Source organism: Colius striatus, chromosome 13 (genome assembly GCF_028858725.1).
Source record: "Colius striatus isolate bColStr4 chromosome 13, bColStr4.1.hap1, whole genome shotgun sequence".
Taxonomy (NCBI): domain Eukaryota; kingdom Metazoa; phylum Chordata; class Aves; order Coliiformes; family Coliidae; genus Colius; species Colius striatus.
The window spans coordinates 14,284,937-14,356,041 of NC_084771.1; the positions used below are offsets into that span (position 1 = coordinate 14,284,937).

Genomic DNA, 71,105 nt, shown 5'->3' on the forward strand with positions numbered 1-71,105 from the left:
AGGGGGCTGTTGAAATCCTGCGGCTCCGGCAGAAGTTCAAAGTGGCAAACGGCCGATTCCCACAAACACATACCATCGCTTGCCTTGGGAATTTTTACTGACTGCTTGAATAGTTGGATGTGTGGCTGGAAAGCTGTCCAGCAGAAAAGGACTTGGGACTGTTGATCGACAGCTGTCTGAACATGAGCCAGCAGTGTGCCCAGGTGGCCAAGAACGCCAATGGCAGCCTGGCTTGTATCAGAAATAGTGTGACCAGCAGGACCAAGGAAAAGATTGTCCCTCTGTACTGGGTGCTAACGAGGCCACACCTCAAATACTGTGTTCAGTTTTGGGTCCCTCACTACAAGAAACACATTGAGATGTTGAAGCCTGTCCAGAGACAGGCAACAGACCTGGGGAAGGGTCTGGAGAACAAGTACCATGAGGAGCAGCTGGGGGTGTTTAGTCTGTAGAAGAGGAGGCTCAGCATGATCACTCTTGACAGCTACGTGGCAGGAGGTTGTTAATGAGTTGGGAGTTGGTCTCTTCTCCTAGGTAACAAGTGGTAGGACAAGAAGAAATGGCCTCAAGTTGCAAGAGGGGAGGTTTGGATTTGAGCTGAGAAAGAACTTTTTCCCTAAGAGGGTTGTCAGCCCCTGCCCCATCCCTGGAGATATTGCAAAGCCATGGAAGCTGAGGTGCTGAGGGACATGATTTAGTGATGGGCTTGGAAGTGTGAAGTGAGTAGTTGGACTTGATGATCCTAAAGGTCTTTTCCAACCAAAACAATTCTATGACTCTATGATCTACATGGACCTGAGAGCCCACCCAGCACCCTCATCGGTCTGTGGTCACCCCCTGAGTGCCCAGGGTACACTGCAGAAGCAGATTCACCTGCATGAAGCCTCTCCTGTGTGTGCCTGGATGTGCATTGAGCTGATCTCCTGGGAGGATGGGCAGCCACCCAGGGGGTCTAAGCCCCTCCTACATTAAAACACAAAACATCAAGTCAGAAACCTGATGCTTGTCCTGTGGAAATGTTGGCAGGATTTGCTAAGCTTTTACATGGGCGAGGCAGCATTCTTCTTTCTCCTCCAAATTTGCCCTTGGAGGGATGTGATGACAAAGAGAATTGCTCTTGTTCACTTACTTACTGATTTAACCTGATTTCTTACTGTTCCTTGAGCATCTGGAAAAAAAATGGGAGTAATGTGATGATAAAGTTCACCCTTTGCTCTGAGTCAAAGAGAAGAATGTCAGTGACTTTGCAGACCTGGGGCACTCTGTCATGCCCAGCCAGTATGAGGGCTGCTCCTCTCTGCTCTCCAGGCATCGCTTTCTCTCAAAAGCCTGAGAAAAAGCAAACTACTGCTTGGCTTGTCATCTTGTGACCTTTCAGACTGGTGTTCGAGCAGTGTCAGCAAGATGATGCAGGGGGGTGGTCCTGTAGGAACATGAACAATAGTAGCGCACCCTGAAGTGTAGGTGTAGGGATGATTGTGCATGATGCATCAAGCACATCATTGAGCATCAGAGATTTTGAGTCCTCTCCATGGTGCAGGATCACTGACGTGGCTGCAGGCAGATAAACCATTTGGGCTCTACCTCCCACCTGCAAAGCAGAGTGGATATTGCTGGCTGTATAGTATGCATGATGATATTGCTGTGTGATGCTTAAGCTGCTGAAGGCTTTAAGATGCCTCATGATTTGCTATCTGTTCAGCTCAGTGATTGAAGGACAACTTTGTCTTGTCCAGCTTTGATGGTGCAGAGCAGAACTGTCATTGGGTGGAGATGGGACAGACACTATCAAGATGCACCAATACCCATGTCAGGGGTTGCCACATGTTGCTATGGGTTGGTGCCATGTAGCACACAGAGATGGAGAGGCTTAGGAATAAAGCTCCTTCGGCTTCAAAGGAACACCATCACCTACCTTGTGGTTCATTGCATTGGGCTCCTGCTCTTTGTGGAGACAATGAAAGGAGTTCAGACTCCTCATGTGACAAACAGTTTTACAAATTACCTGACCTTAGAGCCCGGGCCCTTTTGAAGTCTGTACATTGATTGGTTATTGTTTTGGTGTTTTTTTTACAAACGTCCTTATGTGAAGTTGCTTGAAATGGTGGCCTTCACCATGAATTGATTGCTTATGATGTGGCAGTTGTCCCCAGGAGGTGCAGGGGCATTATCCTAGTTTGCAAAACCGCTTGTTTTTTGGAAGCTTTAACACATCCATATGTGTGGACGGGGTATTTTCTCTCCTCTTAAAATATCTGACAAGGGGGGATAGAAAGACCTCTCACAGCAACTTTTCTGTATCAGACCAGTCAAAGGAGAAGACCTGAAAAAATCAGCTATCATATACCATATCATGTAAATAAATACATCTTGCAATTTTTCTAAGCATCTACAGCCAGCTGCATATGCTGGATGGATATGACTGGATTATTATAGTCTGTCACTTCAGCATGAATTCAGACACTATTTTAAGTGAGTATTATTTAATAGGCTGGAAGGAGCCTTTGGAGCTGTTATTATCTCTCATGTAAATGAATGTTAAAGCAATTTGAACAGACATATCATCTTCCTGATGGACTGTATCGCTCCTGTGTAAAGGCTGAGGGATTTGTACCGTGCCACACTGGAGCTGCTCACCCTCTTGGATGGTAAATGGGGGGACTGACGACCCTCAGGATGGCAAAAGGAGAGGTCAGGCTGCTGCCTGGGCTCTGACCAAATGCTTAAGGATGCAAGGCAAACAGCTTTACTGGAAAGGACCAACGTATAAATAAGTTTAGCACCAACTTTAGAGATGATATCTCTATGCAAATCTGCATGGACTGAACTGCATCACTCGCTTCATTGCAGCATGACACGGCTGTGCTGCCTGTTGGCTGTAGGTGAGTTGGCAACCAGGAGCCCTCCAGAGAGGGAAAAGTTTCAAGGTCCAAAGAGCAACCTCTAGGAAACAGCTGCTTCAGGGGGCCTGAAGGCATGGAAAGGACTGCACAGCTTCACTCTATCAACAACCAGCAGAGAGCCACGGAGAGTGAGTGGAGAGGAGAGATAAAATCCCACATGGCGCAAAAAGCTGCCTGGCAGGGATGCTGCTCTACGAGACAACCTTAGCAGAGAACAGGCCTTGAAAGGGCTATAGGAGCAGGCCATGTTTGTGGTCATTTCACATGGCTGCCCCTGCTCCAGGCCCAGCTCGGGCTGCAGGCTGCGGGCACCCTGGGGACTGGGCAGCAGCTCCCAGCTGCCTCCGCAGCGCAAGATTTCTTTATTCGCCTCAATAAAAATCTGTGATTCATTAAGTGCTTGTCATGTTTTGATACGTGGATCAGGAACTGATCAATAGCCAGCCAAATTTAATAAAAAGAAGGTCTATTCTTGGGAAACGAGCCTGTTACCATGCCAACTATCGATCTTTCCTGGCGGGCTCTGTAAGTCGCAAAATGGGGGCCTGATGGGTAGGTCGGTCTCCCTGCTTGTCTGCCTGCCAGCAACGGAGCTGACTGAACCTCTGGATTTAAAAGACTTTAGAGACAACCCTATTTTTTAATACTGCCTCTATGCAATTCTTTGGCAAAGGTTCTAGATCACCTGGAGCTAGCGGAAATCATCCAAAGGCTTTCTTTTCTTACCGGCTTTAAGGTGGTGGAAGTTCAAGACAGAAGGGAGCAGAGCTCTGGGACAAGGAAGGATGGAGCCCAACACCAGCCCCTGCTCCTACCTCACCAGAGCACCATATGTCAGTCATCACCTGATCCCTGTCTGCCACCAATGCCCCAGCAGTTTTCCTTGCCATGTTAATGGTGTTAAAGGGCACAGAACTGATCCCTGTCAAGTGAATTTCTCAAGCTGACCGTGAGTAAGCAGGACAGGTTTGCATCCCAAGAAGAAAGATGCTCTGCAGGTCCCAGAGAGACTTCATTGAGCTTCCCATGTTGATCCTAAGTCTCTAAATTTGAAGATCTGGCATTGCAGCCATTCTCGGGCATAGGTGGCACTTGGGAGCAAGAACTGAATATGGACAAGGAGGAAGGAATCACATGGAAGTAATGTACCCCCAAGGTTTTGATTTGCCTGATCTGTTTGCAGTGTTCCTGGATATTTATTTTCACTTTATGGTCCTTTGACTTCTCAGAAGGAGGGTGGGCAGGGCTGGTTGCTGTCAGGGCAGACTGTGCAGGTACCTGAGTCTGTCCTTACCCCTGCCAGGGGCTGCACGGCAGCCTGGCAGAAAGAGGGAATGCTTTCCAAGTCTAAACCACACCATAAGTTTTGTCCCCATCGTTCTCCTTCAGTGCATGGTCCAAAACACATCGGGTTCAGTGGAGACAGATTTCTGACTCTTTGGCAGTCCAAACCATTTAAACACGGTGGACTGCATCCTTCCCCAGGACAGACACTTAGGCTCATGTTTGAGGTTTAAAGAATGAATGGTGAATTGTATCTGAGGCTAGAAAACGTCTATAGGCTTAGAAAATCCAATTCTGAGTCTTCCCTAGAACAGTTTATCCATTGAAAAGTAAGGCAGAGGTACAATTTGATGTGGAAGATCTCACCAAAGGCACTTGGGGAGAGGGAGTGTGATGTAATTTCTCTGTGGCTTTTCCAGATTGTATACTGTAAAGCTTATTATGATTTGACCTTGACGTAAACCCTGCTTTGGGTAAGGGGTTGGACCAAGGATCTGCAGAGGTCCCTTCCAACCAACATTCTTTCATCGTTTCATCTCGGAGGTGTGATGTAAAAACGAAAATGAATATGCAACTGGCTTTCTTGGGTGTTCACTCTTGGAGGGCAGCAAGAGCTGACATCGAAACCTGAATATTTCTCAGAACTATTTGTGTGTACGAGGTGCCAGAACAGTCCCAATTCCTCCGCTCTGTGAAACTGAAGTTATTGAACAGTGCTATTTGCTGCAGTGATCAGAAAGGTTGCCAGCAGCAAGTGCCTACCCGTGTGTCTGCTCTTGACATTCCTCCTCCTTGGGCTTAGCTCATCCCAAACTCCTCATTGTGAGTTTCCTTCTTTCAAAGATTTTTTCTCTAGTAAAAATTGTCAGACATGTCCATAGGGTTTGTTAACACGAGTTGTTTTGTGGAAAGTTCCTTTCAGTATATGACAAAGGTGAAAGACTTCAGGAAAGTTTAGTAACTTCCAACTCTCCCTGTCCCTATGGTATTTTACAGTGATGTGGCATGGCAATGAGTGCTCAGCAGAGATAGGGTGGAGCAGTTCAGACATCTGTGTGCCAAACTGAGCCTAAAATAAAACCCTTCCTAAAATGCAGTGAAGGTTTTTTTTGGGAGCAGACTGCCAGGCCAGATCCCTGCTGCCTGAGCAGAGCCTGGCAAGGTTTTAGTACGATACCAACCACATATCCTGTTTTCTCTTGCAGTTTGCACTGGAGCCTTGAAGCCAAATGAGACCAGCTGGGTGCCAGCAGCAGTGTGATGCCGATGAGAGAGAGGGGCCCCTCTGAAAGTCATGGGAGGAGGAAGGGCAGCCACGCTGCTCGCAGGAGCAAAGATGCGGTTCCTGCCCCACTCCACCAGCTCAGCTTTCCCCTCTCCACCAGCAGACACGAAAACAGCCTGGCAGAGAATGCAAGCAATGGGATAATCAACTTGGACAATACCTCTTGCTTAGGAGAGGAAGCTACCAAGAGCAAAGCCCAGCACGACAACACTGGCTCTGCCTTCCCTGCGTGCCGGTAGTGAGCGTCTGCATATCAGCACCAACCTGAGCCAGGGGAAAGAGCCCAAGCTCAGGGGTGCCAGAGGGTTTGTGTTTTCCTCTACTCAAGGAGCCTGCTCTGCAGTTTTTAAGCCGGATCAGCAGCTGTACGCGCATTGTGATTTGGCTGCGAGTTGAGCTAAGTGTGTATTATCTCGGCAGGCGCATGGAATGCCTCTCCTCCCTGCCTGATAGACAGATATACAGCGAGAGTTTTACAGACAAGATGAAGTGTTTGGGCTGTGTGAAATAGTTATTCCTCTAGGAGAAAAAACCAAAAATTAATTTTGCTCTGAATTCCACTATAACCAGACAGCTCTCCATTTATATCCTGGACAATAAATCAAAGCAACGTGAAGTCTCGTGAGCAGAACTGAAGCGGTTTCTTACAGCAAGTCTGGCAGGAAATAAGACATCATCTTAAAAAAAAAAACAGTTCACTCGTCATACACAGAACACCACTAAGTCTTTGCTAAAATCTTCAAATAGGCATGAAAGGTCATTTTTGTGAAAAATAGAGAGAAATGTATGAGCTCTAGCAATGCTCTGTGAGATAGGCCATGTGATTCTGTTATCAAAATCACCCAGAACTTTGTCAGAGAAATCACCCCGTGAGTTCTCTTCAACTCCTGGGTTTGCAGCGCCCAGGTACTCAAATATCACAAGGGCCATTCATTTGGCTTCATATTAAAAATAAGGTCATGCTGGTACCACATCTTCCCTATGTGCTTTTCCTCTTTCTTCTTGCCTCCTCAACTGATGTTGAGGTTTTTTATTAGCTTTTTTTTTTTCCCCAACCTTCCTTTCTAGTTTCTATTTCTATCGTGCAAACATGCCATGGCAAAGCGATGTAAGCAATGCATAATAGATTTGCAGTAATGTATGATTCATTTACTAGCTTTCATAATTAATGTGGCTGTGTTTTACATACACAGTACTTCCTGCATGCATTTTATGATGTGAGCACTCTTCAAAAATCTAATAAACTGTAATCCATTATAAACAATAGTACTATTCCTGTGACGAGATTTGTGTGCAGTTTTGCAGCAGCTGCAGAAAGAGCCTGGTGCCAAGTTTATATTCTAAACACCAATTTTATGCTGCTATTTTATGCAGCTCCTAATTCTCAAGGTGGAAATTATTATAATGATATACATTATGATGGTGATACCACAGTTGGTCTGGGTATCATCTGCTTTCATACCCTGAAAACTTTCCAACACAAATAATTTGTCTATCTGCTGTCTGGAGTTCAATAACAAATATAAAATTACACTGAATTTATGAAGAAATGTAAAAGAACTACACAGCAGCATCTGTAAAATATCAGCTGAACAATGCCAGCATTTGCACCTCCAAAAAACTCATCCTTGCTTGGGGTTTGGTGAGGCTGAGATCACCCTCAGCCTCGTGGGCTGCACCCCAAGACCCTGCTTCCAAAGCTATTTATACATCTAATTGCCATCGTATTGGCAGCAGTCAGGAACCGCTGAAGAGAGGGGACCATGCACTTTATTTGCACATTATTCTCTTTCCAGCAAGGATATGAGGACCTCATATTATTTTGCACCCCATGGGGAAGAAAGCCAGCTTGGCTGTTGGTATGTTGCTCCTTGATACATTGTTCCAGGGGGATGGATTTGGAATGGAATTTAGTTTCTTGTCTTGAGAACAAAAATGTGTGCAAAATCATTTCCAACCACAAAATCTACACCTACAAATGAACCAATCTAACATGGAGAGTTGAAAATTCAAAAATGGATGTGAAAATTTGACATAATTTCCAGAAAAAGGCTAGAAATCCTGTTTCCATCTTTTAAACATCAGGCAGAAATGTTGCCTGCTCTCCTCCAGCTGAATCCTTGTTAAAACCAACAGGCACAAACCATCCCAGCTGAGCAGCAGCATCAGGTTGGGTGATTTACCTCTGCTGAGGTTCGGAGGAATCAGCCTTGTGCTGCTCCTGCATTAGTACTTCACACCTGCACAGCCCCTCAGCGCTGCCTTGGCTGCCAGCAGGTGAGGAGCATCACTGACTTGGAGAAATTAAGCCTGAGTTGGTGGCTTTGGGAATCAGTTTTGTAGTAAGTTGGGTAGGATAAGTGTGTGATAGGAAAGTGTGGCATTTTTTGGATGCCCCTGGTTGGGACAGAAAGAGGATGGCTGTGCCTTCAGCACAATTCCAACCTGCAGCTTTGGCTGGACTTGCATCAAACTGAAGTATTTGAACTACAGATTTTTTTTCAAAGGTATTTAAGCTTTTTGGACTTTGCTGTGTCCCTCCTGGTGAATGGTTCCTTGCTGGGGCAGCTTTGGTGTTTCTCTGTGAGTGGGATGGGTGCAAACCTCTGGGTAACTTAGTGGCTGGTCCTGCTGCACAATAGGGAGCTGCTGTGTCTGAGCTGCTTTCCCTCCCCAGTCTGGCACCAGGGAAAAGGTGGGAAAACCTTTCTCTGGGGAAAAATGAGCTGAAGACCTTAAGACCCAAATCCTACCATTTAGAGAGACTGATACTGCTGTTACTGTTGGGAAGCAAAATCCTGTGTTACTGCAGTTTGGATTTGTGGTGTTGTTCCCTGTCTAGAGTGAGAGTAGTGGTCCCTTGTGTGGCTCCTGTGCTAGGAGGTGGGCACACCTACTCCAGTGTGCTCAGACTCCTGCTTGGTCACCTCTTGCCTGGTGTGCTGGGTGTGAGTGGTCATGGCAGTGGCAGGGGAAGCCTGCCCAGTGCCCTCCTGGCAGCCTGGGAAGAGGCTCATGAAACTGATTGTTTTTAATGTTTTCTAACTCTGGTAGAGGAGCTGGATTTTGTTTTCCCTACATTTGAGGAAGCTTATTTTAATGTTGAGTTTTGTGTACTGCTTCAATCTTTGAACTGGAGGTTATTGTCTATTTTTTTTTCCCTAGATCTTGAATTAGTTTTGTGGAGGGCTTTTGTTTAACAACTGCTAAATCCATTATTTAGGGAAGAAAACCCATGCAAATGAATCTCTGTGCAAGAAATGCAAAGAAGTGAAGAGGGAAAGAATCAAACAGTAGTGCTGTTCTGAACCAGCAACATTTGAAAACTGTCTTCTGAGAGTCTCTCTGATATTGGAGACCTGGTAGTGGCTTCTACCTTTGGCAGATGTGTGCAGGTGATGCTGAAGTTTTCCTGGCACCTGCAGTTGTACCTATTTGGCTGCAATCTCAGCAGGTGCTAGTGCTAAGGGATCCCCTCTACCAACAAAGCTATTCAGGGTCTGCTCCCCTGGGCAAGCAAAGCTCCTATGGCATACCCATGCAAAGCCTCTGGGAGTGGCAATAGTGGCAGTGACTTGATGTGCATGTGACAATGGGACTGTGCTGTGGCTCACACAGGTGCACGAGTGGGGCTTGGCCTCAGTATGAGGTGCTGCCCTTTGGCCCCAGCCTGCCAAGTGCCACACCAGAGCTCTGCTCTCAGTGTCAGGGCCCCTGGTGTCCTAAATAAGTGAGAAACCCCAGGGACATGTGTCTCCCCAGGTGGCCTCCTGTCCCCAAAGACTGACTTGCAGCTGGGAGGTTTCTGTCCCCCTGGCCACCTCCTCTCAGCATGGTCCTTATCTCTGACGGCTCCCTCTCAGCAGCAGGGTGAAGGGGCAGAAAGTCCCCTCTGGGGGAGGCTTTGAGAGGAACAGTCCAGCCCGGCTCAGCGGGAGCCTCCCGGAAACGCAACAGCAGCTCTGGCAGATGCGGGGTCCCTGGACCGGGAGTCTCTGGGTGGTCCCACTGCGGGGCCTGATGCTGCAGCCAGGAGGGCTGAGAGCCTGCCCAAAACCTTGCTTTTGAGGAGGGTCAGAGAGACAAGCTTTTTGGGGGGAAAGGGCGGAAATGCAAGACAAATGCTGGACCTGAAAGACCTTGACTCTGCCTAATGTGGAAGAAAACTCCCGGAGGCGTTCAAAGAAAACAATTACTAGGCATACGGGATGTGGGGGGACGCGACATGATGGGAGTAGGGCTGGAAACTGCAGACCCCCATTGTGGGGTGGGGGGGGAGTGGAGATGGACAAGAGGCTGGGGCACTGCCGGCAGCAACTCCTGCTCGCCCCACATCTCCACCAAGCGCCGTGCAGGGCTTTAGGGCTGGGCTGCCCTTGGGGCCGGGAGCTTCTCCAGTCGTGGGTAAGATGCGCGCAGGGGTTCTCCGCGGGCGCGGAACAGCAATGCGGATACCCGAGCCCTGCTTCCTGCAGGGCAAATGGGGCGGGCACAGTGTGGCTCTCGGCATCCGAAGTGTCAGGGATTTAAAAGAGATCATCTATATAAAAAACCTGATTTTTCCTTTTTTCCCGCTGCAGCAGGAAGTGCCGTCTTCATTCGCACCTTCAGTTCCCGTTTCAGGGCGGGCTGCGGTGCAGCCGCCGCCGCTTGTGCGTTAAACGGGAAATAAAATAGAAATAACTGCTCTTGTCTCTCCCATTTTTAAGGCAAACGGCAAAATAATTTCGTATCGCCCGGTCGGGCCAGATCCGCCCAAGGACCAGGGGGAGACCCCAAGATCTGAGGAAAACTTGCAGCCTTCCCCTGCAAACGAGGGGTGTGAAATCTTGGGAGATAAAATGATGGAGTAGAGGGGTGTGTGTGGGGGGGAAATGTCTGTAAATGGGTTGAGCATCGTGAGCCTTTGTGCCTAGGTCGCCTTGGCAGGCGGAGGGGCTGCCCGGCCCCCCTTTCTGTGGTTTCTGACATGGTCACATCAAAAGACCCGCCGGGGAGATCGAGGCACAGTCGTATCCCCGAAATTTGCGCCTAAGAGACAGAACCAGGCGATATTAGTATTTTACTGAACGGCGAAATATTCAATGTTTCTGTACGTGCGTGTTGCCAGCGGTTTGCACAGTTTGGCTGCAAACACCCGGGGCTGGAGGCGGAGGAAAGGGAGGAGGTTTAATAAAAACCATTTGGCACTTTTCTTCAATTAGGCTTTCGAAATTTACCAGAAAGAAAGAAAAAAAAGACTATTTTTTCCTCACTCGCTGTCGGGATCAAGAGGTAAACGCCGCGCCCTTGCAACGATTTCAGAGCTTTGCCCTCAAAGGAGAGAGAAAAGAGAAGCGATATCATCGCGATCCGTGTCGGCGATAAGCCCGGGAGACCCCCTCCCATCCGCCAGAACCGGCCCAAACCTCGTCGTGCTCCGTACGCTTCCCTCCTCCATCCCTTCCCCGAAAGGGCAGCTTCTCTGCCAGGAGACAGACCCCCGACGGGCTCGGGAGCAGTGGGACAAGGGGATGCGGCTGCGGGGACCCGGGGGGAATTTGCACTAAGGCTCCCTGGGGGAGCGTGGGGTGCGCTGAATATTTTTGTGCCATATGAGGAGCCTCAAGCCGCCGGGGCTTCTCGCTACCGAGGGCTGAGGAGCCCACGGAGGCTCCTGTCACACCGTGTCCCAGGTGATGGGCATCTCAGAAGCTCATCTTCCCCCCCGCCCCGATATTCCCCCGCATCTCAGTGTCCGTGACAAACAGAGGCAGGAAAGGGAGGGGAGGGAGAGAAAGACCCGCACACAATAGTCAGGCAAATTGTTAGCAAGTCCGGCGTTTGGGGAAGCCGGTACTGTAACCGCGCTCTCATCAGTCACCGCTCCTGAAGTGATAGTAAAAATGCATCTAAACACGCTGCGGTGTGATATATAAAAGCACAGCGGGATGAGCTGCTTTCCAAAAAGGGACTTGGTGATTGGATATGCCTTGGCATGATTGACAAGAGCTTAGTTTGGTAAAGAGAAGACACGCAAGCTTTCACAGCGGGATTTCTTTTCTAAAATATATCACACTAGCCTTTGAAAAGCGCCGCACACTATAAGGGAAATAAGGTTGCTTTATAGTGCGCTGACATTTCTTTAAAACACAACTAAGATCAAAAAAAGAAATAAAATGTGTTCCAAACACAATGTTTTAATTAGTTTATTCTGTGCATTTGCTTTTATCTGGTGTATATATCACGGATCCCCACCCTTTAATTAAAACAACTAGCTGCCTATAGTACAGCAGAGACAAACGCTAACTTTCTCCTTTGTAGCTACAAGTAAACGCAATTTACTACAGCTCTCGGAAGAGGTTTTAATATAAACGTGGATGCCTTGAAAGCTATAGGGGAATGGGCAAAGGTAGTGGGAAACGGCTCTTTCCCGGCTTTAAAACTTGAGAACACGTGAAGTCCCGCAGCCCTGCCCGCAAACACGCGGGTTTCTGTCCCCGCAGAGGGAATTGAAACACGTGGAGGGCACACAGCTGCCTTCATCTGGGAGCCGCGGTTGAAAGGCTGCGATGAGGCTTTCTGTTTGCTTGGTTGCTTTTCGGTTTTGGTTTCTCTTTCTATTTTCTGGGTTTGGTGGGGTTTTTTTTTTGGGGGGGTGGGGGATGAGCAGTTAGGGTTTTGAGTTTGGGGTTTTTTTTATTCGGTGCAGTGCCCTCGAAGGCCAGGTTACCGCAAGCCCTCCCTTCCCTTCCATGCACCGCCAGCTCCGCTGTTGATCACTTGAGGCACCTTTTTATTACAGCGACCTTCCCCCGCCTCTGCCCGGCAAGGTTCTCGTTACGGAACCGATACTCCGAGGAGAGGAAAAAAAGTCCTTTTAGAGGCATCGACTCCTTCACCCCGTGAGCAAGCACACCGTTTACAGGGGGTTCGATTGTTGCCGGGGAGGGCTGCCGCTGCCCCCGTGCCCGGGGGGTATTCGATAGCCGACACAGGGAAGGGAGGTGGGGTGTCAGACCGGAGAGGAGTCGTCTGTCGGCCCGAAACCGGGAGGTTTCGACAGCAAGGGAGGAGCTGGCTTTCCTTGAAGCCTTGTGGCCACAGGCAGAGCATTAACCGTCCCAGTGCAAACCTGGCCCTGGGCGAGAAGGGGGACGTTTGGACAAGAGCCTCCTCCCCGCCTTCGCTGCCGTTATTTATCTCGCTGTGGCCCCAAGACTTCGAGGGGAATTTTACTGGCGAATGCAGCTCCCGTTGTGGGGCTCTGTAGCTGACGGAAGCGCGCGAGGGCTGAGCACGATTCCTGCCGGGAGCCGCAGGCGGGACGGCCGGGCCCCGTCGGGGCTGCGGGCTGGCGGCGTCGCGGTAACGCTTCGTTGCCCTCCTTGGCGAAAGGAGCGGGAGCGGGGCAGATCCCGCAGCTTTGCGGCGGCACCGCTCTTCCTGGGGAGAAAAAAAAAACAAGAGGGAAAACGAATGGGCAGATCAGCCCAAAGGGACGGGAGGGGATGGGTCCCGGGGAGGGACGAAGAAGGGTTCAGTTCTCTCCCTGGCGCCTTGAGGAAAGCTCCAGGGGATCGAGCGGAGAGTCAGGGGGGTGTGAAGGATGGTCAAAGGTGAGCGGTGGAAACGGCATCGCTCTCGCTTTATTTTTATTTTTTAAAAGATTTTAAATTGCCAAACACGTTGTTGTGACACATCCTAGGGTCTGGTGAAATCGTGTCCCCGTCTTCAGGGGATGGCTGACGCAGGAGACACCCCCGGTGCCCACTGCCAGTGTGCCCATCAGTGCGTTAGGACGGCATAGCCGGAGCCGATCCTATGAGCACGGCCCGACCCGACGGTCTGGGGCCGGGGATGCCCGGCCTCTCTCGACCCTCCAGCTCCGGGCCGCGGCTGCGCCGGGTGCTGGGGAAGAAGAGATCGAAGCGAGAGGAAACCTCGCGTTCTAGAATCCCGAAGTTCGGCACAGCCCGGGGCTCGCAGTGTCAGAGTGCCGGTGTCCTCAAGTTCCCGCGCCCCGGGACCCTGTTACAAGTTGGGGGGCGTCCCCAGGACAGCCTTCAGGCCGTCTTCCCGGAGCCTGTCTGCTCCCCGTGGTTGGCCCTTGGCAGGTAGAGACCACTGTCTCCAGGCCCTGGGGTTGCCGATTCAAACGGGGTGGTTTTCACACAAGGCATAATTTTGTTACCCGCTGCGAGGCCCCGGGGCGGCTCGGCGGGGGGAGGCGGGCGAGCCCGCCGGCAGCAGCGGGGCCCGAGAAGGCTGGCTCGGGGTTGGTTTAGAGACGGAGCCTCCACATCCCTCGGCTGCCTCGTCCTCCGCGGCGGGCCCGGAGCTGCAGGGCAGGGTGCGGAGTACCGCGCTGTGTCCGAGCAGGGACGCGGGGCAGCTCCGGGGGGTGTCCGGAGCCGCCCGGGGCTTCGGTAGCCGTCGGGGCCGGGCCGGGCCGCTCTGCAGCGCCGCCTCGTGCCCGGCTCCGCTCCAGGCCCCGCCGGTAGCCACCGGGCAGGGACGGGCGGAGGCGGCTTCCCCAGCCCCGCTTTCAGCTGCTCCCAGGGGCCACAGGTTTCGCGAGGGGAGCGGGAGAGGCTTCTCCGGGGATCCCTGGACAACCTCTCCTTTATTCCCATAGACTCCTCAGAGCACCACAGCGCTTGCTACAGGTCAAATCCAGCCTCAGAAGGGGCGGAGGCACCTGGCGGGGCCTCGCCGTCGGGTATGGAGGGTCGTCTCAGTCCCGTCTGGACCCCTAGGAAAGGCTCGGGGCAGGAGGGGGCCGGATACCTCGGCTAAGGGCTCGGAAACAGCGAGAGTGTGGGGACAGCAGTCCCAGCATGCCAGGGAAAGGGCAGCTCTGCCCCGGTAGCTGATGCAGGGCTAGCAGCTCCCGAGGCCGGGATGCCTCCACGGCGTCCGGGGCTTGCGGTTGCCCCTCAGGGCTCAGTCACGCAGAAAGGCTGACTAAAGTCTGTGTCCCCCGCAAGAGCGGGACAATAGAGCCACCCTCCGGGTCACAGGTCACCTCCTCGCTGATTGAGATATTCGCCACTTCCCCCACCGCCTCTGCTCTTCGCAGGCACGGGGGGGGGTGATTTCAAGGGGGCGGCTGGAGGGCGAGGATGCTCTCGGCCAGGCCGGGGTGTCAAGGGCCCGGCTTCTTCCTCTGCCTGCTCCCCACGGTCTGCACCGTGTCTCCCATTGACGGCTCTGCAGGGGCTTTTCCCCCCTTCCAGAGTGTGGCCTTGCCCGAGGTCACCCTGGTGCATGGCCAGATGGGTGCATGGGCATCCCAGGGCGCAGGGCAACGAGACTCATTTATTTATTCAGCACCTTTAACTCGCCTTTATAGTTTTCTCACTCACTTCTGAGCCTGACACACGTTTCCCATGCAGCTGAACAGTGATTTTCATTTTTATGTGGGGAAGTTCTCCCCATCACCACCAAACACGCGACAAAGCCCGGCCCGTGGGCGATGATGCCGGTGCCGGCCTCGCTCCCCGGGCTGCAGCACTGAGCCCCTTGGCATTTCCTCACCACTCAGGTCTTTCTGCTCGCCTCCGCCTGGCCTTTGATCCTCCTCGCCCCCTCCCCTTGCCGAAGTTCAGACCTGTTTACTCCAGCCCGCATCGCTGAAGTTCAAATGTACATGTGCTTCCCCCTCTGCTGAGTGACAGCGACAATGGAAATGTCTCGTTCGCTCCTGGTTTGCATTTAATTACACTGGAGATGCAATATGTTTATGGCAGGAGAAAAACTACTTGTCTTTACGCTTGTTAGGGATATTCATTTATCCGCGATCCAGCACGGTTTAAAAGCTATTTAGGGCATATGAAATATTCCCCTCGCCGGCCGGCTCGCAGGTCGGCGCGGGGGATTTTTGTTGCTGTTTCGCCGGGTTTGTTTTGCCTTTCCTCGCACCCTCGCTGGAAGGGACGAGGGAAACGCGCCGAGCCGCCATCCCTCCGCTCCTGGCACTGTTGCTGAAACTTCACCTGCCCCTGTTCCGCTGCAAAATCGGCCATAACGAGTGGGCACCCACTGAGGACTAATTTTTCCCTTCCTCGCTGCAGTGCCCAGACTTTGCGGTCTTTCCCTTGGCAAGGCTCCCCGTACCGTGCCGGGGTGCTGCGACGGGGCAGCGTTAAGCCCTGGGAGTGCCCTGACGGGGACAGGGTGGGCAGCACCGGAGGGAAGCCCGGCAGGGAGGTGCAGGGCACGCACGGGAGCCGGGTACCGGCGGCGTTTCGGACGCGGAGCGACCTGCACCTCTTTCCAGGGCGTTTACATTTTTTGTGGCTGTTAAATTCCCAAATCTTTCCAAAGGGGGGAAAAAAAAAAAAGGAAAAAGAAAGGAAAAAACAAGTGAAAAAAAGCTAAAAAAAAAAAAGCTGTGGAGGGGAATGCCACCAGGATCTGTTCCTGACGTAAAGCGGGGGGCTTTCTCCGCCTTCCCCCCGCGCTGGAGCACGGCGGGAGCAGGGCAGCCGGCGAGACTACTTTTCCGGTTGCTGTTGTTTGCACGTTTGCAGTCAAGATAGATTTTAAAAGGAGAGAGATGCCATGTTCCCCCGCCTCTGGAAGAGAAATTGGGATCGGCCAGAAATACCGCTGAATAAAACCGGAATTTACTGAAGTGGTAAAATACGGACAAATATAGATATTATTTTTTAATTACGAAAGCTCAAGGAGAGAAAAAAAATCATAGGCCATACCGAACGATGGCCTTACAAACGTAAATAAACGCGGCTTATATCATTTTTGGTCCACGAGCCGACAAATTCCAGCCGGCAAGCGAACGGTGTGAATAGTGCTGGCGCTGGCGCAGATCTCGCTGGGTGCGCACCCTCGGGCGAAGCTGGCACAGCAAAAATGGGAAACGTGGATATAAATATATATATATACACACAAATATTTACAGGTTAATCGGTGGAGCCCGATCCCGAGGGCGCTGCGGCACGGCGGGGCTGCGGGCGCCGCTTGCTGCAAAGCCACCCAAATCCACCCCGAAACGGCGAGTCCCCGTCCGAAGCTGCGATCGCCGCTTCCCGCCCGCCCCGCCCCGGGATGCTGTCGCCGAAGTCCCGCCGTGCCGGCGCGAGGGGACCATTCCAGGCAAAACCCCACCCCAAATTAATTGTTATTTTTAATTATTTTTTCCAAGCTTCTCCCGCCGTGCAGTCAGGCTCGCTCCTGCCTTGGAGCCCGAGTGTTTCTCAGCACGCACGCACACACGCCCACCCCCGCGCCTTCCCCACGCACGGAGTGGGCACCTGGGCGGGCTCGCCCGCTCGCCCGCCGCCTCCTCGCCAGAGCCACCGGCCCGGCCCCGGCGCATCCCATTAGGGACAGACAATGCGCCGGGCTATACGTGAGGCCTCCTGCACAAGCAGGGTCACTCGCCCTCGGTCGCCTCAGGTCGGCGACTTCAGAGGCGCTGCCCTCCCCGGCGCTCGGCTGCCGGCCCCATTGAATTATGTCCCTTTTTATTTTCTTCTTTCTTTTTTGTTTTGGTTTTTTTTCTGTATGTGTGTGTGGGGGGGTGTGTGTGGGGGTTGTTGTTGCCGAGAAAACCCAACACGTGCGGGAGGTAATTAATTAACCCTCCGCAGACAGGCAGGTAGAACCGCCGCGGAGCAGCGACGGGGGGGTGAACGCGGCCCCCAGGGCCGCAGGTCGGTGCCCGCCTGCACCCGGTCCTGCCCGGGATCCCGAGCTTGCTCTGGCTCTCGGCCTCACCGCGGAGAGAGCTACAGTCCTGACGGGGGTCCGCGTATGAGTCCCCCCGCTACCGCGCAACACCCGCGGGGCATAGCGCGGGCACGCAGTGAAGGCGGCCCCGGCGCCCCCCCGGACGCCCCCCCGCCTTCCCCCCGTGTTGTTCTGCTGCGGTCGTGCACTAACGGCAGCGAAGGACTCACCTTCCAACTTTGGGACTGTTCTTGGCGGCCGTGGCCTGGGAAATTTGAGTGTTTGACGGGCATCGGTGATACCTCTTGGGGAGATTTTATATCGGTGTCTTTTTTTTTTTCCCCTGTCTCTCTTGTCTTTTCTTTTCCTTTTTTTTTTTCCCCTCCCTGCAAACCCTAAAATAAAGAATGCGAAGCCTTTCCCGGGGCTGATTGGGGGGAGTGATGTGAAAGGGCCGCGGTTATAAAGCGCTGCTTGAAGCGGGCTCTCAATGCGTCTCTGAACTTGATCAGATTTTACGTTTCCTGCAGAGAGCCGGCTGCGAGCCCCAGCCCTGCCCAATGGCCAGACTCAGGGGCTCAGCAAATCTCAGGATATTACAATTACAGCCATCTTTCTTTCTGCCTTTTATTTCCACTCTTACTCCCCATAGTTCTTTGCAAATGCTTTCCAGAACAGAAAATGAGTGGATTTATAGCGCTGTCTGCGACTGATAATTATTCCAAGGCAGAACGTTGCCTTTGCAAAATAAAATTAAAAAGAAAGGAGGGGAAAAAAAAGAGAGAGAAAGAGACGGGGGGTGGGGGGGGAGGGGATAATAAACGAGTGAAGGAAACACACGGTGCAGGAATCGCTGGGCCCGGCTGAGCTGGACGGGGAAGGGGGGGAACGGAGCCCCGACCCCCCGCCGGGGAGCGGCGGCTCAGCCCGGGCCAGGACCCACGCGGGGCCGGGGGCAGGCGCGGGCTCCCCCCGCTCGGCGCGGGGCAGCTCTGTCCGGCCGTTCGGTCAATAAAGAGCCAAATTAAAAAAGAAATAGGAAGATAAAATTCATGTTGAACAGCAAAGCCGCTCGGAAGGCGCCGACTCGAGCTGGAGCAGGGGGTAATTGCTGAAGCAGCGCGGCGGATTTGTAGCGGCTTTATGGCACCCCTCGCCTCGGACGAGAGTCCTGCGGGTAGGGGCACGGCACGGCACGGCACGGCACTGCGGGACACGCGCGGGGAACGGCGGGGGCGGTGGAAGCGGGGCTACCGCGCACGGCCACGCAGCGGGACAAGGGAACACGCACCGTGCGTGCCCCGGGGTGCCGCCCGCCGCCGTGCTCGGTGCGCCGGGGACCGGGGCCGCTCGCCGACACACAGCCAGCCAGCCAGCCTCCCTCCCTCCCGCCCGCTCCCCCTCGCCCGGTCCGGCCCCTCACCCCCCACTCCCCCCTTTTACCTGCGAGGGTCCCACACCCAATCAGCTTCCCCGGCGTCGCGGGGCGCGTGCCAATCAAGCGGGGCGCCGCCAATAGGAGGGCGGGCGGCGGGTCAGGTGACTCTGCGATCCGCCGTTCCCCATTGGCGCGGCGCGGCCTGGGCCCGGAGTTGGTTTATGTGCGAGGCGCGGGCGGGCGCCCCGTCAGTGCCCCGACGGCGCAGAGCGGGAGCGCGGCCGCTGCGCCTGCCCTGCTGCGCCGCCCAGCCCGGCCCTGCCCTGCCCTGCCCGGCCCGGCCCGGCGCGGGGGGCGGGCGCCTTGGGGGGCGGGCGGCTTTTTTTTTGGGGGGGGGGGGGCTGGTGTTTTGTTTTGGATTTTGTGTCGGACGGGGGGTGCTCGCATCGCTGCCCGCCCGCAGCCGGGGGCAGCGCCTGCCCGCAGCGGGGGGGGTGGGGGGTGGGGGGGGGAGTGCTTTTTGGGGTGGTTTTGTACTTTTTTGGGGGCGGACGGGAGGAGGGAGGGGGACAGGCTGCCGCCGCGCCGACGGCCCCGCTCCCATGACGATGCTGCTGGACGGAGGGCCGCAGTTCCCGGCGCTGGGGGTGGGCAGCTTCGCGGCGCCCCGCCACCACGAGATGCCGGGCCGCGATGCCGCCGCTGCTGCCGGTATGGGGCTGGGCCCCTTCGGGGACTCCTCGCACGCCGCCGCTTTCAAGCTGAACGCGGCCCCGCACGAACTCGCCGCCGGGCAGAGCTCGGCGTTCACGCCGCAGGCGCCGGGCTACGCCAGCGCGCTAGGTCACCACCACCATCATCACCACCACGCCGGCCAGGTGCCCTCGTACGGCGGGGCCGCCGCCTTCAACTCCACCCGCGACTTTCTCTTCCGCAACCGCGGCTCCGGCATCGCGGACGCCGCCTCCGGCACGGCGCAACACGGGCTGTTCGGCAGCTCCCCCGGCGGCTTGCACGGCCCCGGCGGCATCCCGGACACCCCGGGCTACCTGCTCTTCCCGGGGCTCCACGAGCAGAGCCCGAGCCACACGTCCCCGAACGGCCATGTGGACAACGGGCAGATGCACCTGGGGCTACGTGGGGACCTCTTCGGGCGACCGGATCCCTACCGGGCCGTCTCCAGCCCCCGCACGGACCCTTACGCCGGCACCCAGTTCCACAACTACAACCACATGAACATGAATATGGGCATGAACGTGGCAGCCCACCACCATCACCACCACCACCACGGCCCCGGGGCTTTCTTTCGGTACATGCGCCAGCCCATCAAGCAAGAATTGTCCTGCAAGTGGCTCGACGAGAGCCAGCTCAGCCGGCCCAAGAAGAGCTGCGACAGGACTTTCAGCACCATGCATGAACTGGTGACCCATGTCACCATGGAGCACGTCGGGGGGCCGGAGCAGAACAACCACATCTGCTACTGGGACGAGTGTCCGCGGGAGGGCAAGTCCTTCAAGGCGAAATACAAACTGGTGAACCACATTCGGGTGCACACGGGGGAGAAGCCCTTCCCCTGCCCCTTCCCAGGCTGCGGCAAGATCTTTGCTCGCTCCGAGAACCTCAAGATTCACAAGCGGACACACACAGGTAAGGCCCGTGCCTCCCTCCGGCCCCAGCTCCCCTCGGGGGTCTCGGTGGAGCTTTGCAGACCGGGTACACCGCTCTCAGCCCCTCTGTGCGCCTCTGGAACCTTAGAAATGCTAATGAAAGCTCATTTTCGGTGACTTCCGCTCCTTTTTATTTTACTTTTAGGCCTGATTGGCGTCTCTCCCAATTAAATCGGCGATACTTTTGTCAGAGTATTTTTTATTTGCAGCCCGGTCTTCCCTTCAGCCCTCTGCTCGGGTGGAAGGAAGAGGAGGGGAAGGTCGGGAGCAAATGTATTTTGCTTTGTATCCTCAAGTACGTCTTGGAAAACTGAGCCGCTAAATTTATCTCAGGTCTTCTCCCTCCCTGGGCTCGCCTGGCTGCTGTCCCTGCCCAGTGCAGGCCTGGCAGGGGGTGAATTAAGAGTAAGAAAGGCTGACCTGATTTTATCTGACAGAAAACAAACCCCGCTGTCCCTCTTCCGCTTCTTCATTTTCTATGGTGCTTGTGCCGCATCCCCAAGGTGGGACGAGGAGGGCAGAGGTTGTCCTGGGAGGAGGCAGGCAGGGATGGAGAGGGGAACGGCCCTGCTTCACCCTCTCTGAATTTCACAGGTGAGAAGCCTTTCAAGTGCGAGTTTGAGGGCTGTGACAGGCGCTTCGCCAACAGCAGCGACAGGAAGAAACACATGCACGTACACACCTCGGACAAGCCCTACATCTGCAAGGTGTGCGACAAATCCTACACCCACCCCAGCTCACTTAGGAAACACATGAAGGTAATCACCCCTGCGCTCCAGCGCTTTCTTCCCGGAGCAGGGACGCTCGGTTACTGGCGAGCTCAGGGCCCGTTTCCCTGGGCCAAGGCAGAGCTGAGCCGAGTGGTGCCGGCTGCTGCGCTCCACGCTCCTGCCACGGCCCGAGCCAGCCCTGGTGCGTAGGCCGTGGCTGGAGCACATCCCGGGGAAATGGCGGAGTTGCTTTTTGTACTCCCGCTGGTGCAAGCGCTGCCCAGTTTCTCTGAGTGTGGCTCGGTGCTGGAGGGCTGTGTAAATGCAGCGTGGCCCGTGGCTGCAGCCCTCCCGCTCTGGGATGCTGCAGGGGAGCGGCTAGGCGCTGTGGCAAGCGTTTGCTTGAACCAGCAGCTCGCCGGACAGGGGCTGAGCCGCTGGACTCCAGCAGCCCTCCTGCATGGGAGAGCATCCCAGCCTTGCTCAGCGGGGTGGCAGGGACCCCGAGCTCGCGCCCATCTCTACCTCTTGGTTTTAGGTGCACGAATCCCAGGGGTCGGACTCTTCCCCTGCAGCCAGTTCGGGGTACGAGTCCTCCACCCCCCCCGCGGTGGGCTCCGCCGGCACTAAGGACTCCACTAAAACACCGCCGGCTGCCCTGCAGAGTAACCCCGGCCACAACCCCGGACTGCCCCCCAATTTTAATGAGTGGTATGTGTGAAGGCAGCTGCTGCCCGGCCAGAGACTGGACCAAATGCGTTGGGAACAAGGAAAAACACACAAAAAAAGGACAAGCCAAGCTAACTGCAGCTGGCTCCCTTGGAACGGGAGCTTCCCCAGCGACGACTGCATAGGGCTACACCGAGTTAACTGCCAGGATATGGAGGGGGGGGTCTTTTATTATTATATTCTAATTATTGCTATTTTTTGCAAGCCCAGATGCTGGACTAGCCATGTCCTTTTCTCAGGATTGGATTTCCTTTTTTTTTTTTTAGGTTTTTTTGGTTGTCATTTTTTGCAGTCACAGTCGTTTCTTTGATATTTTCCCCCTGTCCCAGTTCCTCTTCCTCCGATCCCCCACTTCTTAATTTTTTATTTTTGTTCTGTTCTTCCTTCTTTTGGTGGGATGTTGACATGAGGATGAAAATCCTCCTTCGCCTTAGTGGTGATTGTTTAAACTTACAGTCTTAAACCGTGCCAAAGTCCTGTTATGTCTTGAACTTTCCAGCTCTCCTGCTGCTTCTTTCTCTGCTCTTCTCTCTCCTTCTCTCTCTCTCTCTCTCTCCAAGCATTACACTTGTGAATGTATTCTCGTCTGATGGGGTCGGTCAGTATTTTTCAGGATGAGGATGTGGTGTTTATTCTACCCAGATTGTGACGTTTAGTATAACAGTTGCCTTTTTGTAATAACTTTTTTTGTAAATACATATCCATGATGCCATATTTATCATTCGTAATTTAATTATTGATACAAAGTGCCGGGAACTGAACAATATTTATGGGGGAGAAAAAAGAATTGTTTTCTAACAAAAAAAAAATACAAACAGCAACAAAAAAAAATCCAACTCTGTACAGCTTTTGGTTATAACTGCTTTAGCATTAAAAGTTTTATTGTTTTGGAAAGAACCGTCTTTGACCTCCTCCGGGGACCGGGGGCAGTCGCGCGGCCGGTTCTGCCGGGGCCGGGCTGTTGTTTTCGGGCTGGCGATGCCGGGTTAAGCCTCCTCCTTGCTGCTGGTTTTTCTTCTGTCCCTTTGTCACCGCCTTCACTCCCTGCCACCTTCCCGGGCGTTCGGAGCCCGAGCTGCTGAGGGGAGCGGAGCCTGGTGGGCAGCGGGGCCGCCTTGATGGAGAGGCCCCGATGGTGAGTACCGATGTGGGCGGCACGGCTCCCAGAGAGAGCGCAGTGGGACTGCAGGAGCCGGGCAGGACCGGCCCCGCTGGCACTGGGCTGCATCCCAGGGCGGGTTCGTGGCGCACAGGACTTTCTCCGTTATGGTTTGCTTTTTCGCGGTGGTTTGGTTGGTTTGTTGTTTTCCTTTATTTTTGACTAGGATACGGAAGAGCCTCTCTGTCCTCAGGACATAGGAAGGGTCGAGCAGAGACACCTCACTCAAACTTCTCCGGCGCTGCCCAGGAGTCCCAAGAAGCCAGAGCGACGGTGGAAACAGTGTGTTGCGTTCCCCCCGCCCCATCCCTCGGCAAACCTCCGTGCTGCCGGCAGACGCCCATGGCTACAGCGGGGATGGGGGTGGGCTTCTGCCCCGGTGAGCGCGGCCGGTGCGCTGCTCCAGCCCAGGGGTACGGCCCTCGGACCACAGGGACCTTACCCCGGGCAAACTCCAGCGCTGGGGGCCTAGCCGGGCCCCGCACCTCCGCTGACCAGGAGCAACCCCAGACCGGCCCATCTTGAACTTGACTTTAGGGCACTGCGGGATGACGGACGTGCCCGTCCCCTCTAGCCAGCTTGGGTGAGAAACACACAAAACATTGCATGATTTGAAAATTACGTTTAAACAAATCTTCCTTCTCTACACCCCCCAGCCCCAAAAACCAAAAAAAAAAGATCAGTCAGAAAAAGGCAGGAGAAGCACGGCTCGCAGCCTCTGCGGCTGCACAGCTGAAAACAATACACCCCAAGCCCGGTGCGGGCAGGTTTCCCGCTCCTCGCTGCCCAGCCTGGCCCCTTCCAATAGTTCCCTTCGAGGTGCCCCGGCCAGCCACGGATCTCTGCTTCTTTTATGCTGTGAAGTCTTTCTCTCGCTGTGCGCAGAGCCGAGCCGGGGGCTGGTCACCGAGCGCTGCCAGCCTGGTCCCTTCCCAGGGGGCGAGCGGGGCCGTCCCGCACCGTGGCGGGTGAGGAGGAGCGGAGCCACCGAGGGCAGTCGGGTTTTCCTCAGACACCCACCCAGGCTGTGTCTGCGTAACTCCGGACCGCGCCAGGCTTGGAAGCGTGTCGGTAGGCTCGTTTTTGTTACTGCTTTGCGCGGAAACGAAGTGTGGGATGTGCGGGGCTCCACGGGTGTGCAGGGCTGAGCAGTGGGATGCCGCGGTGCAGGAGGGGTGGAGGGAGGATGTTTGTCCTGCTGCTGTCAGTCTCCCAAACGCCGTCGCAGAGCCGGGTGGTTCTGCTGTGGCCGGGGCTGTCCGGCTTGAGGAACCCCATCCTGGGATGGGAGGTTTCGGCATCTCTGCGCTCTGAAGGACCGGGTCCTGCTAGGCCCCTGCACAAGCTCCTGCTAGTCCCTGGGGTCCTCAGGCCGTGCTGGCATACCTGCACTCGTGTCCGCTCTCAGTTGCTTCCTTGGGCAGGAAGCATGGCCCCAGCCATTTTTATAGTAGGACTTAAAAAACCAGCTTCCTGGATCCTTTGGCTTCCTCTGGGTAGCCAGCTGGTCCCCTACCCTGGGTAGCTGGCCAGTCCTCCACCCTGGGGCCTCCTCAAACAGCCAGAGCTTGCACCCAGTTTGGGGAAGGGGGGGGTGCAAACTGTTGTCTGCACCCCACGGAGGTCAAGGGTCCCCCTTGGCCATTCTGCAGCTCCCAGCCCTCCCCAGTGGGGCATGCAGCTGGGCTCTGTGTTTAAGGTTTGAGCTGGAGGAATGGATTTGGGATGGGTGCAGGAAAGGCTGGGGACCTGTTTGGCTGCAAAATGCTTGCAAAACAGTTGATTCAGCACCAGCACTGTGAGGTGGGGCAGGAGGGCCATGTCCCCCCAAGCACATATGATGTGCTGGTGGGTGCTGCTGTCCTGCAGTGCCTCTGCCCACTAGCTGCTGCTGGCACAGAGACCTTGGGGGTAAAGGCCAGGGAAGAGCTGTCTCGCCCTGCTCCTGAGTCCTCTGCTCTCGTGGACCCAAAGAAAGGATTTTCTGTAAAAGGAAGCAAAAAGGCTATATCCCTCACTCTTGCACATCACAGGGGGGTGTGGAGCATCTTTCCCACATTTCACAGGCTGGCTTTGTGAGTCAGGATGGGATAGCTCATGATGTTCAATGCCAGGCCCTGTGAGCCTTCCCTTTGCTAACAGCCTTACAGGGCTGCCCAGGGCAGGGCAGTGCTGGCAGAGCAGGTGCTATGTTAGCGCAGCTTTTAGTGTGTGTCATTAGGAACAAGTGTTGCACCCCGCAAGAGTCCCAGGACTGTTCACAAAAAGGGGCTGTATTCTGCTGTCCTCTCCCAGGCTGGCAACTCCCTTGAAGTTGCTGTGCTTGCTTGTATGAGCAGGATTAGGTGGATTTGTCCCCAAATAGACAGAACTCAGGATGGTTTTCTAAAAAGAGTAATGTTGATGCATTGTGCTATAAAAAATCTAAGCAAAGGCAGGCGATGAGCTGGAGCCATTCCTTCTCTAGCACACTTTATGAGCCATGAATATTTTTATTCCTTTGGTGGTGTTGTTTTTGCATCTCCCTCTCTGTCTGGTGTAATCCTATGAAAATGATATAATTTTTTTTCAAGCTTTCTGCATGCCATTAGCAGCTAGTGCTTGCACACAGTGTGAAGGCAGAGTCCTGAAGGCATTTGATCAGGTTGTGTTCAAAGTGTCTCAGCACTACGGCACTGGGAATTAAGTTCCTATAGGAAGTCTGGCAGCTGGAAAGCTGCAAAGCAGTGCAGAAGGTGTAGTATTGTTTGTGCTTTTAATTTATATATATATATATATATATATATATATATATAATGTTCCCACATTAAAGGCACTACACACTCACACCAGCTCTTCTAGCTGAGCCTAACTTTCATGACTGTCTGAGAAACCATCCCTGTTATTTACACTGTTAGTATGGTCAAACTCTGTGGAAATATCTCTACAGAGAAGCACTCTGCTTTTGGAGAGGTAAAACTCTAGAGAAAGCCTTAAATTCTCTGCAGAAATCCAATTTTATTGTGGGGTGTACGGAAGGAAATAATTTGTGTCTCGCTGACTTATCTGTACGTCCGCTGAGCTAAGCTGTTTGGTTAATCTCACTGTGCCGTTTGTATGGCTTAACAACATGATCTATTGCTTGCAAGTACCTGCTCACCTGAACGGAACTGCAGGCAGCAAAACGCTCACAGAAGAGCTTGGGCTGATGAGCGAGAATGGCAAAGCAAGGACGTGCCCTGCAGACTGGTGCCCTGCAGACTGGCTAGGAGACAGTTTTGGAGGGCTTTACAGACATCTGTTCTCCAGTTGCCGTGGAAAAACCTTCTGCAGAAGCCCAGGGAGGCAGCTGCCTAAGGAGGTGCAGATATATTTTAATATTGAGGTGCTAATTCTTGTTCTCAGCAAAGAAGAGTTTAGAGCTGCTCAGGTTTAATTTTAGCTGACACTTCAGCGAAGGTTTCCCCATTTCAAATGTTTGTGTGAAAAGAAACTTTTAATAAAAGCGGGTTGAGGGGGGGAAGAAAAAAAAAATTTAGCTGAATGATTTTGTTTTGGCAACTTGTTCAATTAGTGGCAGCTTTGAAATTGTCAAAGCTTGACTTTTAAATGGTTGAATGGGTGATATGTGAAGTTCCTTTCGAGGGAGAGGCTGCCTGCACGCTGGGGATTCATTCCTGTGCACGTGAGGCAAAACAGCCTGACCTGGAACAGCCGGGGAACTCAGAGAGGGGAGAAGTCACCAGTCAGAGGCTGGGGAAGCTGGAGAGGCTTAGTGGCTGAGGAGCATAAAGGATATGTGCAGAATAGGGATATTCCCATGGTTTTGTCCTTTTTCAGAGCATCATGTCGTCCTAGTTTGGGTCTGTAGTAGTCCTGCAGATACAAAATGGCTCTTAGGCAGAGTTTTGGGGGCACTTGGCATGGCGGAGCAAGGGGCTGGGTAGAGATCCCAAAGCTTTTGAGGAGGCCGTGCCCTACCTGGCTCCCAGCTCTCCATGTTTGCGCAGAAACTGCTGTGTATGCAGGAAAAAAGTGGAACACAGTCAGGGTATGGTATGGGAAGGAAAGTGTTTTGCTGTGCCTGGGCAGGTACAGGACTGTCATTGCGCCCTGCACTTCAGAGGGAGCACAGTGGGGTTTTGGGGCAGAAATGGGTGCAGTATCTTTATTCACAGGGACTTGGCCTTTCGCTGGTGAGGTCACAGCAGGGTAGGAAACGTCAAGGTTTCGGTTTCTGCTAGCCATGGCCTTGCTGGTTTGTGTGCCACAGAGAAATAACCGCTTCGGAAAATGTAGCTCCAGCCAGAAAGGCTCGAGTAGTAGTGCATCAGCATATAGGATTTGCTTTAAATAAAATTACCTCATTTATCTCTCTTTAAATTGCTCCCAGTTTCACTAAGACATTATTCCAGTGCAAAACCTTGTGTTTGGGCTTTTTTTAAAGTATATTGCTTTCTGTAGTTTACATAGAGTCATTATTTAGCTGTTTTGGGCAAGAAGATGACTCTTTTTGTTTGCTTTTTTCCTTATTTTCGTTTGTTCATTGTTTGTTTGGTTGGGGTTTTTTTTACCTATGGTAGTAGAATGCGGTTCAATTTAGGGCTTCCACCACTCCACTGTGTTCTTATTGAAAATAAACATTTCTTTTGTTTACATTTAGCATTCTATTAAATCCATGGACTTGAGCTTCTCAATAATTACTGATAACCTCAAGAAAAAAAGTGAAACTTATGTTGAGATTGGTGAGAGAAATCCAGTGTTAACTAGAGCAAAAATCTGATTTTGGGCTCAAATGCTATCATTAACCAGGAGAAAAATATCTTTGGAGAAGATTATATGGCTAAAGTGCCTCTGATGCATGCAGAGTTTGCAAGGACTGGACTCTGGTTCCTCACTGGTGCAAGGGCTCCTGGTGCAGGTGTTCCTTAGAATACCCATTTCCCCCATAATATTTCTTTTTACTAGAAAGAAGATGCTGCCAAAACTTACTGAAGCTGTCAAACATAAATACTTAAAAATCACATTCCACGCATGCCTGAAATGGAGGTGCTTATTTTGGCAAGATTCAGAAAGAAAAAGCAGATCATTTTTTTTTGCCTTTTTTTCTCCCCCTTTTTTTTTTTGTTGTTTGAGCACTGTGAGCCTCACTGCCCAAATTGTATTTTCCAGTGTTTTTTCTTCTTGTGAGAGCTGTAAGGCCAAACAGGCATATACCTGTGTTTTACAGTGGAGCACGAGTTTTCATGTTACTGCCTGATCCTGGAGCAATTTTAAATGGGGCTATTGATAATATTATAAGAATTGATGACACAGCAGCAGAAAAATAGACATTTAATTTTTAATCTTAGCCTACAGAAGTATTTTAAAATAATGCAGTAAGTGGAGTGATTTACTTCAGTGGCTTTGCACCATGCATTTTGTTTTTAAAATGAGATACCAATGTGACTTAGCCATCAGCTGCTATTTTTTTTTCTGTTTTCTTTTCATTCTTTGCTGTTGTGGAAGGAGAAGGCAGGCAAAAGACCAAAGGAGTTGAAACTAAGCGTTGAAGATACTCCCTGTACCTTCAGGAGTGTGCTAGGCTGAGGTTAAAATAAAAAGGCTCTGTTGGTGCTTGATTTATGTTGCTGAGGACCTGATTTCAGAGGAGTTCCCAAAAATCTCAGGTTGGAGATGTTGAAAAATTTCTTCCAAAAGGAAACTGGTTTTTAAAAAAATTATCTGCACACCCATTTGTTCCTTTTGAAATTATGAGTTACCACGGGGCAGTTTAATAACTGTGTTTGATAAAGAACTTCCTTGGTCCTGCACTGGGTCCCTCGCTGTGCGGCTGAGCTCTGCAAGCCTTGCCTTGCAGCTGTGGTTTCGCTGTCTGTATAATACACCATGTAAGCTGTATCATGCTGTCTGTAAGCAGAGGAAAGAGAAGAATATAGTGGGCTCACATTTGGGTCTGCCAAGTGTGATAGTGTTAATTTCAGGCTGTGGCCACTTGATCAGGTTTTCAGAAATTTGTAATGCAAACCTGAGTAGCGGCAGTATCAAAGCAAAATTCTTTGTTGTCATTTAATTTTCATACAAGTTTTGGGGGGAGGATGGAAAGAGAAGCGTTCTAGAGAAAGAAGTAGTTTAGATCAGCATCTTAGTTTTATCACACTTATAATTCTAGATTTCATTGTTTCGCCATTGGTTTCCTTCTGAACTGAGAATAAATTGCAGGGAAAGAATTAAGGCAGCATAAATGCCCCCTACAAAGTTTAAAATCACATATTCATCGGTGAAACATTAATGTCCTGAAAATATATTTTCTTCTTTTTGGTATTTTTCTGTCCTTAATCTCGGACAGTCTTTTACATAAAAGCCGGCAGTCAGTGCCACAGCGCGAGTAAATCACGCCCGGCAGAGAAGCTGACACAAGGAAGGGACATCGGAGAAATACTGCGTTTCATAACCACAATCACTAGAGCATTAGGAGAGCAAACATGTGGTTTTATGAACATAGTTATAAATATTTAAACATACAAAATGAAAATGTTGCTAAATGTCTGGTTTTCATTATCTTTCGATGAACGTTTTCATTCTTGGAAGCCTTGCTAGCTGTCTGCAGAAAAGGATCGCCACCCCCCTCCCCAGAATGAATGATGTGCAACGCGAAAACGTGTTAAAATGCACAGTTGTTTGTAATATCTTCTACCAAAGTGGAAGACATTCTACCAAATTTGGTATTCCACTGAATCACAAAGTATTCTTGCTCAACAAACAGGCAGCCATCCTGCTTCTGTCAGCAACTTGCTTGCTAGATGTTATGAAAAATCTAAGGACGGTTTGGAGAATGCAAGATGTCACTCAGCATGCTTGGAGTTGTGTCCTGCCATCCTTTCCCCAGCAAAATTCCTACAGAAGTCAGAGAAAGATGTGGCTGCCGATTTTATCATTATTAACGGACTATTTTGAAGTGTCAACAAGTGTTGAAACGTTCTGTGTGCCTCCGTGGAAGGGTTGGGAGGCTGCGGTAGGAAGCTTGGGGTGGGAAGCTTGAGGTCTGCCCCTTGTCTAGGCTCTTGCAGTGGGTCTGATGCTGCGCCTTTAAATAGGATGGAAGCAGGCAGCGGCAGATACAGGTTGTGCAATTTAGCTTGCGTGAGTGGAGGCCTGTGAGAAAGCAGAGGCCACGCTGTGCATCACAGTTCATAATAAGGCAGGTGTCTGATGCCTCAGATCCAGCGTAGTCAGCCGTCTCTCTTGGTGTTGGCTCTCCCCCGTCTGTGCTCCGACTGTGCCGTGTATGTCATGAAAGAAGAAGATAAATGATTGATTGATTGATTTTAATGGAACAGGAAACCCACTTTATATTAGTCACGTATTTAGTCTTGAGTGTCGTGAGTTTCTGCCGCGCTCGACTGAGGCACGGCATCCCCTGTGCTGGCACATCGGCACGCACGCGCCTGCTGCTGTTTACTATTCCTCCTGCAGTTGCTCCCACCAATAAATCTGCACTTGCTGTAGCCAGGATGGAAATCTTTAAGACAAAGGACTTGAATGGGCATTTTTTTTTATTGCTGTGATTGAGTAGAAGGCCCCAAGCTGGGGGCTGCTGCGTTCATGAATGCTGCCCGCCTTGGTACTGTCTCTTACTAGCATTGTACCAGTACCAGAGGCTGTCAAAGGGAGAGGGCCCCAAGGCTGGTATTTCCTTATTTCAGTTTTTGCTCCTGTGATTGCAGCAAATCCCAGGGAAATGATGTCTGAGAAGTAAACTTGGAGAAGATGTGGAAGGGCAGGCTGTTGGGTAACGCGGGGGATGCCTGGGACGGCAGCACAAAAACGTGGGAATGAGGAAAGGAGGAACAAAAGGGATGTGGGTTGGCGAAGGAGGAATAGGGGAGTGAAAGGCGGCCAGGCTGGTGCAGCAACGAGGAGCTGCTCCTTGTCCCTGTGTGTGAATACACTCAGCTGAGCCTTTTGCATTTGCAGGCTGTTCAGGCAGAGCCCCCACAAAAGTGTGTGAGTCTCTGGAGACGGCACACAGGATTTGCCCTGTGGGAAGCAGCGTGTGGTGCTTGGGGTGAGGTACCCTCCACGCTATGCCGTTTTTGGCTCCTGTGCTAAAGCTGTGTGTGGCTGGGACCGGGTGCACGTGTGGGCAGCACTGGCGCTGGTCCTGTGCTGGAGCTGCGGGACATGGCTGGAGACAGAGCTCTTTGGCAAGCCAGACCCTTACAGCTGGAGCTGTAAGGGCGAAGGAGCGGGTCAGCTTCCTGCAGGCAGCTTCATACCCACCAGGGTCAGGACAGAGGGACCCTCGAGGAGCTGTCATTGCCCTCCTGCATCCCCACGCTCCCCTCCATTCTTGGAGGCCGCAGCCCGTGTCCTGCTGCGGCAGAGGGACTGGGCCTGGTTCCTCAGCAGCGGGTGCGATGGTGGTGCGCTCTATCCGCTTACGTCAATGCAGACCTTTCCATGGACTCCAGTCTGGCTTGGATCAAGCTTTGCATGGTTGTGGCCCTTGTACATTTCAAAACTGTGTTAATCTATATCTGGATCCCAACGGGGGCACTCAGGATGAGCCGAGCTCAAACAATCCTTGGCAGGAGGAACAGGCTGGAGTTGGCAAGGATTTTTGTCCCGTTATTGGTTACTCGGAGGAAGGAATGTATGCACCATTTTAATATATGACAACTTGAGGTCTGTCATCTTCAGCATGTTAGAAAAGCTTCATTTTTAACAAATCCCAGAGCATTTACTAGGCATTACGCTGCAGCTGGATTGAGGCTGCATGCTGGCTGTGGGCAGAAGCGTGAGGCTTTCCCTCTGTCTTGTTCGGCTCTAAGCAACTTCTGCTGTCGAGTCAGCCCTGTGGGTGCCAGCGAGAGAACCCCTGAGAGGGCTGCTCACCTCTCATGCTGCTGGCAAGAGAAGTGGAAATATCGGGGCAGGAGAAAGCAGTAGAGGTTCAGCCCGTAGAGTAAACCACTCCGAAAGCTTTTCCCAACTCATTAAATCTCTCTGGATGTTCTCTGCGAGTTTAGCCAGGGGGCTGTTGGCTGTGCTTAGAGGAGACTTGCTTCTCTGCAGCCCCAAAATACGTCCCAAAGACTCCAAGAGAGATTTTTACACTCTCTCGATCAGTTTGTTGTTTCTTCTAGTGAAAAATCCAGATGAGTGCTTCTGATGAAAATTGGCCTGACTAAAGTCCTCCTTTCTGTTTTCACACTCCGTGTTCCTAAAGTATGAAATTTCAACCTTGAAAATATTTTTCAGCAAGATTATTTAGGCTTTTTGTATCAGGACCAAGAAATTCTGTCCAGGTAACCTAGAAATGGCTATGAAGGATAGAGGAAAGATGTTTACATTTGTTGCGGGGTGGGTTTTTTCACTTTGTTTTGGAGAGGAGAAGAGTTTTTAAAATAGCTTTCTCTGTTTTTACCAAGCTTTATTTGTATTTTTATCAATCAACAAACCACCTCAGTACTTAGCAAACTGTTCCCTTCCACAACATCCCCGTAAAGAGAAAGCTGAAGTAATCAGCACAAAGAATAGGTGTCAGCCTTAGATGGACGACCGTGTTTCTGGGTAATCTGGTGCCATTTTAATATCTTGCTTTTAATGCAGCTCAGAGAACAGTTTGATGTACAGGGCACTGATGCTCACAAGCCTGAGTTCAGTTGTTAGGGGTATGTCAGAAATTGTTTTTCACAGACAACTGTAGCTGGAGCGTCAGCCCCCATTTAGCATATTAGGGTCTCTGAGGTTCAGGGCTAACACACCGTTGTTTTGTAGCTTTTGGTTTGCTTTTGTGGCAACAAAACCAGAAGGTCTTTGGTTAACTTCTGACCATTGACATATTAAATGAAGATGAGCATTTCAGCAACATCAGTGATTTCAATTGACTCATCAATTGCCATTGCATAGCAGTCCTCGTGTTTCACTTTGGTAACAAGCTGATCTGCCACATCTGATGCCAGCAATTCAGTCCTTCAAACAAATGACATGTTTGATAAAGAAATCTTTTAAAATTCATTATGCACTTTGGCTTTTGTCTTTCCTTTTAATACAGCATCTGTTGCAGCCGGGACACATTCCTTGATCGTTTCTGAGTCTGCAATTATTTTTATGCCTGCCCAGTGTCCCGGAGATGTGAAACGAAGCTGCCATGCTATGCTGCTGAGCCCTGAAACTCTACACAGACATTCGATTTAATCTCTTGGAACAGACTGCATTAAAGTAGTTTCATCGGTGCACACTTGTGATAAAAAGGCGACGTGAAGAAAGACAGTGAACTAAAAGGCCCTGCTTTGCTTTTCTGGGAAGAAAATAGGATATCCATCCCTTCATTTGTTTCACGGATTCCTCGCACAGCTATTTGAATTCAGCAGAAGGCTCCAAATGTCTAAACTTTGTCCTGAGTGGTTTTTTCAATGCTGGAAAGGAATACAGTTAAATGTCCCAGGGGGAGTTTTATAGAAAATGCTATGTGCAATGTTAATGAGTGGGGATGGGGTCATACATCTTTCCATATAGAGCCAGGAGAGAAACGTACAAGACTCAAGGAGAAATGATCTGCAGGGATCCGCTGCTCTGTGGCACAGGGTGATCCTTTACTTCCGTGGCCCCCCTAAAGACCAGCAGAAGGATCATAGGGGCTTTAACCCAAAGTGCCCCCCATGTGCCTCTGTCCCACTCCGTGCCGGGGCTCCTTGAATAGCTGTCCCTGGAAGAAATGACAGACTTCTTGGGTGCCACAAGAGATTGCATCAGCGTTACTGATCCTCACGCGGCTCGTTACTGAAAATGCATCAAGCAGCTATATGGGTCAGACTGCTAAATTTGTAGACACGGAGTGTCAGGAAGCCTTTTTGTCAACTTGGTACCGTTTAGTATATTTGTCCTCAAGTTCAAAGCAATCCTGGCCTCAGACTTGTGATATTTTCTGCCCTTTCCCCTTTCTGTTGGCTCAGACCTCTTCCCTTTGAGGTCAACATCAAAATAAAGATGTATGTTTCCTCAGCCTGACCATGGCTCTGACTCTTTAGATCAGCAATCCTATAGTCCATATGTCTTCCCATCTGTCAACTGGCATTTGAAGCCAGCTTGCTCCTCTATTCTTTCAGACAAGTGTGAGAATCAGGAGTTTCTTTAATGACGGTTTCAGGCCTTAAAGCGTTTGCTAAGATACTACCTATTAAGATCCCTTGATGGCACCTTGAATAGAGATCAAAAGCAACTGAGTTCACTCCACAAAACTAATTCCATCAGTCAGTTTAGGGCATTGAGAGAGGGCTGGGGAGGGCTCGGGAGGGCATTGCGCTCCCGCAGTTAGGAGACAGTCCTGGGAAGTCCGAGCTCTGGCTGCAGGGAGTGACGTAAAACAAAACAAGAGCTCTGCTAAATCCCTCCAGTGGTGTCTGTGCTCGAACTGACAGTGCTCCTCCTGTTTGAAAAGCAGATCTGAACAAAGTGGGTTAATGGCTTTGCTTTCACTGTGCCACAGCAACAACCTTTAGGATCTGAGCTGTGCCTGGTTCAAGCAAGCATTTCTTGGTGCTGCATTAGTCCTCGTGTCCCTCTGCTCCTTTGGCTGGGAGATTATTCACAATCTTTTTTGCAATGCAAGATTATAAACAAAAATCTCAGAGTACAAAATACTCTTCTCATTAATAATTATTACCAGGCAATAATTGGTCTCGTGTACTTTGGAGAGCTGCTAATAATGGGAATCTGTGTCCTGCTTCACCACTGGGACTGCATGAAAGGCAGCGTGGAGAGACACTGCCTGCACAGCATTATCACAGCAAAACGGCCATGCTGTCTGAGGGCACAGTTTGACTTCCAAACTTCCCTGGTGTTAATGCTTGTTAGGAGATGCTGCAAAGCCCTTGGAAATATTTGCTTTGGTAGTGCATTTCCCCAAGTGACTGTCAGAGAAAAAATAGTGGGAAGTCATGGCCCAAAGCCTGAAACTCAAGGCCCGTTGGCTGTGGGAGCTGGGAAGTGCAGGGTGCCTACTGTGAGCAGGGTGGTGGAGGGCATTGCCCAGGAGGTGTCCATGGCCAGTGCTAACAGTTGCTGTTTTTATGGGACCCAAATGTTTTGAGAAGAGCTGAAAAGCCCCAGGACATGGCTGAGTGCTGAGAGATGGTGTCACACTACTGAGGAGTAAAAGATACTGTGTATGTGGATGTGCACTGAAACTTGTTAAAGTGTCAGCATGAACCTCAAGTCCAGATGCAGACTTTCTCTGGCCTCAGTGTCTTTAAGTCATAACATCACTTCTGCTCCCTGCGGGAAAACAGCCATACTGGCTGCCTGCTCTGGAGCCTCACTGCTTTTCAATCAGGTGCACAGTCAAAATTTGAGGTATGCGAATTGTTTGCTTGTTAAGAGGGGAAACAGAAATGACTTTGATGTGATTCTGTATCTTCATCAAGAAGATGCTCCTGGGTGCTGCAGTAAGCAAAAACATCAAGAGTCAGTTTTTATTCCCTCTCCAAACTTCTTTCAGCCAGCCCCCACCTAAAAGCAATCTCTGTCTGAGATAGTAATTTAGCTCTTGCTCAGTCACCATTTTTCTTTTCCAGCCTTCCCTCAGTCTGTTCTGTCCCTCTTTTATACGATGACACTCAGCCAAGTTTGTCTTCATCACAGTCATTTTTAGTGTGGATCCATATCTGCCTTTTTAGGGGGCAGTGGCGATGGTGACGTATGCTTGTGGTTGAAGCAGAAGCTGCCATTGAGTTAGACAAAATAGGATGAATGCTGTATAAAAGCCTTCAGAGAGCTGTGAAATCTCCATCCTCTCTTCCTTGTTCTCCTGGGAACACTTGCACAAAGAGTATTTTTAATGTGAAGCAAAAAGGATTCTGACGAATACTCATTAACATTTTGTTTCTGCAGAGATACATACATGATTATCATAAGGCTGCGAGGGACATGTATTCAGCAGAGCTCTTAGATGTATGCTTAGTTTTATGTATATGCTTAAATCTTCCTGATGGCTCCTGCGTTGCTGAATAGATGTATTAACCAAGGCAAAACCAGGTATTTGATGGAGCTTACTTGTACTGCTCAGGTATGGTGCAGAGTGCTGTGATACAGGTCTCCAAACTCGTTGATAATACTGCTCTGTGAACAATGAATCCTCTCACAGAATTGTTGCAATGGACTGGCTGAAACACACACCCACAAACCATTTGTATCAGAACTATGAACTACAAACCATAAGAGCAGGATTCAACCAGAGAGGTTACAGAGGGAAACAACATCACGGCCATCATATACCATATCGTGTTCCTCATCAAGTGACTTTTTAATGCAACCCCAGGTGGGAATTCTCCATTGCCACTTTGGAAGCTCCAGTCTCATGGCAGCACAGATCTCATTTGGACTGCTCTCTTTGTTAGATACTGGCTATATCCCTCAGGGCATATGCAGCCTGTCCCATTTTCTGCTGCCTGTTCTGAGCTAGTTAAACCCAGGACAGCCTTGGTCAGGAAGAGTTAAAGTAGCATGGTGCTGAGTCTTGGCTATAATTTCTGAGAGGCAGAAGAAAGTGTCTGTCTACACCTCTTCCAGCAGACATTCCAGTGATGACTTTACCTGTTACTTAGAATGCCCTGTGGAAGGTTGAGTGCTGGGTGTGCTTGGCTGTGTCATTAGATATTGTCTTAGATTCATTTAGGGCTAAAGAGTTCCCATTTGAGCAAAAGAGGAACATGTTTTGAGGGGCATGTTATGCAGCAGAGGTAACCAGACATGACAAAAGGGTGGCCAAGTTTTGCTGGAGTTCTCATATCTTGTCACAGGGAGGACCATACACTCATTTTTTATGAGGTCCTCATTCTCACAATGGTTGTAACTCACTTTCTGTGCTGCCCTTCCATATGAAACCTTGGGTTCCTTTTAGCAGCTGTTTGAGTGGAGTAACAAAGTCTAATAGACACCAAAAAAAGGATGTCTGGTCCTAGATATTTCTTTTGTGACTACCCAGAAGTATTCTGAAGATTACCATAATTTGTATGGCTGAGTGTCACTTTGACTCACCTGAAGGATACTGAAGGTTTGACACAATGTCACCAGGGACTGGAGTTTCTCTCACTGCGTGATGGATGGTTTGCTAAGAAGTTCTGTAATGTAATACAATACCTGTAAATGTTCCTGGAGCCTCAGGGTGTGATCCAGTGTGGACTCAGAAGCCCAGGTGCCTTTCCTGGGAGGAAGAGCTCCATGTTCTTGTCCTGGTTGCAGGATTTTCTGTTTTACACAGAGTTGAGAAGCAGGGGCCTGACTCAAGGACATCCATGACTGGAGTGGCTAGGTGCTACATGCAAACAAGCCCATCAGGACAGTGATTCTGTATTGGTTCTGCACCCCAGGGGAGGAGAGCATCAGAGTCAGGCTCTCACTGCTTGGACACAAATACGAATTCAAGCGGGCCTCTTGTCCCTGGAGGGCAGGGTGAGTAACTTCACAATATGACAACTACTTAGGAATTGTCACGAAAAATCAGTCACCCAAAGAGAGTCCTAACTTCCTTGACAAGTGGGCCAAAAGCATCCTGGTTTAACTTGAGGAGAGCCAGGGGAGTTACACCACTGTTTTTTTACATCACCATTGGTTTTGTCCCTACTGCAACAACAGGTTACTTAGTATGTGTATGTAATTGGGGGTGTTTTTTTTCAGGCTGATGGAAAGATAGCAGTGTAATTAATGGATTGGGTAATTTGTTCTAACAATAGGCCATATTGTGACATTGATTGTTAAACAGAATTCTCCTTTAGCAGAAAAGAAACCCATTTGCATTTAAGACTGTTAGCATAATAGAGTTCAGTATTTCCAAGAAAGCTATGTGTGACCTTTGGTGAAGACTAGAGATGGTAGCACCTGTTACCAGCCAAGCAAATGAAGATGGTATATCACTTCTATTTATATGACAGCCGCTGCGCATTGTGGACGTGCTGCTTCTTGCATTAGTGCATCCTCCAAGTACACAGAGCTGCTCTAAAAATTATGCAAATACAAATGGTTAAAATCATGCCTAGCATTTGACATAAGTACTGCTCTTCAGTCCTAAGTAATGTGATTGTTATGTTGCACAAATATTTCTTCTTTTCATTATTTGCAGGAGGTCTTGTTCTCTGATGGTGTCCTGAAAAATACAAAGTGAATATTATTCTTATCTCTGCTGCTGATATTTCCTGTTGATAAATAGACTCAGTTAAATGGGAACAAATGTTTGTTTCATAATCCTCCTGCAACTGCAGGCTTCATTATGCATCGAGAGTACAGAGATTAATTCTGCTGTTTGCCAAGAGCATGTTTCCAGTTTCCCGTGCAACTGTATAATAATGTTAACCTGTACCTGTGCTGAAATATCTTTTTTCCCTTCTTGGGTAAGATATAAGGATTAATTATTGATGCTCTTGCTCTAGCCTTTCAACCTGGCTGGGACTGCCATTTTCCCCCCCCATGCTGCAGTGTCTAAAGTATTTCTTCCCCTTGGTGGATGGAGGTGAGATTGTTTTGTACTGCAGTGAACTGGGCTTTACTTTGCCTCCTTAGAAGTTTTATTTTTAAAAAATGTTTTCTGAGCATATGGCTAAAGTCCCTGTTCCAAAAATGGATTTCTTTTTATCACTAAATGCTATTAGACCACATCTCAAGAGTTAAAGTTTTATCATGGGCAGATTCTATTTTCAGATACCATCATGTGGAGCCTATGTTTTCAAAAGCATTAACTCAAACCACACGGATGCACAACTGTTTTAAAATATGAGAATTCACATATGCTTTTGATTATAATGCACATAAAACTGAAGTATAATACAGTAGGCTTTGGCAGTAAAACAGAGTAGTCAATATATAAATTTTATGCCTAGTTCTTCAGATTAATGAACCACTTTTCTTGATGAATTGAGCATGAATGAGTAAAAACACAGTGATCTGATTAGATACTAAATCAATGGTTTTCTGGCAATTCAAAAATTGCATGTCTATTTCAGAGCTCGCTTTTTTTCCCTTCCCTGGGACAACTTGATAACCTTCTGCTGCTAGCCAAACCACTAAAGAGGCATTGTCAGTCTCTTCAAGTTTACTGTTGTTCTCAGAAAATCACTTCCTTAAGAAGTATCCATATGTTGAGGGTCTCAATCGTACTTTGCAGGAAAAAAATTGTGGGTCAAATTCATTTGCTCTGTAACTCCATTGAAGTTGGATTCAGCTGGCACAAGTACCTCCTAATGGCATTATAACAGGGGTGAGTCTGGCTTCACCTTCTCTCTGCTGGCACAAGAAATGGGGAGAGGTCTGTAGTCAACAGGGACAGCTGCAGGTGGGGGAGATTCCTCCTGGCTGACATTTCAGGTTGAACCACTTAATACGTTTTCAAGCTGAGATTTCCATTTAGGAATATAAATGAGGGCAGGGATTTTCCAAATGGAGTGACCAGCTAGATGACCCTCTTCTGTAGACAGGGTTCTGTATGTGTCTATGACAGGGAGAGATCTTTTTCAGCTTAGAGGTATTAGGCGGAGGAAATAAAGATGGGGAGCTGCCATAAGCTAGGTAAACCTCCAATGGCTGACAGAGAAGGAGTTAATGAACCCCTTGGTACCAACTGGAGGAAAGCTTGTGCAGCAGGTAATGATTGTAGGAGAGCAGAGATAGGACAGCTGGCAGAAATTAACTGGTTGTTTTGGGGTGAGGGCTGTATAAAAGACTGCCTTAGAAGGAGAGCCCACTAGGGAAGCAGCTTTGCTGTTTGGTTGTAAGGAGGTAGGTTGCAGACTGTTGTTAAAGACTTGGAGTGAGGTAAACTTTTCTTTGGAGTCTTGGTGGAGCTTCTGAAAGAGTTGAGAAGCTGTTTTGCAATGGAGGGCTTCCCTCTTAAAGGTGAGAAGGAAGTGGTGGTGATCCTTGGCTTCTATGGCACCTCTTTTTGGTGCTGCAGTTCATAACTGACAGACTGGTCAACTTGAGTGAAGGAGCTGTGTGAACAAAGCCATGCCAGAAGTTGGATGAGATCAACTGTCTCATGGGAAAAGATGCTGGGCTTGATTCTCTGTTCCCTTGCAACTTTCTCTAGATTCTCGTTCAGTGCAAAAATCATGTGAAATCCTGAATGATTCCCAGAGGGCCAGAGGAGAACTCTAGTGAGAGGTACAGCCTCTCCCAACAAAGAGTGAGTGCTGTGAGGAATTTAAGGCTGCAGAGGGTAAATCTGACAAAGATGGTGACTCCTCCAAGGCAAAAAATGCAGCTGCTGTAGGGGTGGCTGCAAAGTGCAGATGGTATTTTGTGAGTCTCTTGCCTGGGCTGTGGAAGAGTCATCTTCTCGTGGCTGGCAGAAAAAGCAAGGTAAATAGGGCAGCCCGGGGTGTTATAGTGTGCACAGCTGTGTCCTGGCTCACATCAGAGAGCTCCGTAGTGGAGGGAGAGAGAGAAAACAAGGGGTGAAATTGAAGAAGGTGGCAGCACTGACACAGTGGTGAGCTGGTGTGTGTGAGCTACAGGGGTGTCTCAGATGAGCTGGAAGAAAGGAGATGTGGTGTACACAAAGAAAATGGAAAATTAAAAACGTTTAGTCAGAGAGGTCAACTCCTGAAATGAGCCTGCCAGGGCTGGGGTCTGTCCCAGGGATCCTTTACATCCAGAATCTGCCATGGCATTCACAGACCCCTCTGTCTGGTCCCTTTTCTTCCTCACTAGTGTCTTCCCCCTCCCCCCCACTCCTCCTTTGTCAGGCAACTCGTTAACACTTATTAGCAGGCATCTTCAAAAGGCCAGGAGGGGGGAAAGGATGGGAGGGGAGCTGAGATGGTTAAAGGAAATGATTAGGAGATTCCTTTTCCTTTCTGCCTATTCAAGCTTTAATGACCAGTTCTTGCTCTGTCTGTGCCCTGCATTGTTATCCAGCCCTACTCCAGGATTGCAGCACCCCTGCTACACCCCAACCCCTTCCCCAGGGCGCTGATCTGCTCTGACATCTTGAGGCACTGGAAGTGCCCAGAGCATCTAACCTTTCTCATGCTGAGGGAGTTCATTGAATCTTAGTCTTCTTGATGCACTTGGCATTGGTGCTAGCACTGGTTTGGTCTCCTACTGGCTATGTACCTTCTAAATCAGTGTCATTAGTGCTGAGCTGCCTTGCTTGGTCTGCTTCTATGTGATCCTGCCTAGATACTGATCTCTATTTGTGTCTAAACATGGATGGGAAATCCTGGGTATCTAGACTCAAGGACCGAGAATCTGCTAGGCAGAAAACGAGCTATCTTAGTGGCCAGGGTTGTGTTAGCTTGAGGTAGAGAATGAGGAGAGCTGAATAAAGGCAACAGGATTTGGCCCATAGCTTTCTATTTCTGCCTTGTAGTTCCAATTGCAATGCATGCTCTGCAGTTCCCACTTCAATTAGTTACCTAGAGCTGAGCATTGGGAGGTATGAGTTATATTTATGTTTTGTTTTATTCTGTCTTTAAACTGTTCCTTCACCCTTTCCAAGCTACCATATCAGAATTACAGATCCTGGGCTGTTTTCCACTCGTTAGTGAACTCCCCCAAAGAAGGGTTTTTCTATCAAGAGATTCCTGTAACTTGGTCATGACAACTACCTCTCCTCCCCTCCCTCTCGTAGGTAAAGAATTGAGAAGTTTGAAGTTCTGCATCTACTGAGGACTCTGTAAGCATCCACCAGCAAGTGGATGTTGTCTTTTCACAAAGCTCTTGGCTTTTTCTGCAGAAATATCAGCTTGGCAGTGGGAGAGCTGTGTGCCAGCCCTGCCAGCAGTACATGCCAGGGCAGGCAGGTGACCTTCAGTCCTTGCAGAGGAGAGAATGCTTCCATAGATCTCCAGCCCCTATTAGGTGCTCTTTAACCTAATGTGTAATTGTACTTATGGGGCAAAGCCTTCATCCTGGGAATGAGTGCTTAGAGACAGAGCCTTGAGATGAAAATAACTTTGAATATCTGTGTGGGTCATGGACCAGAGCTAATATGTCTAGAAGCTTTCTGAAGTCAGAAAGGTTGCTCTGGGCCTTGCTACAGGGCTGTTTTGGGCTTCTTGAGGATCCTCTCCTGAATTATTAGAGACATATATTTACAAATTACTTTGTGGCCACCTACTAGTAACATGGAGAGAGATTTTAACAGGGCTTGGTTTTACAGAGAATAGTAAAAGATTAAAGTTACTCCAGAAGGTGATGCTTTGAGGGCTCTGGCTTACTCCCTTGGGATGTGAATTCTTTGGAGCAGTGACTCTGTGTGGAGAGAAGTAGAGGCTTGCTAAGATTAGGGGATGTTTTACTGTAGAACTTAGTCTATTGTGGTTTGGGGCAGCAACATGCACAATTTGCCCAGGTAGTTCAGTGGCTTCTGTGTCAGCGTTAAAGATGAGTACAAATTGGAAATTAAAGGGATGAGTGGGGGGTGGAAAAAGGAGTAAGTGATTTAGCTTGTAGAAAAAACCTTGGATAACATAGAGGAAAATCATACCAAAGAGGCACTGGTGGCTGGCAGGAGTATTCCTGCTCATACTCCTGAGCTGAGTGCCTTCGTTCACACCAGTTCCTACAAGGTTCCCTCTTTCAACAACTTGTTATTATGGTCTGCTGAGAGTGTGAGAGAATATCCAGTGTCAATAGCTGAGGTTTTAATTTTAAAAAGAAAGAGGGAAAAGTGGATTTTGAGATGAAGACTGGAAAATTGGAACCATGCATGGAAAAAAACACTGTGAAGAAATAGTGATTTGGAGAAAACAGACAAATATTATTCAATGTTTTTCAGAGTTTGTTCCTTATATATTACTTATTCCATGCAGCATTTTGGCAAATGTATAAAAGTAATCTGTAGGATAACTTGTAGTCTGGTGCCATAACCTAGATTAATTTGACCGCCTTTGTAGAAACTGCTGCTGAAGGAATATACTGATTTATGTGTCAGTTTAAAACTTGTTCAGGGAAACAGTTCTAGCTATAGAATACAAAAATATTTAGGACAAACAGAGCAGAAGTGTTATAGCTTCTTAGTATGAAAGGGGGAGGGGGTAAATTTCAATTATGCATTTTATTAACACAGCCTTTTTAGCACTATAAAATGGTAACAACGTTAAAATACCCCCCCTGGGAAATAATGTCACATATCTTGCCACTGAGAGATAGTACTTGAGGATGTTATGAAGTGCTGGTGGAGTTAACCAGTTGTTAATCAATTGTTCATTTGCAGCTGAGTCCCTCTCCAGCTGAAACTGAAGATAATTGGATAATTTTGACTTGCAGGCAGTTTTGTTATGAACTTGATGTCTAACAAGATCTGTAAGGGATTATTTTATTACTGTGATAAAATCAGGTCAGCTCATATTCATCTTTGATCTACTGGCAGGTCACCAGACAGTTGGTGCTGAGGCGCTTGTGTGGAGCCTGAGCAAGAACACTGGTTGGTGCTGGGCACCGATGGCTCCTGTCCGGCTTCCTCACAGCTCTGGTGCTGTTGGTGTTACTGGCGGGTTCTCTCCTGAGCCGAGGCCTCTGGGGATCACCTGTAACTGATTATGAGGGTCTAGTGCTGTGGTAAAACTTCTGTGGCACTGATGGGAAGGAGGCACTTCTGTAACTTGTGGGGTCTGGTCTGCAGGGCTGGGAGTGTGTCCCCGCTGTGAGGTGGGGAAGTAGGGTGGCTGCGCTTGAGGGCAGCTCCCTCCTGTCACTGGTGTTGTGCCTGAGGAGAGCCTGTGCCAGGGACAGTAGCCTGGCCTTGAAGGCACCTGACTTCTAGCATTTGTGACATGTTGCTGTAGGCAAATACCAGGAACTCCAGGGCCTGGTAGAGAGATGCTGCAGGCTCTCTCCTGACATGTTATTCCTTCAGAAGTGAGCAAGTCCCATAAGACTTGCTGTGAAACCTATTGGGCGCTGACTGCAGGTCATATAACTGGTAACTGGCCTGCCCTGTTTCATTGTACTCATCTTCTGCAGCTTGGTGTGGAGGCATCTAATGTTGGTTCCCTGTGTCTTGCTCCTTGAAGCTGAAGCTCCATATAGCAACTGGCAGCTGTACTGATGAGCTCCTTGTCTTCCTGTAAATGCTAGTTTTCCTGCAATGGAAAAGAAAGTGTTTCAGTAATGTAACCCCAATGAATGAAGGGAGTTTCTTAATTAAAGTAATAATCTGAAAGTTGTCATTGATAAATGTGTAAACAAGCTGATTGCAGTGAGTGCATGAATAGCTCTAATGAGCATGTGTGGGTATTAAATTAGCCATGGTTCACAAGCCATGCATGGCTATATGTTTAGAAATAACTACTTCCCCTCGTGCTCGACTTTGTCCTCCACCCCAAAAATCTTGTCTCTTCAGTGTTGCACAACAAAAAGAAACCTTCTGTCTTGAAAAATGGAAATTGCTGCTCTTAAGCTGGCTGGGAATGCAGCCTGTGCTGATGGCATTTTTTCCCTCTAAGTGCAGCCTAGTGTATAGAATATGGGATTTCAGCATCAGCCTCTCCTTGCTGGTGAGTTGTTCCAGGGCCTTTGGAGGAGACACTCCACTGCTGGATGTGATGGCCTGTCCTATCTGTGAAATGGAAGAACAATGCTCTTGCAAGGTAGCTAAGGAATTCTTTGGAGGAAGGGCCCTAAAGAAGTGCAAATTGTCTTGCTGTTAGTGATACTGCAGTAAGCAGGATGAAAATAGGAGGGTGATGGTAGGTTCAGCTGAACTGTAGGTAGGTGGGGTTACAGTGGCTTTTTTGTGACTGTCCCAGGGAGGCAGCTACTAGATCTGCACCTCTGTTGATGGCGGTGGAACTCTAGAGGAGTCTCACCTTTGTGGGTCCAGAAACATCTCTGATTGGGTTAAAAGGGACTTGTTTGTCTACCTTCCATCTGCTGGAAGGGAAACAAAGTTGGAATGTGAAATGTAGTCTGTCTGATTTGTCTGGGTGATTCTGTCTGCAGTCTAAAATGGAAAAAGAGAATACAGCTTTGGGGTGTAGCTCAGCTTCCAGAGAGTTAAGTACAGCTTCTTCCCTGATCCAGAGAAGGTCACAGTACGTGTGTCCTTGTGTACTGAAGGCACTTGGATGTGATCTCCTGTTTTAGTAGCAACTCATTCTCCCTTGCTGTCACTTCAGGATATGGAATTATAAAGTGGAAGTTCAGCCTCCTGTTAAGCACTGTGTGCTCTGCCTCTTTCCTTTTGAGTGCCTGGATCTAGCAAAGAATTAAGGAGGAAGGGTGATGCTGAACACTACCAAAGACAACTGTTTTTTTTTGTTTAGACAAATTGACATGCATCCTAAACCAAAAATTTAGTATACTTATTGCATGTTTGCAGCTACCTTCAGATTATGACTTAGTGTTTCTCTGTTGGGATATCAGTAGGGTTTTGATCACTTTTGAGGGAACTGCTACAGTTGGCTGTTTATCTATCTTTCTGTGTATTCATACATCTGTTGTATTATTGTTGTAGGATTTGTGCTCTTCTGGGTGTGCATGATCATCACAGACAAAAGAACAACCAGGGTAACCTTGCTTCTGAAGGTACTTGTGTTTACTGAGGTATCTGGTTTTTTTTCTGTATAAAGTCAGGGAGGAGATTTCTGAGGGGCTAAATGCATTTCCTTCACTTCCACAGCCAGCAGTGTCTGATGTGGGGTGTGTGCATGTCCCATGTGGACCCTCTTTCACATGCCAGTTGGGATCCTGTATCCATCCTTTGAGTAGGCTGTACAACAGCAGCAGTCATGCTGTAAGACTGCACATCCTGCTTCCTGCCTGAGCATCTTGGAAATACAGACCTACAGCCTATTGCTCTGCTGGGGCTTCTAGTTTTATGTCCTTGGAACCACAGCAACTGTGTCTTCAGGCTGACAGGAGGTGGGCAGAGTCAGGTTTGCTTGCAAGGGTGGCAATGGATGGATGTAAAAGTCTGCACTTTGCCTATCTCCTTTTGACAAAGCCATTTCTGTGTAAAAGATTGACTGTCTGTACTGCCCAGAAGTAGAAAACCTGAAGAGTGGGAAGGAATGTGTCCTGTCTTATCCAGCAGGTCACTGGAGGAAGTGAGTGACAGTCTTCATCTCACAGCCCTGGCATCTCTTTCTCCTGTTGAGTCCTGCTAAGCAAGGCTGAAATGTGTAGAGAGGAGCTGCTGGAGCCACTACAGGCTATAGTACCTTCTGTTCTGAGACATAGATACTGGTTCCTGATCCCCTGGGCTCACTTCTTTCTTGAAGTGGCAGTCTGGTGTTGCTGGGGAGCTTGTTACTATGTGGGTCCTGCTCTTCCAAGAGGCTTGGTAGTAAACAACTCTCTTGCAAGAAAAAAACACCAAACAAAACTATAAAAACAAATCCCAAACTCTGATAGGGTCGTTTTAGTCAAGTATGTTGAGCATCCACACTACTTCCTTGTGCACTTGAATTAAAATAGGGAGTACCAAGTGGAATTTCTACATTGGTGTGTTATCTGTCTGGATCACTTCCCTTTCCTGACAAAGGAAAGGCAATGTCTCCCTCCTTTTTGTGAAAGCTATCCTGGCAGCTTCATGGCTGTTCAATTTAAGCAATTTAAACAAGCTAGCTCTAGAAAATAAGATGTGTGCTAAGCTTACTGTCTCCTGCCTTGCAATGAGGACAGGATTTGGACTTCAGGAAGAGTGGGGAGTTACAACCTTCTGATGCATTTCTTCTGTCAAGCAGACCAAGGCTTTCTGGAGATGCTTAGTTTCAACATTTAGCAGGAACTGCCATTTCACATTGCTAGCAAAGAGCCTGCATGTATGCCATATAATTAACACCAGGAAATTCTGACTCCTGAGGCTATAGGGTTAAACAAATATATGTCCCCATTAAACTTGAATAATAAGAGGTTAACTCATTAGGAGAAGAACACTCTTAATGGAGGGAGAGAGAGCGTTAACTCTTACAGTTCCTTGCAAACCTGTATGTTAGTTTAACTTTATTTTTTGAATGTTAATTTTCTTCTATAGAGCATTTTACACTCATACCCCTCCCTCCCCCCTGCCAAGCTGATCTCATGTGTATTCCGTAGGAGTCTTCTTTTGATTCCTGGATTATTGACATGCTTGGCTCCTTTGGAGTCTTTAAAAAATTATGTCCTGCTGTGTTGATGGTTGGTTGTATACTTAAAAATAATGTGTAGTGCAGAACTTCCGAAGAACAAAGGCAAGTCTTGAAAACTGCTCACTTCAATGTCCAGTAGCAACAACTCACACGCCTGTGTCTTTCCTATTGAATCTACACTTCCTGAGAAAAACCCTCCACATTGTAATAGTAGGAAAAACCTGGAGATACTAAATCACAAGCAAGTGGGCTGCAAATGTAACATTTTTCATCAAAGCCATTTAATTGTAAAAGCACACCAAAAAAATAATTTTAAAGACCTTGTATTTGCAGTTCCAAACCCCAGTTAATTTCCACCAGATGTACCCAGCTTGTAAACCTCTGCTTGGAGTTGTTCTGGACCAGGGCTTGCTGGATGTGCTCATACCTGACTGGTCACAGAGTTCAGGGCTCACTGACATTTATTACTGTAGAATGGGCTTCTTAGGTCAGGCAAAAGACGCCACATTTCAGTGGAAAACAGATAAAGTATATGTAAATTAATATAGCTGTGGCAGAAGCTTGCAAGCCTTTCTTTGTGTCATAGGCAAACCTTATTCCTGTGGCTCTGGAATGCCTTTGTTGTTCTCCAGCTGCTATTGTCCTTTGAAGAGGGCATGTATTTTTGCCTGAAACTATAATTTTTGGCAGAGGTAATCCCTCCCTTCACCCTGTACAGTGATGGGAGTAAATCAGCTCTAGGTCTTTCAGCCATTTCATCAAGCTCCTTGCTGAGCAGTGACAATGCTGTTGCAGAGTGGAAGGGTCTCTGGGAAGCAGGAGATACTTCTGGAGAACTTTCCCTATCTCTAGGCATCCTTAAGTGCTGTTATTTTTGAATGAGGTGAATCTGGGTCCTTTAGGACTTGTGACACTATGAAGACAATACTGTTGCTGATTTTGCTTCTGTCAGAGTGAACAATCCAAGCAGTGGCTTCATATAATATAATTAATCTATTAATTTGTACAGTTTGGTCCAATGAGGAGAGAAAAGTGGCCCCTTTGCACAGGTTTTCTAGAACTGAGAGGCTGACTTTTCTTTCTGAGATCACTGTTGTAAACAACAGGAACATATTTAACTAAATAATGGACTTCTGGTAAATGGAGTACAGAGATCATCTGATTCTGCTGTAAGCAAATAAATGTTTCTGCCTTGCTACTTGCATTCTGGATCTTTTGTAACAAACATCTGGATGTCTCTGGCCATGGATTCCTTAGACTTGGCAGTTAAAAATCTAGAGAGGATTTGAAGCTGGAGGCCCATGGGGTGAGAAAGGGAACCCAAAGTATCCCTGATCTTTGACAAACGAGGTTTGCTTGTTGAACAGCTACGTGTTTGAAGCAGCTCTAGCTGGGAACAGGTCTAGCTGTGGAAAAGACGAAGTGTAGCCTCAGACTATGTAACAGTGCTTTTCAAGGCAGAAAAAATAATTATTTATAATACATGCAGCTGTATAAGCTCTCAGCAGAATCAATTATGGAACATTTCATTTTGTGGATCACCTGAGAATAGCCCATCTTCCCGAAGCCTGCAGAGAAGAGATGCAAGAAGTCTGGGAAATGCTTCCAAGTAAGGAGGTTTCCAATAGCAAATAGTAAACCAGTGATGTCAGCCAAAGATGGGAAATCAACATTTTGGCTCCTGCGTCCTCCGTGGCCCTGCTGCTTTTCTGCATGTGGGAGCATGTGTGTGAGGGACCAGATCATCACACACCATGTTTCATGTGGCATAGGGGCTGCCTGAGTGTGATTGGGTTCTGGGAGGTGTAGGTCCTTGGCATATAAACACTTGCATGTTCTTAGAAAAGCTGAAGACCTTGTTTTCAGCTGTGTGCTGGGGAATGATCCCGAGATCCAAGCTGTTCCATATGCTGCCGCAGAGTAGCGGAAATAGCACCTTTTTTTCTTTTTCAAGTAACATGTTTGTGTTGAATTTACTGTCTGTTATATGGGCAAATTAATCTCTATGATTTTGTCAGGTGTTTCATACAAGACTTCTGATGCAGCAGCCTAAGCAGTTAGATTTTTGTCTTTATTTTTTTTGGCCTGGTTTCCCCTTTAACAAATTTGCAGCTTGTGAGCTATTGCTGAAAGATTTAAATGCGCAAAACATTAAGGAAGCACGAAGTACAGCCATCATCTGATTGTGTGCCCTGTCTTTGCTACTAACTGTGTACAGTAATGCCTGGAGGATAAGCTGCTGTTGAGCCCCAGTGTGATGGGTGCCATGGGGGCAGGAGGGAGAATTCCTGCCTTCTGAGGTCTTGAGTGGGAACTGCGACAGGGGCTGGGGGAAATTGCCATGGCGGGGAAAGAGAGGAAGTGGCACAAGAGGGAATAGAATTAGGTCTCTACTAGGTTATTTAGTCACATCTAAACTCATTTTTCACAATGCCTTGAGGCAGACTAGGTGGCTCCTTACAGTACTTTTTTTGCCCCATTTTATTACAAGCCCGTGGATGAATTAGCTAGTACCTGGTAATTAGTGAATGCAGACAAGGACAAATCCTGCTCAGGCTCACCTCAGTTTGCCTGGGGTAAGCTTAATGTCGAGCAGGACTTTTCCTTGTTTCCACTGACCAGTTGGATGCTTTGCCAATCTTGATTAACTTGGTAGTTTTAAAAAGGGAATTCAATTAATTTCATCATAGGGACAGGCCCTCTGGCCATGCGAGTTTGCACGGAGAGGCACAGAAAATGGGCTTGGATCCCTACCTGCATTTCTCTGGAGTCATTGAAATCATACCCATTAATTCTTAACCTGAAAGTACAAATACAAAGCTGATAGATACGGCAAAAGGAATCACAATACTGTGTTTCACAGAATGCCGTGATAGAGAAGACTTGTTTTAAGTAGAAATGGAGTTCTTGATATGAAAGAGAAAGCATCTTCTACAGATCCAGTGCTTTAGTAATGATAAACATCTTCCAATGGGTATTGATTGAGGAAAAATAAGGTGGATTAATATAGGCATTCATCTCCACTGTCAGTTTAATATCAAGATAATTTTATTTGATAGTTCAATGTAATAAATTCCCCTTTTCCTTAATACATATTTGGGAAAAGTAGGCAATATTGTAATACAGTAATTAGCCATATTTGCCTTTACTATGTGTGAATAAGATTAATATACTAGAGTGTTCAACCTAATTGATCTATTATGTGATAGGGACTCACAACCAGACTGCAAATTACAGTTTAACCCCCCAAAGGGCTAGACTTGTTTAGAAAATGTGCGAGTCTTTAAGAGATAAAATTAATAGAACTGACGTTGACCTAAATATTCAGTGTTATTAATTGTATCAGTGGATTGTGCTGCTTTTATGTGCAGCCAGCAAGGCAATGTGTTTAGAAAGGAACGGGTTTATGACAGCAGTGGGAAGGGTGGCTAACAGAAAACATGACAATTATTGCAAACCAGGTTTCCTGGTTAAAAAAGTGATTGTCACAGGCCCTTAAAATTGCTATTCCATGTGGTTGTGATTAAACAAATCATCCGTGCAGCGTGTTCTGAACATAATGGCTCTGTGGGAAAAAAAAATGTAAATCAGGTTTTTGTATTAATGAAAACAGTTTAATATGGTTTTAATGACCCATTTTTCAGTCTTCACCAGAAAGTAATTACCAGTTAGATAGTTAGTGCTCTGGGCTTTGTTCTGGCTCTCAGAACTCCTTCAGCCGGTCACCTGGGGGAGTCCTGGTGTGCTTGGCGGGCAGCCGTGGGCTAGTGACCCAGCAGCAACAAGCCCCTCTCTGCTGCAGATCCCTGTCCTCTGCTTCATGGTGCATGAGGGACGAGTGGGTCTGTGCCTCTGAGTTCACCATTTCTTGCTGATAAAGCCAAGGGTAAACCCAGAATGAGAGACAGCAGCTGCTTCTGAAATCAAAACTGGGGAGAGCTGGCTATGCCTGATTAGTAACTTATCTCTGGGAGTAGACTAGGGATTGGCAGTTGCAAAAAAGAACATCTGGGCATGGTGGCAGGACGGGTAGCAGTGCTCAGACCTGAATGTGGGCAGCTTGGCTCCCAAGGGAGGGTGCTGTCCATGTTAACATGGCTGGTCTGCAAGTTCCAATGGCCATGTGTTCATCTCCAGCAGAAATATGAGGAGTAGAGATGCCAGTCGCTGTGGAAACTGAGACTGAGACCCAGGATTTGTGTGTTCCTGCCCACCTGCCAACTCAGTAAACCCCACTGCCTCACTGCTCTTGTGTGTGGAAGAAAAGGTCTGGTTAAGCACACTTTTAGTGCTTTGGAAGGGCTACCAGCTAGTGGCAGTATATTAAAAATGGGATTACTGGGTTAGTTTCTGCTGTAATGCTGCCCAGTGCTGGTGTTCACCCTCTTAAGGGCATTGCAGTGGATTCAGAGCAGCTGTTAGAGCAAGTAAGGCACTGATAGACAGCTTTGAAGCAAGCAAATTGTGTCTCTGTTAGATGCTTATGGTTTGTACCTACTTATACAGAAGAAGATATTTCATAATAGGGGGCTCTTCAGTCTTTGGAAGAAAGGTGCAATAAAAGTTCCTTAAGGTGGGAATATGCAAGGTCAAAAAGGTACATCTTTCACTCTGAGTGCCTCACGTTGGAACCCCTTGCTGAGGAATATGGTGAATTAATTGTCACTGGAAATGTTAATATCAAGGTATGGTGTTTTCCCCCAAAACCTACTGCAGGAGCTCAGAATATGCTCATCCTGTTGTTATTGGAGTTGGAGCAGGATGGGGTCTGGAGAAGTCTTGTGTGCTGTGCTATAGTGAGGGCCAGACTACTGTGATGGTCTATGCATTCAGAGCTCATCTTTCTGAGCATTCTGATACAGAGAAGGCCACTGCTACCTCATACTCATCTGGACACAAAAATAACAATGAAGTTACATAAAAGAATGGAAGACAAAATGAAGTTCCTCAAAGGACACAAAAATAATAAAGTTTTATGTTCCAGAAGAAATGTAGAAGTGGCAAAGCTGCTGATTTCTGGATGTTGGGCTTGCTGCACTAGATTTGTGCATTTGTGTGCAATTGCTAAAGCTTAAACACATCTAAAAATGTCTCTTGTGTTCTGGGTACTAGTTCTGCCACTCCACTGGGTAGTTTGTTGTATAGCATCTAGTACCATAAGTGAGGTGGTTTGCACTGCTGAGAAGCGGAATATGTGGCTCTGCACAAAAGTAGGAGCTTTGCTTGCAGGTCAGTGTGGAAGGCACTGCAGCATGCAGTGGAGAGCACCTGCAGAAGCTGTGCCAGTTGTTCCTGCAGGTACTTGGGCAGGAGGCATCAGAGCTGGCCTTTTAGCTTGTAAGTCAGATGTAATACTGGACTTTCTTAAATGTTTGGGGGAAGGATATATTTTGGTTTGATGTTCCTAGCACTTATTTTGACTGAAACATCACAATATGTGAGACCACTCAAAACAGAGGGATGAGACTATATTCAATGTTCCTGATACTACTGAGAAATAAAGTAGTTTGTTGGCAGTGAGTGAGAACAGAAGGAGATTTTGAGGGAGGGGAGAATCTTTCTGACTTTATTTATCCATTGTGAAGAAACATATAAGAGTAAACAGAAATCAATTTTCTAGAAACCCCTCCCAGGTCACCTGTAAGGGAAATGATGTGACAAGCTCAGTGTCAGGCACTGTAGATTTTGTCAAGAATAGAAAGAAACCTAGTGCTTTATTTTTATTTTTGAAGTAGAAGTGGTTCACAAGGAATACCAGGGAGGTGATTCAGTGCTGCTTACAGTTGTGACATGTCAGAGTCTTGTAAGCTCAAAGACGACGGTCTTTATTGTGTTTTCCTTTTCATCTTCCAAACTTTGAGACCCTGTGTTCCTATCATTTTCCCTTTCCAATGTGAAATAAGGAGTATATTCTAAACAATGGTGCTCTTTTGATACATGCCATAATAAAGAAACACTGACTTGGAGAAGAGCAGATCAGAGCTGTCCACAAAGAAGTACAGAGAGGTGTTAATCCTTTTGGCATGGCACGGCAGCAGTTGCTCCTGTTGGCTGATGGAAAGCCAACCATTATTTTTGTCTTCTAACATAACAGGGACAAAGAAGCTTCCCTTAGCAGCCCATCTCTGTCCTCATTTATGTTGCAGCATTTTAGGAAAGGGAGCAAAAGTCATTTTAGGAGCTATTGAAGGATGTCTTCCTCTTTTATAGCTCATGTATGTTTTTAGCAAGCGAAGTAGAATACATTTGTGGGACAGATCAATGGCAGAAGCCTGCAAAGAGTTCAGGAAGGGCCTGATTGCTGCCTCAGTGGTGGCACAGCTGCCCTGAGATCCTGCCAAATGGGGAAGGTAAGGAGGCACCTCGGGGACCTCTCAGTGGATGGGATTACAGGGCTGCTGGGGCTGCCCTCTGCAGAAAGAGAGGTTAGGAAGCCAGAGCCCAGGAATTGTGTGGGCTGCATGTTGGATTGTGCTTTGTGGCAGGCTCTTCCTGAGACACCTCTGCTCTCTGCTGCTGCAGGGACCTTGGGGGATAACACCATGGGAAGCTGGTTATGATGTTGCTGAGGAAAGGACTTGAGATCTGTCACCCTTGCTCCTGCAGATAAGTTGAGACTCATAAAGATCCTGTCTTGCTCCTGGGAGCTGCTGCATGACCCTTTGTAAGTGCTTTTTGTGATGGGGGCCTTAAAACATGTAACATGTGACATAGAAGCTATTAAAAGAAGTTTTGTGGGGATCTTTTACATGGTTAGTAGGCGCACATGATCAGACCCAAGCTGACTGACTAACTGGACATCAGTACTGCTGGGTGGGATTCCTCATGGAATCCACAGGGGACAGAAAATTCACCAAGGCTAGAAAATTTGCCTTTATGGCTCAGAATGAAGCAAAGACGTGACAACAAACAGCCTTTGATGTCATACAGGGCAAATGAGAGGCTAGACCCAGAAATGACACAGTGTTGTCCTGAACACTGAGTGAAGAAACCCTGCCAGTGCCTAACTAAAGTGTGTTGCTTAAAACTGAATTGACCTGGCAGGCTCATTCTGATCAAGACAAAGTAGTTAAGAGTTGGCTCCTGTGTGTTACTACTTGGCTGCCTATGTATTTTAACTATGAAATCATCTTGTCTCCTCTTGTTTTCCCTGAGGAACCTCTGGACTTCAAGAAAGATTTTGTGACTCTCTGTGACTATGTTTCATTAGGGAGACAAGTGCTCAGGTCAAGGACTGTCTTTTCTGATGTGATTATAACAGTATTTAGTGCTCCATTTTCTCCCTGAAACCTCTCTAGGCTTTACTTGCACCATGAGTAAAATGTTATGAGATTGGCCAGAAAGAAAAGCCTCAGGAATTTTGATTTTTATACCAGACTGAGTTGCACAGAGTCCCCCATCCCTTCCAAAACTGGTGTGGCTGGGAGTATTTCCATAGCTGGTGGGGTGGCTGAGCGTGAAGCATATGGTGAACCTTTGCAGAATGAGGGTTTAACTCCTCCACGACCTGCCAGCTAACACCATGTTTGGCACTTGAACTGGCCACTGCTGTAAACTGTGGTGTTCCAGTCATGTTAAACCAGATGTGTGACACTGCTTTCTCAGGCTCAGTTGCTCCTGCTGAGGGTGCTGGGCTCATGTCCCTGTGGTAGGCCAATCGTTCATGCTGCTGGGGCTACCAGATTTTGTCAAAGCAACCTAAATGAATATGCCAAAGCCTGTGGCTGGTTGGTGGATATTGGTATTTGTCAGCTCCTAGTCTGAAAACCTTCCGTGCATTTTTTATTCAAGATTGCAGTGGTGCTCTCTTCTCAGGAGGCTGCACTCACCCTTTTATTTGCCTCATTAAATGCTACTTTATCCCTCTCTGACACCTATCCTTCCATTAGGCTGTTTCTGTCTTGTCTCTGTGTTTGATGGCCAGAAGTTTGGGATAAGCTCTGTATCTGTAAGACACTTGAGGACACAAAAAAGCAGGGTTCTTAATTTTTGGCTGGCCAATACTTGATTTACCTTGTTCCTGTCGCCTTCAGGGGACTTGCAGATTCCTGAGGCCAGTGCTGGTTCCTTTGCGTCCTGGAGACCTTTGCTGTGTCCTGGACTCTGCATCGTGCTTATATAGCTCGGTGGTCCTGCTCACACCAGGTCTGTGTTCCCTTGGCTGGAGTGTGAGCAAAGGGGGAAGGAGAGGTTTGCTGTGGGCAGTGATATGCAGAGCTTTGGGGGGAAAAGGGGTGAGCTCACACAGGGTGTCTGTTCTTAACAAGTTTGAAGATTTTTACAGGTTGGCTTTCTGGAGCTGGGAGATAGTCTGGGGAGGTGGGGATCTCCTGTGAGCAAAGCCTTGTGTCTTCCCAAGGAGGGGGGCTTGCACTGCTGCTGTCTCAGAGGAGCTCAGGGAGTTTCAGAGCAGCTGTGTGGGAGGAGAAGAGGGATTTGTGGTTGAGCTTCTGGGAATTAAGAAGAGCTGAAATCTTGCCAGCTAAATATTAGATCCCTTTAAAACTAGGGTGAAATTTAGGCACCACTGAGGTCAGTGGTAACTTTCTGGACTTCAGTAGCATCAAGATTTTTATCCCAGCTCTGTGGGGAAAGAACTGGAGTCAGGTCCACTGTGGTGTTTGGTACTGAAGCCCAATAGCATGAATACTTTTGAGGAAAAGAAATGTTACAGCTGCAGTTCCAGAGCACTCAAACTTAGATGTACATGTTTAGACAACAAAGGAAAAACCTTTGGTTGGTGTTGGTAGGGTTAAACTCCCTAGGCTTCTTTTTACAGGTCAGGAGAGAGTGTGCTCCAGCAGGACCATTCCCTGACTTTAAATGTGGCTTTTCCTCTGGAGAGAAGAATCTGTTTCATCTCCCCAGGATCCTGTGACCTGCCTGATCTGTTGTTGCATTGAATGGTATTAGAAGTACTTCTCACCCATACAGGGAAATCAAATAACAATTAAAAGGAACCAAATAAAAAGACATTAATTAATTCTATTAGAATAGCAAGCACTTGTAGAAATCTCTGTATGAAGTTATGTGAATATATACAAAAAAAGCTAAACACATTTAATTGCCTTTTTTTTCCTGTAACTATGATTTTTAATTGGGTACTTTGGTCAGGAGATGGTGCTGTAAATACGTCCAGTTGTCTTTTACACTTCTGTAAGCATCTCTAGTGCTATGTGGTATTGAACTCTGAAAGCAGGTTGCCCTGAAGATTTGTTCTGCTGTGAGATCTGCCCTGTGTAACTCTGAGAAGAGGAATGAATTACATGGTTGAGAAGCTGTCAGGCAGATTTTATACCTCAAATATGGTCTCCTGGTGATTTGCTATCCCTTGATCTTCACCAACAATGAGAGTTTGTCCTATCCTTTGCCCTTACCCCCCTCCCCAAAAGAGTGTGCTAATGGGTCAAAACCTGGGCAACTGGTATTGGGTCCTAAAGAACCAAGTTGTTATACCACCTGAAACAGAGACACAGCAAAGATCCTTCTAGTAATGTGAATTCCTGTAGAACCCAGCAGTAATATTGTATGTCTTGCATGCTTGAGGTGGCTTGGATAAGTACCCAGTAGGGAAAGCTGTCTGTAGACTGTCTTCACAAAGCTTTTTGTCTCAAAGAGACCAAAATACAGAATCTAATAGGATCTGGTGTGTTCACCTTAACAATTCCTGGAGGAATGGACTGCTCTTAATTGTCTCTAATTTGTATAGTCTTCACTGAATAGGTGTCTTTGTATGTGTTTAACAGTAAAAAACATTATGCATCTTAAATGTCTGGAGAGGAAAAATAAACTCCAAAAGAAACTGCAGCTAAATGGCAATGCATATGTGACTGCAGATAAAATACATATGCTAATAGACCACTGCCAGGCCATGCAGTATTTCTGCCTTGTAATGCCAAGTAGTAGATAAGGACTTTGAGGTAAAGCATTCTGTCTCTGCTTTTTTCAGGTTGCTAAAGCTGAGCATGGTCAGGCTCTGAGTCTTGAGTCTCCCCATACAGTGCTAACTGCACCTTCTATATTGGCACAGTGTTTATCTGGCATCTTAATGACAGGGAAACCTGTCTTGGCTCAGCTACCTGACCAGCTTAAGATGTGAGAGTGCTGCTTGTGTGCTGTGCTGTGTGGACTGAAGATGGACTATGGAGCATGTTAGCTCTGAATAAGAAAACCTGCTTTCTGTTGGCTTGGGACAACAAGCCTGAAAGTGTTGCTGTGTCTGTGTGTGCCTCCTCTCCTGCAGAAGGGATCCTTTTGCTTAACAGTTCTGGCTATGCCTTTTTGCAAATGAAGAGTTAATGACTAGAGTGGAAAATACTTTAAATTCTTTTTGATAACTTCAAAAATGTTTTCGGTAGCAACTGAGTTGTCAGAAAATATTTACATAAGTGCATCTGTGAACCTCGCTACAATATCTTAAGATCTGCAGCAGCTTTGTCACTTCCTTACAAATAGCTGTGAGCGATCTATTATGTAAAAGGGCTCAGTTTAATTTACAGGAAGCCTTACATTTTTCTCCAAGTACTGTGTTTAGTTTATCTTTTTTTTTAAGAAAAAAAATGCTACTGTGTCTTCTTTTTAATGTTGCTCTGCAGAAGTCTGAATGATTTGTAGGGAAACATGATACCTTTTTATTAGGCTGGCTGACTTGGAGGAGAAGTAATCAACTCCTGTGTAGGTGAGCCTAGCTCTGCTTTCCTGGCCCCACACCGAGGTGATGCTGGCAATTGGTTAACTCGAAGTTAAAACTTGTGCTGCTGAGCTCAGAGGTGATGCCAGCCTCAGCAGTGCCCCAGGAGCGTGCGCTTCACCCTGCTGCGGAACTCGGTGGAAGCTGTCGCGGCTGGCAATGACTGTTCCTACTCAACACCTGGTACAGGCACTTTCTGGCTGCTCTGCTGGAAAGAGCAACAACCTGGCAAATTCCTGTTAACTTCAGCGCAGCTTTTGGAGGTTTGTTTTATCCAAAAAGCTTTAGGTCTTTGTGCAGTTACTTTGGGCTGAAGTAATAGGCAGTATCTTTGTTCAAAAGCCTGATGTTGATGCTGGTTTCTTTCTGTTTTATAAAACTGCTGTTACTACTTGAAGTCTGTGTGTGTTTTGATTCCTAAACAAATGGCTGACGTTAATGTAAATTGCCTGTTTACATTGGCTAAGCTGACTTTTAATCTCTCCCCTGCTTTTTTAACTTGAAAGATAAAGCTGTCCTTTGGTTGAACTGGTCCGAAACAACAAAATTGTCTTAAACTTTGCACCTTACATTGTTCTGAAGGCAAGTTTTATATAGACCCAAACCTTTTGATATCTTTAATTGTGTTATGTAAATTTGACCTACCCAAGTTGCAAAGCTTCCCTGAACAACTAGAGGCTTGTTGGCATATGTCCTTAATCAGCCAAAAACAATCAGGGACACTTCCTGAGGTTGCTTTGTTCTTCTCCACTGTAATGTGTATTGTGTGTGGTCACGTTCTCTAAGTGTGTGAAGACTTACTCACACTGTGGGAATTTCTTCTCTATCTGCATTGCTGATGTAACCAGCTATTCAGACATATTTCTCCCTTAAGTGTAAAGCTAGAGACAATGATAATAATGGGACCAATTATTTTTTTCCCAGTGTAGTGTCCCAGATCTAACTTTTCCTGAGAGAATACCATGTTTCTCTCTTGTTTTTCCCTCCTAAACACTGGATGTTATATTACCAAGGCGAAGATTGAGAGAGACGAGTGATCTTTCTCTCAAACGTAGCAATGAAAGAAAGACATGTTCCTATCCAGATAATAACTGAAGTAACGCTGCAATGAAGACAGACTTTGAGCTGGTGCAGCAGTCCCTGGAGAAAGAGAATGTATTGGCAGAAATTTCTGGTAATTGTTGTGTGTACTTTCATTCAGTGGAGGTTTAAGATCCCTGTATGAGGATGGCTGATACTGGGTAGAAGTTTGCATAGGAAGAGTGAGGTTTCCAGAACTACTCTCTGCAGTTACTTGAAATTTCTCAGAGAAATGTGTGCTAGTCTTTGAACCCATTTAACAAGAAAATATTCCGTTCTTTGAAGAGGAGAAAACAAACCTATATTAGAGTGTGAGCTGTTTGGTGTTGTGTTTTGGTTTTGTTTGATTTTTAAGGTCTGTCCAAAGAAAAACCTCTATAAACTTAATTTTCTTGAGGTAGTGTTTGAAAATACTTGGTTTAGGGTTTCTTGCTGAAAGGCCAAGAAGCTGTCAGAACTGACCAAGTTGAAATGTCAGATGTTAACAGGGAATTTTTTCTGTACAGCTTCAGTAATCCAAACACAGTTTTACTCTTCCCAATTTGCCAAATACAGTGTCCAGCACCATTACATAGCCCTGTGTGTGTTTTCTTCTGAAACATGAGGAAATAAACATGTTATTTCAAGACAGAGAAGACCATAGAAGTAAATAGAGCTCAGTAATATGAAACTTGATTGCAACTGGGTTAGGAGAATGGCTTAGTGCCACCAGTGAAAAGAGCAGTCCACTTACATGCAGTTTCAAAATGTTCAGTGTAACCTCAGTTTCTGGTGTCAGTTTAGTTGGCTCTTATTCTGGTATGTCCCAAGAGTTGCAGTGGGAGGCACTTCCCAGTTGCTGCTCCAGAGGGATGAATACAAGTCAGTTCTCTAAGGAGTTGGATCTAGTGTTTTCTCAAACATGGTTAGTTTTTTGCTCTGATCTCTGCAGTGACCCTCAGGTTAACGCAGTAGCAGTCTGCTCTGCTGGGAGAACCCTGCTCCCTCCTCCTGCGCTTCTGACCTTTTATAACTAGTTCTTTTAAACCATGGCTAAAAACAAATCTCTGATTACATACTGAGAATGAATAAAATTGGATTGCTGTCTGATGAAGGTATGAGAAGCCCCTTGGACAGGAGTAGAATTTAGTCTGCAAGTATTTTCTTTAAAAGCATTGGAAGATCTTGCTGTAACGCAGGCAGCTCTTGGCTTGTGAGAGGCTGTTTTCCAGCCTAGTAAGAGCCATCCAATTTGGCGAGACTGTACCCCTCTCCCCCTGTCCCAAAGTGCTTGAACTTCATTATGAGTTTTCATTTTCTTTGTCCTGTGCAAACTTCATGTGTCCCCAGGGTGCTGCTTCCTGTCTAGCCTGGGAGCTGTGGGAATGTCTTCTTCCACCTCAGCTTTTCTAATAGACCCAGGGTTAACTCTTCTAAAGGTCATGGTTTCACGGTGTGCATCTCTTCAGCTGCTCTACATTAGTGACTTTGCTCTCACATTATTTTTAGATTCCGAAATTCTAATATGTTCTGTGCACCTCCAAAGAGCTTGTATCGCTCCTCACTCTGTTTTCTCAAAACAGAAATGTTTTCAAGGCTCTTGAAATAGTGACTGCAGTTCACATATCAAATGGACAAATGTTTAGGGTAGCTCATTAAGTGTGTGATTTCACAATTTATTTCATAGTGTGAAATGAAGCTGGAATTGGAAGCTGCTGTTTGGGGTAGCCATTGGGGTGCTTTTAGGTACTCAATTTATACTGCCTTGGTTTTTCAGAAAGTTTTGAGCAACTCACTTTTCAATGTCACACTTGCTGAGCAAGATAATAATTACTCCTATTCTGTTCCCAAAGGTCAGGATATTTTTCTTCCTAAGTTGTGACCACATATGAAGCATAATACTGGTGCTGTGTGCACTTGCATGTAATGTGGGGTTTTTTTGAAGTGCCTATTTAAAGATAGATGTCAGTGCTTTCTGAATTTGAGTAATTTGCTTTTAGCCAGACAGTCCTTCCTTTGACTCATCTTTCTCCTTAGCAAAGCCGCCTTTTTTGGACATTCTCATTTCTCAGTGCAGTGAAGTACTGTGTAGTCCCAGTCTGGTTCTGTGTGCACTGCCAGCATTTGTGCTTTTACTCAGCAGTCAGATTGCTTTTGAGCTCTCCTTCCTTCAGCAACTTTTCAAACAGTAACACAGAAGCTGAAGCCTTTATATTCTCTCATTGGGGCTGTCTGAAGACACCCAGCCTCATTGTTGTCCGTTATTCTTTACAATTTAGGCTTTCATTTGGATTCTTTTGGAGAGGGATTCTTTCCCCATTTGGCAGTGATTACATGGTAATACACAATTAAACTTGGACCTATTGAATGTAAATTATCAACAAGAACTTTCAAGTACTTGTATCTTCTCTTCCCATGCCCTACACAGCTCAGAACAGGCCTGCTCTGCCCTCCTCTTCCTCCCGAAGTTGCTGTTGGCTGCTCTTTGGGTCTTTGTTCCATCTTCTTTCTCTTTAGCCTTCATACTTCCTACAACGACTTCCCTTCCTTCACCCATCAAACATTTTCAGGTTGTTTTCTGTTATTTTATCTGTGATATTTTTGAGCCACTTTCTTTGTTCTGTCAGCTAGAAGCTCTTGCAGTGTGTTATAACGATGCCCCATGTATAGAAGCAGCATGCATATTTTCAAATTAAACCTTTGCATTGGCCTACAAAATTAAGTACAAAGTTAGGGTTAATGTATTTCACTTTGCAATGGACTCAGTGTGTCATAGGAATTGACTGTGGAGTGAATACAAATGATTTCTTTGTGGCATCTTTTGGACATATACTTAAATAAGGATCATACAGGAATCTAAAATAAATGGGGAGATGAACAATAGTTTAGTATTTTGCTTTCTCATTAAATATGTAGAAATAATCATGGGTACCAATATGAAATTAGATGTTGCTACTTAACTAGAAGTGACCGAGCAATTATGTGTGGATTAAATCATGGGATGGAGACTTGAATCTGGGTTCAATTCCTAGATCTGCCATTTCATTGACTAACTTGTTGAAGTGACTGAATCTTCTGGTGTCCCATTTCCCCTTTATAAAAGGGGGACAATACTGCTTTTATCTTAGGTTATGAGGCCTCTGGGCAGGAACTGCATGTTATTTTGAATGTGTGTAGTATTTAGCACAATGGGGTCCTCCTCTTGGAGATAATAACAACAACATGTGCAACATTCACATAACATGATTTTTCTTTCATCTTCCAATGTGCTGGATTTCCCAGATTGCTGGAGCATTTTCTTTTTTAGATGTGAAAGATGAGGTTTTTTGTCTTGTAAGAACACAGACGTGCTTTTTTACTTTCTAGCCTCTTGCCATCTGATAGGAGGGAGATATGTGAGATAAATGTGGTGGCATAGTGCACATTTTTTAAAAGGTCTCCTTGAGTAGGCTGTCAAGGTGACTTGCCAGTAAGGGAAAATACTTGTGATGCATAGGGATAAATGCTTCTGGATTTCATGCCTTATGATGCACCATATGCTGAAGAGCAAAACAGAATATCTTGAAAATTGCTGTACTCCAAGGTAAACCACTTAGAGATAATTTTTTTCCAGTGTTAGAGACAGCTTCAGAAAATAAAAGGCTTTACAATAGGGCAAAAGAGATAATTGTCAAAAACTAGTCAAACTCATGAGACTAATATCTATAGAGCAATATGGCTGTGCAGAGGTGCAGTGTGGGGGAAACCACTATCTGTTGGTTTGGTAGTGGGTGGACTGTCAGGAGAAACAAGGGTGTTTTGTTGTTTGGTTTTTTGGCTTTTTTAGAGCATTACATGGCAAAAGAGCTGTTCTGGTTATGTTACTCTCACAAGAAGTGGAAAGCTTCCTGGGGTATAGCTGACTTCAAAAAATCAAATTCTTAAGTATCATGACAGCAAGAAGTGGAACTGAGCTAGAAGGATCACATGGTTAAAGACCGGGGAATTCAGCTGGTCTGTAGATGTACAACTTCTTTCCACACCCAAATCATGAATTGTCAAGCCTAAAGGGTTGTAGATGGGTAAACTTCTCTTGCAGCAGATCTATTCCTTGTGCTGTACGGACTTGTGCTTTGAAAAGAAACTCAGCAGATTATGAAAATATCAATGGTTTTGTTCTGCATCTCTGCAGGACAACGTAAAATTGTTACCTTCTGTCCATGGCAAAATGCTTCTGAAGAAGATGCAAGAATCCCCCAAAAGACACAGGAATACTGTCTCTGAGTGTCTTCTGTGTTTTAAAGCAATGACAGGACACTGTGAACTTAGAAATATAATACGTTACTTAGTTTTTCAGAGTACTTGGTTATCTCTGACTGGAATTACTGACACTACTGAACTGTCCTGGAAATCCAGAAGTCACCAGGTGTATATTTACCAATATTCTCTCAGTAGAAGACTTTCTCGGATACATTGCACAAATGAGCACATTTACTTCTCTGTTCTCAGAAATTTCCTTGATTAAACTTATTAGCCATTCTTAAGCTACCCTCTAGACTTGTACCCTGACTGCTCACAAACAAATCTGCTGGACTCCCAACTTCCAGAGCAGTGTGTACTGGAGACACTGTGTGTGCATCCTCTCTGAAAACGTAGCTGGCAGCTGTATGATTTCAGCCTGTGATGAACAATGTGCCACTGTTGAGACATAACTGCCCTAAGAGATGTGCCATTATACAATATTACTGGCAATGGCTGCTGCAAATACAGGCTATGATAACACACCATGGCAAAGCAGCGTGGTGTTTTCATGTAGAAAGACAGATTCCATCGCAGTCCCAGACCACAGTCAGCAAGCGTTAGACAGGGTGTTGCTATCGGGTAGAGTCGTTCTAGCCAAGATGCAAGATTTAGCAGATGTTTAGCAAAAGGTTCCATTCTTCTTGCCACAGACACATGTGGAGCTGTCAAGAGCCTAGTAAAGATTTTACAAGTTTTATAAGTCATAGTTTATTGAGCTTGGGAAAGTATTTAATATGGCATCGTGATCTTGGAAACGGTTGTGGGTTTTTTCTGAAATAATATCTTTTAATTTATGTTTTTAAAGGTAAGATCTGTTTTTGTTATAACTAGTAAAAGAGAAGCTAAATAGATCTTTTTTTTTTTTAAAGCATGGCTTCTCTTCCTCTTTGGAATGTCCTCTTGCAATATCTTCTTAGGTTACACAGTTGTGTTTTCCTCTGAGTAATAAACTACCAGCAGCACTTTGAAATAGCTTAGATCTGGCTTAATTTTGCTGTAGAGAAAGTTCTTTATCAAGTCCTGTTAATGACTATGGAATGGTATAAATAGAGAACACAATTTATTAACCACCATTGGCCACAGAAAGTAATATATTGAGATTTTTGTGGAAGTGGAGGATGAGTTGGGACACAAAATGGTGCTGCACATCACAGGTGGCATTTGTAGGGAGAGATCCAGTTTGGGCAGGGAGATGCAGCTGTGGAAGTCAGTACTGTTTCTGTCTGCTGAACACAGAGCCTAACAATAAAAGTGAAAAATTAGGTGTGATAATTTTATAACAGCTTGTGAGGATCAGGCTGTAACTTACGTTATTTAAAGCAGAGTAATTCTGAAGTGTCTCACTTTCCATTCAAATTCTGTTAATTTGGTTAAGCCCTATGAAGCTGGACTTGCTTGCTAGGGAGAGAGTGCTCTCCATCAGCCTCACTGATGGGAGATGAAGCCATAGGGATTTGGGTGTGAAATTAAAACAAGAGACCGGAGAGACAAAAGGATATGAAAAAAGACTTAGTGTAGACACACAAGGATAACGAGCACTTTTGCTTTTAAATGCCATTTGCAAAGACTGGCTAACTTCTCAGCACTCCTCTAAAAGGACCAAGAAGTAGTGCAGTCACTGTTTTCGAGGCTGACACCCCAATGAAAAACATTTCTTCCCAACAAGAAAACTGGGTATAGAGCTCAAAGCCCCTGAAAGCCACACCTCTGCTCTGACTGTACCACCAGCATCTTCCTTCTCTCGGAGCTCTTGCTGCAGTGTAAGCAGGAATGAGGCTTGTATAGCACATGGAAATGCATTTTCCTCACCAGCATAGCTGGGAGCAGCAGTTTGTTCAGTACTCTACACTTGTGACGGAACTGAAGAGATGGAAAAAGAGAGGTTAGGATACTTGCTAGTACTGTCTCAGTGTGATATGACTGCCACGCTTGTGTGGAAGAATATTAGCATTTCTGCTTGTCCTTTGCAAATAGCAATTCTGAAAGCACTAACACTGCAGAGGAACAATGATGTTGATTGACATAAACTTAATGAACTACTGGCAAAACCACCTACCTGTGGTGCTGTATTTGTTAGTGGGCATGACATTTGGAAAGGTCCAAAGTAAAAACTACAATCTTCAAATCTGGATCTGATCCGCTGATTTGCATTTGAGAAACAGAATTCCCAGTAAGTCCTTCTCTCTCACTCCCAAAGTGGAGGGAATGTGAGTTTACTTGGTGTAACCTAGCTCCAGGGTGAGTGGAGGCAGAGATGTGTTGCTCAGGAGCACAGTGTGAGTAGCACCTCAGCAATATTTTATAAGGAGCTGGGGGAGCAGTAAGTGATGAGAAATGCTGAGAGTCAGGCATGGCAATTCAGTGTCTTCATCTTCCTTTATTTAGGGTGTGCCTTTGTTACATTTCTGTTGTTTCCCCAGACAAGGTATGATGAGTGTAGAGATACTCAAGAGATCTCCTATCCGTCCTGTATATATGAGTAGCTCTCATTAATGTTAATGGGAGTTGGATGTGCTTGAAAAGTGAAGACTCCCTTGTGATGTCTTGAGACAGAAAACTATTATCTACATGATGTGTAATTATTTGTGCAAATGGCATTATATGTGATGTCTTTGTTAGGTTGTTGTTTCTCAGAGAATTGTCACAATCACATTTTTCTTTAGAAAAGTGACCACACACAAATGGTAACAGACTGTATTAATTTTTGCTTTGCTTTTACTTAAAGTCTGTTTGCTCTTTTCTTGTTTCCCAAACACAAATTACTGTTTCTGTAGTTCTCCTTCCCTAGCAAAGTATCTTTGAAAGTTAGTATTTGTTAGAGTAAAATGTCTGTCCTGAACTGTTGGACTTCAAGAGGTGATTAGGAAAACTGAGAGCTGTGGTGTATATCTGAGCATAGACTTTAAAGGACAAGATTAAAACTTTTCCTGACTTGACACTGCAAGAAAATCCCTGAAGTCAGTGGGAGCTGGGGAGGTTCAGTATCATGATTATACTTCCACCCAATGTCTGCTGGAAAGAGTACCTTGTCCTAAACCCACCGTGTTACTGGGAAGAGGGAAGAGTCACTTCTCTGACTTTGTTGCTTAGCAGAGTGCTGCTCCGCACGCGCTCTGTGGCACTGTGGACTTTGTGAGACTATGAATGAGGAGTTACTGTGGTTAACATCTCTGTAAATTGGAAAAACAACCTTTGGCAGTTGCATCTTGTGAAAATACCAATAAAGACACAAAGAACTTTCCAACAAGAGGCAATTTGGTTTTTGAGTGCATACATTCTTAAAAATGTTGTAAGCAAAAGCATGAATTGAGATTACTGTGCATGTTTGCTTTGCTGGGCTTTGGACCAAAGGGTACTGTTGATTTTACAAAGTGCATCCACTTGAAGATGCTCTTGAAGTGGGGCATCTCACTGATGTTTGTGTAGTAGCTTAAAACTTTAAGACCTGTGAGAAATTGGAGCCTGGCCCTTGAAGAACTAACACAGTAACACACTGATGATCAAAATTAACTCGTGGTACAAAACTCTGAGAATAGTGCCATTCTGTGTAGTCAAACATGCATGGAAAGCCCTCAGCTCTTTGGACTGAGGAAAACTCAGCAGCTTGGTATCTCTCAAAACCTTTTCTTATCCTGTTGGGGCAGTATCAAAGGCAATCCCTAACACTGATCAAGTGTTGGAGTTGCATCAAGTCAGCTATTGAAATTTGCCTGCACAACTGTCAGTGAATGCCCTTGTGTATATGAGCAAGGCTTGAGTGACAGCTTTCTTTATCTGATGTGGAGGATTGATATAGATGGGCTGTGTAAGCACAGCATGGCCTGTAAAGCCTAGGCTGTGGATAGAGTTACTTCTTTTTTTTTCTTTTTAAATGCTTCTGGCTTGTAAACACTTTGCAAATATGCACCTTCATGACAATGCTCAACTGAAAGGGTGACACAAACACCATGAAGAAACCAAGGAGTGGAGATAATGTTAACTCGTGGAGATGTCAAATTTAGAGAATGTGTATGACTGCAGAATCATACCAATTTATACTCCTGGTGTGCTCAGAGCAGAGCTCTTGCTGGTCTCACTTGTGTCTTGGAGCACTCAGTGCTTATGCAGATGACTTCAGCTGTCTCAGATGGGTTACATATACTGGTAGCCTTTGCTCAGCAGTGTAAGGCTAGACTGGAGGCAGCCATATATCTAAATGGTCTTGCGTGAAAATTGTTATATAGCCCAAAAATATGTTGGTTGGGTTTTGTGAAGATGGGTGCTCTGCATTGCTTTTTGTCTGTAGTAAGACAGGTGCTTATGCACCAGAATACTGCACATTTCTAATGTCTCAAACTGTCAACCTTGCCTCTGTTTTTTGTCCTGCTCTTGAATGGAGTTGGATTAGTGAAGAGTCTCTGCATGCATGACAGCTCTGGAAAGCCCTTCAGCACGCAATCAGGTTAAGCAGCATGTATCATAGGTAATGTATTCTCAATGAGAAACCCAGCTTTTAAAAGGACTAAAATTGCACCCTTTTGGCTGTGGCACTTCTGAAACTGATCTTTGCTCTGTGTGTGCTGTGACTGCGCTCAGGGTGCTGTTAGGCGTGTGCCACTTTGTTAAAGCATAAGGCAAATGTGACCAGGAGGTACAACATACTTCACAAGGAAGAAACTTGCAGCAGTTTGAGAATCAGACAGGAAGCATGTGAAGAGTGGAAGGGCCACTGACCCTCATCCTTGAGGGTGTAAGAAAAAAATATCATGAATTATTTTAGGGTGGAAACTTGTTTGGCAGTGAGGTTCTTCCCACACCTTGCATGTTCAATCCTGATTCGTTTCAGGGATGAAGTGCTAAGTAAACCTAATATGGGATATGGTAAATCCTATACCCTTTGCCAAAACAGGCAAGGCAAATGGAGCTGTCATGCTCATTCTTTTCTGCCTTCTCCTCCACGAAGGAGATAGGAGAGCTGCCTTTCTTCCCCGCAGAGGTTTCAGCTGGCTCGTGTTGTTCGACTTACAGCTGATGCCCCTTGGCCAGTCATGCATTGCTGATCACCATTCAAGGTAAGAGACAAAAGAGAGAGCTTAGCAGTCAAGGGGATACTGATGAGAGGGGAAATTGCTTATTTGAAAGGCTTTTCTAGGCGCTCTTCTGTTTCTTGACAACAACAGAGTTTATCACTCGCCTTTTATCTCTCTGTATAGAGCCAGACACTGTCCATTATGAAGAGCTTTTAAGAAACTTACCTCTCTTCTGTTAAACTCTCTCTTTTGGCTTGTGTGTGCCAACGAGAGGGGACTGGGCATCTGCATGGTTGAATGCTGTAGTTGGCAGAGGAGTGAGCTGTCCCCAGCACAGACCTTGTCCCCAGAAGTGGGGTAGTTTTTACTACTACAGGATAGTTTTTAAATGGGATTGAAATTTTAATAAAAGAGAGGTGAGGGTGAAACAAAGAGAAGAAATACCAAAGAAATCACACCACTGTGTTTTGGAATATGTTGGCTGCCTAGAATATTGGCTTTCTCTTATTACATAAACCAGCCTTGACTCTTCAGTTTTACAGCTGCATAGTTAGCTGGAAAATCACAGAATTTCTTGGAAAGTAGCTCAATTGTTCTCTCCCTCCACTTCTGGCTGCCTCTTGGTGAAGTTTACTGCTGGCAGTTAACATTGCTTGCATGCCATTTGTCTGATACCAATGGCAAAGATTAAACTTAAGGTAATGCAGCTGCTTTCATACTTCTGCTCACTTCCAAGAGTTGTTCATTACTTCCTACACACACAATTTTTGTTTGTATTTGTTACCCATAAAGGCCACAACCCTAATGTGTGGCTTTACTGCAGTTCTTTTACCCCAAAGAGTTTGTAATTGCATAGACAAGTGGGCAACATGTAGGACAGGAATTAAGTTGCTTTTGTTTTACAGGTGGGGATTTGAGGCATAGGGAAACTAGTTCTTTGAAGAACTCAGGGTGTTCCCAAGAAGGAGCACTGAGGCCAGCCTTTTTAGAAATAGGGCTTTGTGGAAGACTTGCAGCTGAACATAATCAGTGGTGTAATCTTCTGGCTTCTTTCTGCAGGGATGAAGGTGTCTGTTTCCAAGACTCAGATGCTGTCATCTCCACCAGACTGCTTTGTGACCAGCCTATCTTGATGCACAGCTGTGCTAATTTGTAGTCTTTTATAGACATCTATGAGTTACCTATACATTTTTTGTTTATCATAGAATCAGATCCCCAAAGGTTTAAGTTAGGTTAACTGTCAGTTGTTGGATTTGAATACTTTTGTATTCACTGCCAACAGTGCCAGTAACTGTTCTTCTGAAAAGCCACGACTCAGTGGAGACATAGAACTTAATTTAAAACTCTGAAATGTTTCATTACGCTTTTCTAAGTCAACTTAAAATATCTTATGTCTAGGCAGCTCAGCTATTAAATGCTGGTGCATTACCCCACAGGGGTGTGAGCTGGGAGACAACCGTCGTTCTTTGTGTATGATGAGGCTCTGGGCCAGACTATATTGCACATGAGGCACCACAGGTTAGTTGGTGTGTATGTGATTTCCCAAAATTGGGCCATGGACAAGAAGAGGACCTCGATTTATCTACATTTTTTGAACTACAGTAGTGAGAGTGGTAGAAAAATTGCAAAGTACCTTGCATTTTGCAAACATCACTTTTTTTAGTGATCTCCAACAGAAAATGCACTCTTCCATTGGGAAAGATTTTCTGTGCTTCTACATATTTCCTACAGGCTTGTGGGGTTTGTCCCTGGTAGAAGGAAAGGTTCTTCCTGTTTTGAATGGAGAATGTCAAATGTTGTAACAAATTCTGGTATTGATGTGTTAAGTACAAAAACCATCTTAGGTCAATAAGAAATGTAATGCTCTCAAACTGCTCCTTGCTGTGCACAGAAAGGATGGGAAATGGCATTTTTATCAGTCAGTGAAAGCTTAGTTTAATTGGCTCCAGTCAAGTTTCTGTATTGTTCTGCGTAATCTGAATTAAACATTGGTTTGACTACATATGTGGCTTTATCTTCCTTGAAGACATAGGGTGCTCAGTCAGACAGTAGCATCAGCTTTGAAGTTAAGTTATTCATAGCTCAAGGATTGATTCTGACATTAACAGTTTCCCTACACTCCTTGAAAATGCATCCCACCACCCCATTCTTTCAATTCCTGCTTTAGTATTAATTTTAAATATCTGCAGTTTCATAGTTAAAAAAGAGCTCTCCTTCCACTCTAAGATTAAAAGATTGAAAAAGCAAAATTAGTGAGATTAACTGGAAGTGTTACTATTTAGAGAACAACATCTTGCTTGTGTTTATAAGCTACCAGCTATCATATGCCTTTAATGTAGAGTTGTTTTGCCATTTCTGTCTGTGGACAGGTTCTCTCATTTAACTGCAGACTTGGGGCAGAACTGCACACAGTATAAATAGTGGAGACTTTGCTATATCCAAACAAATAATTTGCTTGGACCTTGCAAACCCGTTCTTATTAATGGCATACATGCCTGATAAGCTTAGAGTTACTCTCGTAAGTATTCTTCTCTCTTAGCTGGTGGGTACAGTTAAGTGAAATTTCCTTCTCTCTGTTTTCTTTCATTCTTTGTTTTGAAGGGACATGTGGGGGAGGAAACATGACTTTATTCTGAACTTTCTTCTTGCTTCTTTAAGGAACTTTTTGTGTGAGAAAGACTTGATGTCAGCGCACAAAAAAATGACTTAAGATTTGCATTCTTTTGCCACAGGAATAAATGAACAAAGTTTGCAACTGAAAAGGCATTTTTAACACCTTTTGTTGTTTAGAAACATAGAAATCCCATTATGCTTCATGCATAGCCCCAAGGAATGTGCAAACAAGTATTAGATCAATGGCATGTCTCTGCAGCTTCTTTTATCATGAGTATTTAAAACTGAATATTCAAACATTCATTCATATTTCAAACATCTGTCTCAAATAGTGCATTTGTGTTGGAGTATGTTTTATTGCCAATAGATAGGTTAAATGTAAAGCTTTTAAATGTTTTATAACTTGCAGATGCTTAGCTATGGTCTGTAACAGTGTTTGCAGAGGTTTTTTGGGAGTTTTTTTGATGCAATTGAGTGGAAAATCAGCAATAAGTTTTAAAAGGTAGCTGGGGGGAAAAAAAGTACCCACCTGAAAGAAGGTATGCAAAAAGGTTGCTATGCAGTTGAGAGAATCCAGCTAAGCTTTACCAGTTATAGTGGAGTCTGCATCACTTA

The 71,105-nt window shown here is 46.9% G+C and overlaps 1 protein-coding gene across 1 annotated transcript; it reads left to right on the forward strand.

Annotated features, from left to right (window-relative positions):
* The first annotated feature begins 19,125 nt into the window (after window positions 1-19,125).
* Window positions 19,126-21,621, forward strand: ZIC3 (Zic family member 3). The gene is made up of 3 exons (XM_062006736.1): window positions 19,126-20,170; window positions 20,785-20,948; window positions 21,439-21,621. Exons 1-3 carry the CDS (start codon window positions 19,126-19,128, stop codon window positions 21,619-21,621), a joined length of 1,392 nt encoding a protein of 463 aa, XP_061862720.1.
* The last annotated feature ends 49,484 nt before the right edge of the window (window positions 21,622-71,105 follow it).

Excerpts from the sequence above, each read along its gene's own strand:
- ZIC3 (XM_062006736.1), top strand. The coding sequence starts at position 19,126 with ATGACGATGCTGCTGGACGGAGGGCCGCAGTTCCCGGCGCTGGGGGTG. Across the intron at positions 20,171-20,784 it reads TCACAAGCGGACACACACAG|GTGAGAAGCCTTTCAAGTGC; the intron begins GTAAGGCCCGTG and ends TGAATTTCACAG. Across the intron at positions 20,949-21,438 it reads CACTTAGGAAACACATGAAG|GTGCACGAATCCCAGGGGTC; the intron begins GTAATCACCCCT and ends TCTTGGTTTTAG.